Source organism: Lactuca serriola, chromosome 5, assembly GCF_051521515.1.
Source record: "Lactuca serriola cultivar US96UC23 chromosome 5, Lser_US96UC23_V15, whole genome shotgun sequence".
Lineage (NCBI taxonomy): Eukaryota > Viridiplantae > Streptophyta > Magnoliopsida > Asterales > Asteraceae > Lactuca > Lactuca serriola.
The window spans coordinates 95132779-95204867 of record NC_136412.1 but is presented as its reverse complement, the minus strand read 5'-3'; the positions used below and the strand labels follow the sequence as shown (position 1 = coordinate 95204867).

The window sequence follows — 72089 nt, the reverse complement described above, 5'->3', positions numbered from 1 at the left end:
AAAACGATGAGAACGGGAAGCCAATAGTAAAGTGTGTCGACCTTCTATACCAGGCGCATCATGCTCTTCATAAAAAGAAGATTCTATAATTTCTTTTCTCTGTAAGTCTACAAGTTCTTGTGTCAGCTCTGTACGCTACGCGTATCAGCTCTGTACGGCAGGGAGTACGCTGCGCGTACCAGCTTTGTACGTCAGGCGTACGACCATCGTGAAGTCATCGGGAATACTTGATCACTACGCTGCGTGTACTGGGATTACGCCCAACGTACGCCCCAGTTTCACACTCCTCACAATTTTGGTCTTAATCAGCTAAGACACAAGCTCATATTGCAGATTTGATCACACTAAAGTCTCTTAACCCATAAAGTCAGTGACTTTACACCTTTGCATGGTTGTAAAGGTCACCAACACTCAAAACACCCATCCCCTTTCCTTATTAAGTTTTTAACTCATGCATGGCTCATTCTTAACATCCAATATTGAGTCTTTATAGCTCTATATCACCATATACACTGAAAAGGGGTAGATCAAGGTCTATGGAGCTCCTTTACTCATAAAGTCTCCACCTTTGGGACTAAAAACCCTAAATACTCCAAAAGGAAGAACCAAGACAAAGAATCAGAAAGCATGGAGCTTTATACCTTTTTGTGAAGCTTCTCATGTAGCAAAGCTCAAATCCAAACTCTTAGGGCTCTTACTCCTTCTTCTCCAAGCTCTTTCTTCACCTCAAAAACACAAAGATACACTCACAAGCTCCTAGATGCACTCTCCAGCTACAAGGACGAAGATTTAGGGTATGGAGGTTTTGGTGTTTGGGAATGGTGGCCAGAAATGAGGCCGTCATGTTCTTTAAATAGGGAGCTTGCTAGCAATTAGGGTTTCATTCTGAGCCTAGTACGCCCAGCGTACCCTATGGTACGCTCGGCGTACTAGGTGACCTCCGCGTTAAGAACACGCTCACGAGTACGCGCAACGTACACTCACGTACGCCTAGCGTACTCGTTTATCACATAATCTTCTCAAGGACCAAGTTTGATAACTTAAGGAAAGATGAAGGGCCAAAGATATATACTTGATCTCGGGATGTTACACCAGATCTGAAACTCATACCCTCTGGGCAAGCTTAACTCGAGAATGGCCCTCATTTTGCAACAAAAAGCCCATAAACTCACATAAGAAAAGATCTAAGGAATGGAAATCCAAGGTAGAGACTTTTTACCTCCTACTGGATGCCAACACGATGTAGATGTTGGATCTACAAGATTTCCCTCGTTTCAAGCCTCTAGGTCCTCAAGTCTCTTCAAGAATGCTCCAAAAACATGCTTTTGGCCTCACACACACACACTTAGCTTGCTAGGGTTACTCTCTGGACATGAAAGGTAGTAAGGGAGGCGGGGTAAACGACTTAAGGTCCTTTAAATAGACTGCACATCCGAGAAATTAGGGTTTCATCACTCAGCCTTAACTCGTTGAGTCCATCCCTCCAATTCGACGAGTAGGCTTCCTAACCCACGCGTCTTGATCAACTCCTACACAACGAGTTGGGGCCAACCAACTCGTCGAGTAGGCCATTCAACTTGCTCTAAATCCTCAAGTTCCACATCCAGGAATCAGAGGTGTTACAACTCATTCAATGTGTCGAGCGTATTCCCGTATGCTAGTCGTCGCATTATAGATGTGCATTTTTACAATGAAATGAAGCTTCTCTAGAACCTTGTACCCACATTATTTCAAAATACAGATATATTATTTTCATATCTTCAAATATACACATATGAGGAAGTGTTCGCTCACCCAATATTTTCTTTAAAAAAATGCTTGTCACCAAAGATTACATTATCTATAAAGTAATTATGGACTAGACGTGTTTTGGCAGCTTCATGATCTCTCCTCACAAGAGTTCTTGAATTGCTACACACACTTGAACTTATAGTATTTTAAAGAAGTGTGTTTGTCATTCGAGTAAGTGCTTATAAAAAGTTGAACGTTTACTGTTTCAGAGTCGGATGAAGATAATAAAATATAATTTATTTCCATAGCATATTTGTTGCACACATGATCATCGAAACTAAATCATGAATCTATTGAATTTGAGAGAATTAGAGGGGTTTGGAATGAAATTTGAGAGAACTAGAACGAAATTGGTAGTAGGTGTGGTTTTAGAGTGGTAGAAATTTGTTTATATAGGTAATAAAATGGAAAAAAATGAAGTTGATCAAAAAGAGGAGAATTGGGAAATATGGAATGGCTTACCCAACCCATAAATCTCTCACTTTTGTGGTACCAACCACCGATGAAATCATGTAGACTATGATAAATTAATAAATGATTAACAATTCATATTAAAAATTAATGATACAAATAGTGGGACATGGAAAACACGAAAGTTAAAAAGAGAGAGATCTTTCAAGAATAGTCATGAATTAAACTTGTTACTTGGTATTCTAAGGTGTCACACCCCAAAACCAAGAACGGCGGAAACGTTCTGGGGCGGAGGACGTCATGTAATGTATCACAACAATGCAAAGTAGTAAACAAGCAACAACATCATCCATGGCATTAATAGTATAATTTTAATTACATGTGAGTTCTTTCATAGTATAATTCTACAAAATGAATATTCAAAATAAAAGACGAGTCTTGACCGCTCCGTCTTCACAAAACCTGGTAGTCGTACCTGCCTATTTGTGACCTGGGAATACAAGTTATTTTGAAAGCGAGTATCAACAATAATGCTGGTGCGTTCATAAGTATTTATGTGACTTTGATTTGTAAAACTGTAAAGAAGGACCTGTAAATGTTTGAAGGAAAGTTTGTACCAATGAAAATGTTTGTAAGTGATTGTAAACGTTTGAAAACCCTAGAAAATCCCATATTTTCTACTAGTATAAAAAGTAGTCTTCTACCAAGACCCGACTGTTTTGAATGTTTGCTTTTAGAAATGTAATATTTGCCCATAAATGGGTGGTAGTTTAAAAGTCCCAAAAATGAACTACCATGGTGTTTTTCATTGCCTAAAATAGTAGATTTGTGTACGTATAAAATCGCTAAGGTATTTGATAACCCCGTAAATCAACGTGTTTTTAATACTCCATGTGAGTTTTATAACCATGCTAATGACCCAGACTGCCTGTAACAACGTTCTTCAAGCGTTGGAATGTTGTGACGTTTGTCACCCCAGACCTGCCGGTCTAACTGTAGCTAACAGTTTAGGTGCGGGATTGTCAATCCCGTATAGATCTATATACAAGTATCACGATCTCCCTACAAGAGATTATGGTTTATAATACAGGACTTGAAATGCATACTTGAAAGTACGCGAAGCTGAAATGTCTCACAATTCTTAGTATTAAATAGATTTACATATGAAAGTCCACTTTGTTTTTGTATATGAAAGTATTTCCTTGATATAGTACTTGTAGTATGTAAAATTTCATGAATATCTAGTACACTATCTTATGTAATCGTATCTCTTGTAATTGTATGTCTTGAAATTTTATGCCTTGTAATTGTATGTAATCGTATCTCCTCATATAGAATGTAATGTCTTAGTATAGACTCATGAAAAAACTGACTCTTATGTGATTCCTTATACTTGGAATGGTAAGTAGTATCTTCTAACTATACCTGTTATAGTTACTAGTATTGTACGTGTATAACCAAAGTATGCCTTTGCTACCCAAAGGTACTGAACCAACTGATGGAAGCTTTTATGTCTATATATGTATACATGATATATATAGGCATGCATTTGACAACAAAAATATAAAAGAAGTTTTGTAAAACCTTTGAAAAGTTTAATAAATAAGAAATGATGACTTGATGTCAGTTTATAAAAATGATTTGAAAGTAGTTTGTTTGATAAGAACAATTTTAAGTATAAGAAGACCTTTGTTTGAAACACGATTCTAACAGCGTTTGAAAGGAAACATAAAGTATGTAAGACAGTTTGATAAAGAGTTTTTAACATGTAAAATTGTTTGTTGTAAACTATACCTATTATAGTTTTTCCAAACGTTTGTTTCGTTTGTATAGTGAATCCTAGTGAAATGCTCACTTGTTATATAAAGTGTAACTTTTGTAGTGACATAAATGAACACATATACTCAAAGTATAAATAAAGTGTTTGATTCGTATATGTACAACATCATATTTAATTTCAAAAGACAAGATGTTATCGTGATATATTTTGCGTACGAGAGTTTCCATGTAGTAGTTATGAATCTCATATGATTTACTTGATAAAAAGAGTATATAGTGAAGCTTTAGGTTACACACGATAATAACCGTGTTTTACTTGTATTCCCCCCTTAAAAGTGTATAAAAAGCATTGATAACACATTTGAAAGTGTAGTTTATAGGGGTATGAACTCACCGAAGAAAGTGCGACGATTCGAAGAAAACGAGCTTTTTCTCAGGCGGCGCTTCGACCGGAAAGTGGCGAGATTCTCGGGAATCTCGGGGCTTCGGACCTTGCGTCGTGTACTAGGGGTGTATCGGGACTTTCGGGTGGTTTAGAGGAGCTTTAGAGGGATTCCAAGGTGAAAGAAATGGGTAAGGAAGCAAATAAATCCGGGCAGCCTCGTATGATCTTTATAGGGTGCTGAAAGAGGGATTACGCTGGGCGTAATTTTGGAGTACGCTGGGCGTAATTTCGGAGTACGTTGGGCGTACTCGTTACGCTTGGCGTAATTTTGGAGTACGTTGGGCGTACGCAACGTCAGCGCTTACCGCATCCTCGAGCGGAGCATTGGATGGGACCCGGAGCGACGTGGACGAACCGAGGCCTAGCACCTGAGTACGCTGGGCGTAAATCGTCTTGGTGTGTGTGCCTCGAACTTGTCAAATCCATAACTTTCGCATACGGGCCCCGTTTTTTACGTTCTTTATATCCACGCGAAGGTGAGAAAATATTCTACAACTTTCATTTAGACTCTGCCGGCTAATTTTGAATTTATTTTTAATTATATTTTAATTAATAGGCCGGGACACGATAACTTCGTTAAAAATCCATAACTTCTTTATCCGACGTCCGTTTTTGTCTGTCTTTTTACCATTGAACTACTATTGTCGAGACCTTCAACTCTCGTTTAAGTTGTGTCGGCTAAAAATCGCTCGATCTCTATTTCGAGTTTTTAGCTGTCTACTGCTATCACGAAACTTAGAAAATTTGTAACTTCTTCATACGATGTCCATTTTGGGCGTTCTTTTTATGCATGATCACGGTTTAACGTAATCTACGACTTTTGTTTAGATACCTAAGGCTCAAAAATATTGTATTGAAACTTCGCGTTTTTCGCTTAATCGGTGTTGACTGGTTTTGCCGAGAATCTTCGGTTGGTCATAACTTCTTCGTTATAACTAGGATTTTAGTGTTCTTTATATGTACAAAAACTTGATACGATTCCTACCAATTTATTTAATCCAAATAAGATTTTAGGAAGGTTATATTTTGGCCTAAATTTGACTGATGTTACATTTTGTTGTCTCAAAATATCGGGTTGTCACATCATCCCCCTGTTAGAGGGAATTTCGTCCCAAAATTAGAGTTTAAGCAGAATTAATAATCATGCTACGGATAGAAGTTTTATTTGCTACTCGTGTTCTTTAGTGAACTCTGGTCCTCGCATGGCCTTTCAGCGAACCTGTAACGACCCAATTTTCATGACCAAAAATTTTGTTTTAAAAACATTACTTTAGAAAATATTAATAACTAAAAACATCGTTTGATCAACCACAACATAAAGTGAACCATGTCTGAAAACCAAAACATACAACTAATCAAAATATCAGAGTATCAATCCCAGTGAAGCTCGTAACTGCGGAAACAAGAGAGTGTGTGTGTGACGTGCTGCTACCGTGCCGGCTCCTTTCCTCTGGCTGAGGAGGTACCTGAAACCAAAATTGAAAAACGTAAGCACAAAGCTTAGTGAGTTCCCCCATAATACCTCATACCATGCAAACATATAACAACCAATGTTCAGCTAGGAGTTACGGGCCTTGCCCACACTCGGGAAGATACGGGCCCTGCCCACACTTCGCTAGCCGGGAGATACGGGCCTCGCCCACACTTGTGAAGATACGGGCCTTGCCCACACTTCGCTATCTGGGAGATACGGGCCTAGCCTACACTCCAACCTCAGAGAGATACGGGCCCTGCCCACACTCGACCGCTAACCCATAACATACAAGTATCACGCAGACAACAAGTATAAGCAACTCTATCATATTAACACATATATCATACTTGACTAAACCCAGAGATACGGGCTCGGCCCACACTCTAGTACTAGCATCTCGCCTACATGGGTCGGCCTTGGTGCCTTAGACCCGTTCCTACTGGAAGGGAAACTCACCTCGAAATAGCTGCTGGTCTGTGTGGGAATTGATCACCTACTACTGTTGCTGCTGCTCCGGAAACCCTCCGGCTACAATTCCCACAATATACTCAATCAAACACTGCTCACTGACCTTTGGGTAAAATGACCATTTACCCCTGACCTTGCCCTAAGTCAAAGTCAGAGTCAACTTTCAGTTGACCCGACTCGCCGAGTTGGCTTTCCAACTCGCCGAGTCCCTACCCAAACGGCTGTCCTGAATCCTGATCCTACCCGTCGAGTTAGGCGAAGACTCGACGGGTTCACCTTCTTAACCAATATTCAAGTCCTTCATCCTACTCGCCGAGTTGTATGAACAACTCGTCGAGTTCATCTTCATCCGATGAACACTTATGCTAAGACTGGCCGAGTTGTATGAACAACTCGTCGAGTCCATCTTCATCCGAAGAACACTTATGCTGCGACTCGCCGAGTTGTATGAACAACTCGCCGAGTCTGTTCTTGATCTAAGGAGATTGCCTTGAACTCGCCGAGTCAGGGCATTGACTCGCCGAATACCTCCATAGATGAGTTTAGCTTCCGACTCACTGAGTCACACCCCGTGACTCACTGCTCACTCGACACTACGAAAAGGGGACAAACTCGGAGACTCGCGAACAGACTCGCCGAGTCGTTGCCATGCGCCCACTAAATACACGGATTTTCTCGATTCCAGTCCATGCCATTCACAGATCTGGACTTCTAGGACACGAATCACACGTAAAGTTTCCAACTTTACATGTGGATATTCACCAATATTGATTTTAGGGCTCAAAATGCCTCAAAAGGGTAGATTTAGGGTGAACAAGCAACATGGGGCCATAAAGCTAACAGATCTGAGCTCCTGGAGCTCAATCTTGCCTAGATCTAAGGGCCAATCAGCCTATTACGAAATAATTTGCACATACAAACTTGGGGTTTGGCTCAAGAATGACTTACATGAAGTAATAAACATAGAAACAGGGGAAAAACGGATTATACCTCAAAGGAACTGCTGAAGGAGTGCAAAGATGCCTGGATTCCTTTCCTTCCTCTTGATCTACTTCCCCTTTTTCCTCAAAACCTTCAAGAACACACACAATAGCCTCAAACTCTCAAGGAACAAGCTTAGAACGAGGGTTGGGAGCTCTGGGGAGAGAATGGGGCTGGCCTGGGCGGATAAGTCCTTTAAATAGGGTGCAAACCCCTGAAACTTAGGGTTTCATCCAACAGCTGTGACTCGCCGAGTCGCCAACTTAAACGTGTCCCGGGTCCCGCATCCACTCGGCGAGTCGGACCTATGACTCTCCGAGTCCAAGGCTAAAAGAAAGGAAATACTCAAATAACATTTACGTACCAGGAACCGGGTGCTACAGAACCTTTCACTATCGGGGGACGGCTTTGTTTCTTTTGCTTGCCTTCATTGGGGTGATAACTCCTCTTGGTCGAATGTATGTTGAATGTTTTTGTGGTCTATGAACATAGTACACCTTGTACCCTACAAGTAGTGTCTCCAGATCTTTAGAGCAATTACCGCTGCTCCTGACTCAAGATCATGTGTTGAATAGTTAACTTCATGTGTCTTAACCTGTCTTGAGGTATAGGTAGTGACCTTTCCTCTTGCATAAGAACACAACCAAGCCCTTGGTTGGATGCATCGCATTACACCACAAAATCTTCTATCCCCTTTTGGGAGGGATAATTTCGGTGCGGTGCACCAGGCTTACTTTAGCGTTTGGAACGCTCTTTCTTGTTTACAGACCAGTCTGGTGCTCCTCATGGTGAGAAACTTGGCCTAAAGAATCTCCTTCTGAGGATTTTGTTAAGCTCACTAGGAAGTCCTTTCATCTCGGTTGGAGCTAGACAATAAGGTGATTTGGCTACTGGGGTAGCCCCTGGAACTAAGTCGATTTAGAATTCGACTTGACGCTGTGGTGGTAATCCCGGTAGTTCTCCTGGAAATGTGTCGGGAAAGTCACGTACTTTTGGGATGTTCTGAATGTCCTTCGTTCCTTGGCTTGCATCGACGATGTGTGCAAGGAATGTGTGATATTCCTTTTGTAAGCTCTTTTGAGCTTAAATACATGAAATGATGCGAATGTTCATACTTGCTTTGTCTCCATAAATAACAAGAGGTTCTTTGATAGGGAAGTTAAGATGAACTGCTTTCCCAAAGCGCTTGATATCGGCTTGATGTATACTTAACCAATTCATACTGATTATGGCGTCAAAACCTTGTGGTTGATTAGATGTCGTGAAGATCTAAAAGAAAGTATGATTACTCATGAATTAAGTAAAAAGGATAAGTATTTCTAAGTTTATTCTCACGGAAGCACGATCACTCACAGTCTTGGGTTGTCTCCGTCCTGAAGTTCATAGTAGAACTCATACCTGGTTCATCAATCAAAGTCTCGAGTATACGAGTCGTATATAATTAAGATTGAAAAGGTGGATCTTTGGCTTGAACTTGACGTACTGCACGAGTGGTACTTCGGGGAGGTTTGCTGAGGTTTCTTTGGAAAGGATAAGAAACATGAGGTACTCTATGTATGAGTACTTCGGTGTTCTGGAATGACAGCTTCACTAGAAAGACGTTTTCGGAGAAAGAGAAGTACGCACGAAACTAGTATTGTGCGGATCGAATTGACTCAAGTTGTATGATAATGTCAGACTTACTTAGAAGTAAACAACATTAGATTTGAACATAAGGCGTTACAGATAAAACACAACGGTGCAAATCTTAACAAGGTTACAGTACTTTAGAGTAACTATAGGAATATTGTTGCGAACAAAGTATAGTACAAAAGACTAGTATACGCAGCACGAGGGTCCCTTAACCAACGGGATCTCGCAAAAGATAAGACTCTAGTTGCACTAGTTTTAAACAGTTTATAAGTATGTTACAATGAACGCCTTAATTACTTTTACGTGGGTCCGGAGTAGTCTCTCCTGCAGCAGTGATCCTTAGTATTTTCCCGTCTGCGCTGGAGTTCTTTGTTATAGGACAATCCTTCTTGAAGTGCCCTATCTCACCGTATTGGTGGCATGACTGGCTAGTACTAGCATTGGTGGTGGGAGTGAGGTGTTTAGTGAGAGTTACGTGGACACGGGTGCCTTCCTCATTACTCCACTTTGAAAATTTCCTCTTAAAGCGTCCAGCTTTATCACTACTTTTGTGTGTAGGGTTGGTCCTGATGCCAGGGACTGGAGGAATGGGTCGTGCTAGTGCTGAAGGGGCAGGAGTTGCCACTTGCTACCGTTGCATGGCAAGTCTTTGGAATCGCTTTTGCTCACTTCTGGCTTGGCGATATCGTCTCCTCTTTTCGGTCTTACGGCTTCGCAAGTCCGTGACTGTTGTCATTTGTTGACTTCCCGGATTGGTACTACAATCGGAACTCTCGACTCCTTTGTCAGTCCTGTTTGTGTTGCCAGAGTTGATGTGTGTAAGGAAGGTTGTCACAGTAGCTGCTACTGCAGCTTGTAACGTAGCGGCGTCGATATGGAGGATAGGGGTTTCGTTGCTCGGCTGATTGTTTCCGGATGACGACATGGTTCTGTAACATGAAAGATAAGGATTTTGTGAGCTATTGGAAGTATGTTCATGATGGTTTGACCTACATCCCTATGATGCAGTCCTAGTACGGATTGGAAGTATGTTCATGATGGTTTGACCTACATCCCTATGATGCAGTCCTAGTACAGAGTAGAAGTAAGTTTGTAGAATGGTCTCAAGACACTTGACGTTCAACCCAGGGTACCATCGGTTGGTAAATAACATGATTCAACCTTTGAAAGAGAATTGGGAATGATCCCTGAGTTAAATTACCCTAGTTCAAAAACTTGACTAGAGTGGGGTTCAGATAGATCCCAACGAAAGTATGATGAAAGTATTTGAACAAAGAGTGACACCGAAGTTAGCCGACTTTCAATATCGATATTCATGACATAATAAGTTTGGGAAAATTGATCTTGAAGAAGGTCTTACATCATATCCGAAGTAGAAAGGTTTTGGCCGCATACAGGCCTAACTTATAGTACAAGATAGTTACATAGAAAAATGCTACATAGGACATATACAGGAAAACGATTCCTTTAAACAAGGAAGGAAAATAAAGCATTTCTTACTGGAAGCGGTCATCCCTTTGGTGAACTCTCAGTTCAGCCAATTGATGTTCCATTATCAAGCAGGTGTCTTTCGTACACTCTCTGGCGTACTCGTAGCTCTATGATTTCGGTTCGCGTTTCAGCTAATGCTTGTAGCAGGGTCTCATGGTCTCTCTCAGATCTCTCACGAGTGTTTTCAAGACGATTGGTGCGGATGGTATGCATTCTTGCATTGATATTTAATCTATTTGATATAATGGAGAGTCGTCCTGCCCTGAATTTCGTTTGGGGCAACTTTGCGGATCAGGATTGGTAGAACTCTATCTGCTGAGCTCCCCTTAAGTTGTAGCAGTTTTGGTCTCCTTTAAATGGCATGGGCTAATCTTGCTCTTCGCTCCATGTTTGCAGGCATTCTACCCAAGGAGGCGTCGGGCCATGAAGAGATGGACGAGGGTTAGGGTTTGAATTTGGAGCTACCGGGGGTAGGTTCTCATCCTCGAGTTCGGAGTTATCATCATCTGAAAGGTCTTCAACATGGTGATCATTCAAAAGGGATTGGATGATCATTCTCTGGTTTTTCTCTGAACCATCCAACATCACCTTTGTTCGGGAAGTACGGGTCGTCGTGGGGATGGGGTCCAACTATGTTATCTATGCGATAATTGGGGTATAAGAATCTAACACATAAGTAGTTTATAGTAATACACAAAATACTCCTATAGTATTTTAGGTTTATGTTCTATTGTTCTCATTGTGGTATTGTGGGTAAGTTTTTAGACTTGTTGCAACTCACAACCACACTTAGGCACATGCTAGTCAACCCTCGGATAAGATAGTTGATCATGCTATTGTTGGCTTAGTGTCTAAGTCCATAACTATTTTGGTATGTACTTGACCCGATTATGAGCATGGTCCTTTTGGGTTGCCTTCACCATAGCAATATGTAGGATGATTTAAGGAGAGAAAGGTTTAAATATGATTTATTAATATATTATGAGAATAATATATTAAAGGAGAAATCATATTGTTTAATTAATATTAGTCAATAATTAATTAAGAATTAATTCTATGGCTAAAAGAGATTAATTAAATGTAGGGGACTGGACTACAATTATTGGATAATTGAGTTATTGGGCTAAGGAATGCTAAAGGAACAAGGGGTGAACAAAATTATGATGGGAGCCCATCATATTTTCGTCCATGGCCTTATCCAAAAGGTTTCATGGGCTGCTTAGAGTTTAAGCTGTCCATTAGAGTTTTGACTGAAACCCTAGCAGCCCACACAAGTATATAAAAGGACCCCTTAGGCCCCAAAAACGTGTGGAACTGATTCTCTAGGGTTTCTAGCCGTTTTTGGGCAGCCTCCTTTCTTCTCCTCTACATCCAAGTTGTATATGGTGTTTGTGACTCCATTAGAGGTGCAACACTTGAGGCACTAAGCTTTTGAAGCCAATCCAAGCAAGGAATTGATTGTTATTGCTATATAACAATCAAAGGTAATTATCTAAGCCCTAATTCAGTTTATAATATGTTAGATCTAAGTTTATTAGTCTTGGATTCATTGCATGTACAATAGAGAAACCTAGATCCAAGCATTAGGGTTTGTATGAGCACATAGGATTGTTTCTTATGCATAAAACCCATCAGCTATATCATCCCAGTTTTGACTATATGTCTCTAAGTCTACTTGTGCTGCCCAACAATCGTAATACTTTTGTTCTGTCTTAGTGACACTGATTTTAGTATGATTACAGGCACGTATACTTACTTAAATATTTTATTATTTAAAAGTATAGACTCTTTATCAGAGTATTTTAATCCCTATTGTATTTATAGTTTATATATCTTTTATGGGTTGATATACTCAATTCACTATAAACAATGCTCTGATACCAATTTGTCACACCCCAAAACCAAGAATGTCGGAAACATTCTGGGGCGGAGGACGTCATGTAATGTATCACAACAATGCAAAGTAGTAAACAAGCAACAACATCATCCATTGCATTAATAGTATAATTTTAATTACATGTGAGTTCTTTCATAGTATAATTCTACAAAATGAATATTCAAAATAAAAGACGAGTCTTGACCGCTCCGTCTTCACAAAACCTGGTAGTCGTACCTGCCTATTTGTGACCTGGGAATACAAGTTATTTTGAAAGCGAGTATCAACAATAATGCTGGTGCGTTCATAAGTATTTATGTGACTTTGATTTGTAAAACTGTAAAGAAGGACCTGTAAATGTTTGAAAGAAAGTTTGTACCAATGAAAATGTTTGTAAGTGATTGTAAACGTTTGAAAACCCTAGAAAATCCCATATTTTCTACTAGTATAAAAAGTAGTCTTCTACCAAGACCCGACTGTTTTGAATGTTTTCTTTTAGAAATGAAATATTTGCACATAAGTGGGTGGTAGTTTAAAAGTCCCAAAAAATGAACTACCATGGTGTTTTTCATTGCCTAAAATAGTAGATTTGTGTACGTATAAAATCGCTAAGGTATTTGATAACCCCGTAAATCAACATGTTTTTAATACTCCATGTGAGTTTTATAACCATGCTAATGACCCAGACTGCCTGTAACAACGTTCTTCAAGCGTTGGAATGTTGTGACGTTTGTCACCCCAGACCTGCCGGTCTAACTGTAGCTAACAGTTTAGGTGTGGGATTGTCAATCCCGTATAGATCTATACACAAGTATCACGCTCTCCCTACAAGAGATTATGGTTTATAATACAGGACTTGAAATGCATACTTGAAAGTACGCGAAGCTGAAATGTCTCACAATTCTTAGTATTAAATAGATTTACATATGAAAGTCCACTTTGTTTTTGTATATGAAAGTATTTCCTTGATATAGTACTTGTAGTATGTAAAATTTCATGAATATCTAGTACACTATCTTATGTAATCGTATCTCTTGTAATTGTATGTCTTGAAATTTTATGCCTTGTAATTGTATGTAATCGTATCTCCTCATATAGAATGTAATGTCTTAGTATAGACTCATGAAAAAACTGACTCTTATGTGATTCCTTATACTTGGAATGGTAAGTAGTATCTTCTAACTATACCTGTTATAGTTACTAGTATTGTACGTGTATAACCAAAGTATGCCTTTGCTACCCAAAGGTACTGAACCAACTGATGGAAGCTTTTATGTCTATATATGTATACATGATATATATAGGCATGCATTTGACAACAAAAATATAAAAGAAGTTTTGTAAAACCTTTGAAAAGTTTAATAAATAAGAAATGATGACTTGATGTCAGTTTATAAAAATGATTTGAAAGTAGTTTGTTTGATAAGAACAATTTTAAGTATAAGAAGACCTTTGTTTGAAACACGATTCTAACAGCGTTTGAAAGGAAACATAAAGTATGTAAGACAGTTTGATAAAGAGTTTTTAACATGTAAAATTGTTTGTTGTAAACTATACCTATTATAGTTTTTCCAAACGTTTGTTTCGTTTGTATAGTGAATCCTAGTGAAATGCTCACTTGTTATATAAAGTGTAACTTTTGTAGTGAAATAAATGAACACATATACTCAAAGTATAAATAAAGTGTTTGATTCGTATATGTACAACAGCATATTTAATTTCAAAAGACAAGATGTTATCGTGATATATTTTGCGTACGAGAGTTTCCATGTAGTAGTTATGAATCTCATATGATTTACTTGATAAAAAGAGTATATAGTGAAGCTTTAGGTTACACACGATAATAACCGTGTGTTTACTTGTATTCCCTCCCCCCCCCCTTAAAAGTGTATAAAAAGCATTGATAACACATTTGAAAGTGTAGTTTATAGGGGTATGAACTCACCGAAGAAAGTGCGACGATTCGAAGAAAACGAGCTTTTTTCTCAGGCGGCGCTTCGACCGGAAAGTGGCGAGATTCTCGGGGCTTCAGACCTTGCGTCGTGTACTAGGGGTGTACCGGGACTTTCGGGTGGTTTAGAGGGGCTTTAGAGGGATTCCAAGGTGAAAGAAATGGGTAAGGAAGCAAATAAATCCGGGCAGCCTCGTATGATCTTTATAGGGTGCTGAAAGAGGGATTACACTGGGCGTACTCGTTATGCTGGGCGTAATTTCGGAGTACGCTGGGCGTACGCGACGTCAGCGCTTACCGCATCCTCGGGCGGAGCATTGGATGGGACCCGGAGCGACGTAGACGAACCGAGGCCTAGCACCCGAGTACGCTGGGCGTAAATCGTCTTGGTGTGTGTGCCTCGAACTTGTAAAATCCATAACTTTCGCATACGGGCCCCGTTTTTGACGTTCTTTATATCCAAGCGAAGGTGAGAAAATACTCTACAACTTTCATTTAGACTACGTCGGCTAATTTTGACTTTATTTTTAATTATATTTTAATTAATTGGCCGGGACACGATAACTTTGTTAAAAATCCATAACTTCTTTATCCGACGTCCGTTTTCGTCTGTCTTTTTACCATTGAACTACTATTGTCGAGACCTTCAACTCTCGTTTAAGTTGTGTCGGCTAAAAATCGCTCGATCTCTATTTCGAGTTTTTAGCTGTCTACCGTTGTCACGAAACTTAGAAAATTTGTAACTTCTTCATATGATGTCCGTTTTGGGCGTTCTTTTTATGCATGATCACGGTTTAACGTAATCTACGACTTTCGTTTAGATACCTAAGGCTCAAAATTATTGTATTGAAACTTCACGTTTTTCGCTTAATCGGTGTTGACTGATTTTGCCGAGAATCTTCGGTTGGTCATAACTTCTTCGTTATAACTCGGATATTAGTGTTCTTTATATGTACAAAAACTTGATACGATTCCTACCACTTTATTTAATCCAAATAAGATTTTAGGAAGGTTATATTTTGGCCTAAATTTGACTGATGTTATATATTATTATCTCAAAATATCGGGTTGTCACATAAGGTGTTGTTTGTTTTTTAAGAGGTAAAAAGTTTGCATTTTGCGAACCATATCTGCAGATATGTGCAAAATGAGAGGTGGATCAAACAGATGAAGTCTGTAAGAAAGAGACTGTTTGTTTCCTAAAGTCTGCATGCTGATAAAATTAATTGATTTTTTTAAAATTAAAATAATTTTTTTTCAATTAATTTTCATCGTTAGTTATTTGTAATTTATAAAAGAAAAACTAAATTCCTAATTCAAAAGAATATTCATGCATAAGTTGAATCAATCATTTGATTCAAACGATTTTCATTCTTTTTACAAAAATGCTATGTGTGGGAAAATTCAGGAAACCAATTATAAAAACCATCATTAAAAAAGCTAATTGCAAAAAATATATACATGAAACCATGTATGGAAAGCTAATTGTTGTTTGATAAATGAAGTTAATAACATCAATCAATGTAAAATGACATTGATATCACAAGAATTTTATTTTTTTAGACTTACTTTTTTGTTAATATTTATATTAAATGATGTAGTTTTATGATGTTTATTTATTTATTTACATGTTTTTTACATTTTGAATATATGTAATCAGAAGCTTTAAAAAAATGATGTTTTTAAAGATTAAATTGATTTAATCTTATTTTTTAATTTGAGAGTATTAGCTTAGTAATATTATATGGCATTTTAGATTTTAGATGAGTTTAATATTAAACTAGGTATGACACCCGTATGTTATATGGATTTGATAAAAAAAAATTTAAACAAAAATTTATTTAAATTTGAAATTTTGGATTTGAAATTCAAAATTTAAAATTTGAATTTAAAAAGAAACATATTAAATATTAAGAGTAGTAATATTGTAATTTATTGATTATTTCAATTAACGCAATTATTAATTGATGTGTAAATGTGATGCGTTAATTAACAAAAGATACAAAAAATGAGAAAATAACAAATGGGAAAAACATTTAATCAAAAATATCAAAAAATAATATGTGTCCAAGTTAATGAAAAAAATGATATGTGACAAAATTATTTTTATTTATTATTTATTAGATTTAATCTAATTAAACCGATTGTTTGGATATATTTAAAAGTTTTAAGAATATTAATAAAACTGTCTTTTTTATTTTATCAAGTGACTTGAAAAGATATGAGTCCGTATCTGTTCGAAGAAGAAGACACGTAGTCTTTAAAAAATGTTGATATACACAAAAACAAAAAATTCTTATTGAAAGAATAAACAAAAACCTAAGTGATTAAATTTAAAGGTCAATCCATACTACTTATGTAATAGTAAAGGGATCTGTTTTGTAATTTTTCCATAACAAGAAAACCTCCACCTTCTTATCTCTACTTCTGTTTCTGTCCAACGGTTTTCCTTTCCACCTGCAGTAGCAGGAGGAGGATGTATCTCTCGTGGCAACTGCCTACTACCCCCTTTAACCCCTTGTCATTATCAATAAAACCCTACAAGTATATTCCCTCTGTTTCTTCTACTTTCTGTTGTCTTTCAAATGGAGGAGAAAAGGTTAATTCCACGAAAAATGGATATGGTGGTGGTGGAGTTCATGTGCCGAGACAGAAGTACATCGCGATTTCGAAATCGGAGCTCTTAGACGCCATTGTTACGATGTTTGATTCACGGAAAGAGAAAGATGAATTCCTTTTAATGTCCTCGTAAGTTGGTTCTGAAACTTTGTAGTCTGATTTTAGCTTTTGCTGCTGCGATTGTTATGATTATCAATTTCGAAATGAAATTGTACATAATTGTTGCGACAATTTACTTGGTACATTTTAAGAATCACAACACTGATAGTGGAATCTGATACTTGTTAATATTCCAAAAATATATCATTTAGATTTTAGTTTCTCCCAATGATATAATTAACCAGTTAGTTTCAATTTCAGGTGTCTAGACTCTATCTTACATGCAGAACATAAAAGCATTTTAGAGGAAATGCGAACCGATTATGATCTTACTCATTCTGCTAATCATAAATTAACCAATCGTGAAGATGCTACTTCTGAAGGAAAGGATTTGGCCATTGACTTGTCAAACATTTTAGGATATTCAACCAAAAATATAGAAACTTCTCAAGACATTTCCAGGTTTGTGAATGTCATGTGAGCAATCAAAACATAAAAGAAACAGCAATGTGTGATTTTGTTAAATTGATTTATTTGAAGTTTGGATGTAGGGTTCCAGTTGACACACGCTTTCAGCGTGCTTTCATTCAGCTACTATACAATGCTGAATTTGAAGAATTATCGGCTGCTGATTTGATGCTGACATCAGCATTAAATACTGATTATCTACTCACTCTCCCAGTTTATGTTGATTGGAAGAAAGCATCAGAGTCTAAAGCAATCATTTTCAGGTCAATTCTCTGATTTTATCTTTATTCTATGGTTCTACATCGACAAGAATCACTCATAATTATTTTACTTCACAAAAATGTCTAAGACATCGAGTGTTTGCTTTTGCATTCATCAATTTCTAACAAGTTTTGTGATTACATCTAACTTTGTTTCAGGTTTATTCTTGTGGACAATGTATTGCAGGTATATGTTCACCCATATGTACTGACATTTCATCATACAGGAGAGGATATGCAACAGAGAGGCAAAATGGTCTTTTAATAGGTGAAAAACTGGATTACTTGCAATCCAAGCTTCTTCAAGCACTTTTCTTTGGTATCTCTAAACCATTAGGGAAAATCGGCATCTGGTTTGCTCGGGTAATACTATGCCTAAAAGCATCTGCAACCACTTTTATTTTATATGCTTTTTTTGTTTAGAATATAATAATATTACAATTACAAATTTCATTGTTGTAGGCATTTGAAGATAGCATCAAGGGACAAGATTTAGAGGTTTGGATCAAAAGGGTGAAAGTTTGGTTGAAGGAAGTGTCTGTTTTTAGAAAATCATACATATTTGATGAACAAATGGATGATGATGATGTAATAAAAGCACAAGGGGTTGACCAAATGTCAGATAAAGAGCTTCCCATTTGGATTGCTGCTCAAAGGGCTGTAGCTCGTTATGAAGGAATCTTGTCATCAAGTGGGCCCCGTGGCAGGCTCTTGAGGAAATTGCTGATGTGGACAGGACTTATACCTTCCATGCCTGAAAAGATATTTAACCTTGAATCTGATATTACTTCATCTGAATCGTATTTGAGGTTTTTTTTTTTACTTAATAAGTGTTTGTTAATTTGGATAAATGATGAATTTATTCTAGGAATAATATAAAAAGCTCATTCCATTCCTACATTGAATTATGGAATGTAATGCTTCATTCCATAATGATGATTTTTTAATTTTATGTTGAGATTTGAGAAAGAAAGTAATATAAAAAATTGTTTATGCAGACCAATTTTCTTGTCAAGGATATCACTTAGTGACATATGGGAGCCTGCTTCAAGAAAATTCTGTGAAAATAATCCATGGAAAATGATGAAGACTGCTTTTTCAATTTTTTTGTCAAGAACAGTCCTTCAGGTATTACACAAATGACAAATCACAGTTTTTCTCTCTTCTTTTTTATAAACTCAGTAAACACTATTGCTCTATTAACCTTGTTATACACATAATAATGTTGTATGTGAGGTTTAGAGTTTGGATTTATGTATTTTTAACGTTTTTTTTTTAATTATTATTATCTTTCTTTAAGATATAACCTTAAAGAATAATTTGAAGCTTTTGTGGTGATAGGAACCTGCATTCCAAGAATTGATTTTGCTTTATACAAAAGAAACTGAGGAAAAGGAAAGCATAAATCAAACTCCAGTGTTACAGTTGAAGATCTATGAGAAGATCCCTATACCCGATTTGCCAGTTAATTTTTAAACCTTTGTTTTGAAAATTTTCAACTAATTTCAAAAATATAACATTTTTTTTATCCATTTGTAGGTTATTTTCCCTCACAAGAAGCTGTCTTTTCGCATCTTGGACACCGTAAATATAGTTTAAATATGATATTTTTCTATAGAGTAAATTACACGAATGGTCCCTATGGTTTGGAGTAATTTGCACGTTTGGTCCCTAACTTATTTTTTTTAACTCGGAAGGTCTTTACTGTTTGTTTTTGTTACGCGTGTGGTCCCTACTATTTGTTTTTATTACGAGTTTGGTCCCTGTCTTAGTTTTAGGTAAGACAGAGACCAATCGCGTAACAAAAACAAACAATAGGGACCTTCCGAGTGAAAAAAATAAGTTAGGGACCAAATACGCAAATTACCCTAAACCATTGGGACTATTCATGTAATTTAGTCTTTTCTTTATGTGTGTGTGTGTCTTTATGTTTGCATTCTTTTCGAATCATTTTTTTTATAAAGAAGTAGGCTAATTGATCAGGTTTGGTGATGTTGTTGCTTAAATGTTAATATTTTGTATTTTTATGCAAATTTATGAACACCCTTTTCTTTTCTTGTTACTTTCCTTGGTTTTAGGCTCTTATTAATAAAAAATGATATCCTAAATCTTGAAAATTTCAAATCTTTTTACACACCCATTTGAGGATCCAAATTTCTTAACTTGTATTTATTGATATTTGATCTTTTAAACAACAATTCTAGAGATTTAGTTGGTCTTATAAAGTATATTTAGATACTTTTTTAAATGATTGAATTGTTTTGTTTGCTTGTTGTAAAGGTACGCTTGGATGCTGCATCAATCTTGGGGCTATTAGCTTACTTCATAAACTACAAATTTGAGGACATAAAGTCATCCCCGTAAGTATGCTCTTATTTTTATTTATTTATATTATATAATTCTCTTGTTAAAAAGACTCTGCAGGATGCAAGAAATTAAAAAAAAAAAAAAAAAACGATATAGTTGTATTATACATTCGTATTAAAACATGATTTATGATTAAAAATTGAGTAATTCAATTAATGCAGATCAGCAATACTTCTAGATGTGATTGCAGCAAGTGCTCTTGTAATATATTTGTCACGTATAATTCTGGGATACAAACAGACATGGGATCGATATCAAGTATCTCACTATTTCTTCCTTAATAATAATAATAATACTAACAAGAATCTTGAATTTCTCAATCTCATTTTTCAATTTTTTTTTTCTAGCTTTTGGTCAACAGGACACTTTATGAGAAGACTCTTGCCAGTGGTTTTGGATCTGTTCACTTTCTTCTGGATGCTTCTGAACAACAACAAGTGAGGAATTCTAATTCTCACACATTACTTATATTCTTTTCATAATAGCAACATACCTACAATTCTTTATTGATAAGCACACTGCTTATATTGGTAAGTAGGTGGTTGCTATTTTGGGTAATGAAAATATAAGTATGTTGGCCAAATGACTAGTATACCCTTCATTCCAATTAAACTTTATGTGCAGTACAAGGAAGCCATTTTGGCATATGCCATTTTACTCAAATCTGGGAGTACCCAGGTTAGATTATTATATTCTATTTAAGTGACAATTCAATGTTGCTTTTTTTTTAATCACATATTGCATTTTCGATTTTCATGTTGTACTTTGGAAAACAATTTTCAAGTACAATGTCCTAATAAGAAAAAAAAAATATTAAAAGTACAATGCCATAACTAGGTAGATTTTTCAAGTACAATGCCTTGATAAAAATAATAATAATAATAATTGAGAGTACAATGCTGTAATAAAAAGAAATGTATTAGTGTGTTGCTATTTCTTGCATTTGTCCTTTATAGTGTTAATAAACTCTGAGATTGTAATGTTATTATATATATTTTTTGTAGGCCACTTTTGCAGATAGTGCTCGAGATCAGTGTGAAAGATTTATGTATGATGTATTCAGAAAAAAGGTAATCAGCCAAAATACATTACTTTTTTTATTTGCAAAATTGGTATAAATGGTGATAAAAAAAAAAACAGAATTGTCGATTTAAAATATTTCAAAAGAAGCATCAAAGCTTCATTAACTTATAGCAATTTCATTGACACAGTTGGGTTTTCAAAGTTGAAAAAAAATGAAAGTACAATGCTATATGTTTTTCAAAATACAATGTTGTAATAAAAAGAAATAATACAATGGTGTTATTTATAATACACAAATAAGCAATAGTACATAGTTATTTCTTGCATTTAGTACTAGATTTCACTAGCAAAGATGAAAGCATATCTCTTTTGTTAGGAAACACGGTTGTTGTTAAGTTGTAAATTAATTATGTTGTCATGTGTATTTTTTATATAGGTTGAAATGCCGATTGATAAAGCTGTAAATACATTAATGAGATTGGATCTTCTTATAGAAAAAGAAGTTGGTGGAAGAGTTGGATTACTACCAATTCCTTGTTCCAAGGCATACACAATCCTCAAACAACGTTGGAACAGTTTTGTTAGTTAAGTTTGTTCATAATTAGGTTATACAGATAAAGTATATGGGCCCACAGCCAACATGGGAAAGGTAAATCACACTCTCCCTTGATGTATACATACAGACTAAGATCTCAATTATGGATTTTCATCTCCTTGTGAGTATCACAAGCATGCGGGATTATCAATAGTTTTGTACAATTATGTCATAATTTTTATTAGAGATATTATTTAAAGTGTTTGTATTTTTTTTTTCTTTTTCCAAAGGTATATGTACAGTTTAGAAATATGATCTTGTTATGGTTATAATACTTTTCTTATCTTTTCATGCAATTATTTTAAAGACATGTTACTTTTGCCACATTAGTTTTCTAGTAACCTTTATCTATCAAAAAACTATTGTTATAAATCTTCTCTAATGGTTCAAAAATATTTATTTATTTATTTAATTGTTTTATAAATTAACTTATTTATATTTACTTTCTCATATGTTATATAAACTCCTACTATATAATTTGCCTATTTGCAACTCTACGTAATATTTTTGAAAATGAATTTAGCTAATATTAATTTTTTTTTAATAAACAACAAAACGATAAAATAGTATGTTTCAATAATGTTTTTAATCTTTGGTATTTGCATCATTTTGAAAATTGAAAATTATTCTTTTATGATAAAAATTTTGATAAAATTTATTCAAATATATTTAGTATATTTAATTAAATTAATTAAATAATAAAAAATTGAAAATAATAATAATAATAATAATAATAATAATAATAATAATAATAATAATAATAATAAAACACATCATAAGCAAATAAAATGAAAATAGAAAACATGCCACCTATAACCACATATTGTTTGTTACGGTAAGACGATACGATACTTTTAAGTTTTAATAGTAAAAAAAAATAGTAAACTGATTAAATAAACATTTAAAATAGTTTCTTGGTTTTTTCAACGTTAACCAAAGGTTGTACTCATTTTGGTTACACTAAACTTTTTAAATATCGCCAACATATTTATTTCAAATGCAAGTTGGAATAACAATAGCCAACTAATAGACCATTAAGAACTTAAGCCTAAACACTCATAGAATTTGCCAGAAGCGATTCAATAATATGGATCATTTCCTTTCCGGCATGATTGTAATCGTCACCATGTTTATACAAAACATCACAAACTCTTGCTAGGTTGATTGGAGGCATGAGCAGAGGCCTCGGTATATCAGTTGGCCTTAGGGACTCTTGATTTATAACTTTCCATGAATCTTCGACTTGTATTGAGAATATTTCACGTGTTTGTTCCTCCGAGACACCATATTGCTTCATGTAACATTCAATGCTAGAAGCTACGTGGTTCCTTTCTTGTTCCTCCTATAGCATTGAAACAAATTGCTTCAAATAACCTTATATTGTATATGTATACGTATCCATACATAATTAGTTTAATTTTAATTATGCAAGTTTAACATACCTCGTGGGTAGCAATATCATCCATAAGCCTTAAAATCAAACATGAAGCTTTCACGAGAGGAGGATAGGTGGACACCCATTTGAATGTATCCTCAGTGACCAAATCATCACCATGCACATAACATTTTGCTATGATCATGCCATAAGCACATGTTACCATTGTAACTGACATGTGTTCTTCTACGGTAGGAATGTAGCCTTCTTTTGCCCATTTGGCTTCGATTAGGAGATTTCGAGTGTACTCTTTCACCTGGTTGCCAAACGAGTGAAATGCTAGATAATTAGATTATTATTTTCATAATGATAATGATTTGAATTTGTATACTAGGAGAAGTATTATTTAATAAAAGTAATTGATATTCATATTAATTACATACCATCTCTTTAGTATAGTAACTGTGATATGCTTTCCCTTTGGGTTCTAGTACTTCCTCAGCTTCTTTATAAACGTCCAAAAGTTCTTGATATATGATTTTCATGTACTCAGGAAGTGTATCAATGCAGCTTGCCGACCATCTATATATACGTCAAAAATGATCAATATGTCGTTTTAAAATATCATGGGATCGGATCGAATCTATTGCATGTTTGGTTAACTATAAATAAATGCACATCACATACCTTTGAACAGCTTGGGTAAAGATCTCAAGCTCTTCGTACGTACCATAGTTATCATACGTGTCATCCAATATGATAACAAGATTGCATGTTTTCATTAGAAAGATCCTAGCATCAGAATATTGAGGCTCAAAATAGACTGCCAATATCCAAAAGTAGCCTTCTACCAATCTATCCCGAACATAAGGTAGCTTGTTTTGTAAATCCAAATTCTTCCACCATCTATTTAGACACATAAAAGTGAGCTTATAAGAAGAATTAAATGAATCGATTAACAAATCAAGGAGATTGATTGATTAAGGACCCTTCCAGCTAATCAATACGATTCGTGTACCTAACCATTAGTATGAAGGTGATCAATCTTTACATTAGAAAATTATAGAAGTTGTTAGCTAGCATATATATACGTACTTGCTGATCTGGCTGAGCTCCTTTTTGTGCAAGGATTGAAGTAAATTGAAATCCAACATGGAAAACTTTAGTAAGGCCTCATTATGCGAAGCATCTTTCTGGTAGATGGGTATGTAACGCAACGCCTCTAGCCTTGGTAACCTTTTGCGAAGAGGTTGTTCTAGTGCTTCTTCTATCTGAATCTTAAGAGATGCGTCCTTACACAGATGATCATTAGCTATGTTTTCAAGTTGAAAAGTCGTAAAACTGAGGGCTTCATCTAAAACTTCTTCGCCTTCCACCCTCATGTATGCAGCTTCATACAAAGAAAGCATGCCTTGAACATCTTTTCTTACAGATTCCATGAAATTTCCCTTGCTGTCCATATACTTCTTGAATATTCCTGCAACGTTATATATAAAAGGGTACGTGATTAAGTATTGTACGTTTTCTTGCAGCTGCATTGATAATTGATTCCAGGGGAAAATGACTTAAAAACCCAACGAAGTTTCCAAACCGTTCAAAAAACCCCAATCATGTTTTATCTGTTCAAAAAAACTCAACAAACTTAACATTTTATCTAAAAAGCCCAACTAAGTTACATTTTCCTGAAAGTCAAATAAAAGAAACAGATGATGTGGCTTATTACAATATCGATATTGTTAGACCAACGAAGTTTCCAAAACATTTAAAAAACTCTAATCATGTTTTGACTGTTCAAAAAAAACCCAATGAACTTAAACAAAACAAAATTGAAATTTTCTGAACGGTTTGGAACATTGTTGGACTTTTTAGACAAAAGGTTAAGTTCGTTGGGTTTTTTTGAACAGACAAAACATGATTGAGATTTTTTGAATGGTTTTGAAACTTCGTTGGGCTTTTAAGTCATTTTCCCTTGATTCCAGATAGTATTAGTTCACTAGAAAAGTGAGATGTTCATTGGTGTTCAAAGCTTTTTGGATTTTTCTAGATTAGGTTTTTGCAATATTCCACAGGATTTTTGTACACCAACTTTTTATTCATACTGAGTTTTTATTGACTAAGAGAGAGAGTGAGTGAACTAGATTAATTAATAATTAATTACCACTTGAAACATTAAAGCCTTGTTGACGTAGGAGTCTGAACCAAACGGAAGTGCTTTGGAGGTTGCTATCATCAATCCAATGATCTCCATATGTAACAAAAATATGGTTTAATGTTTCCTCGATTTCCTCCTCGAAATGATATGCTACACCGAGTCGTTGTACGACATCAATGAGTTGTATCAGCTTCACATGTTGCATTTGTTCGTTTGAAGCAGTATTGACTACTAGTTGTTTTCTCACTTCCTCTCTCAGTTCTTTAGCTTGTTGCTCCTCCCAAGCTTGATCCTCTCTCTGCATGCAAACATGAAACATTAACAAAAATACGATAAGAATGATTATTTTTGGGACGAGAGATTTAATTTCTAGACAATTCTAGTAATATACAGACCTCATTGTAAGTAAGAAACCGATCTCCCCAAATGCTACGATGGAAGTTCACTGTGCTGCGTATAACGGTTTCTTTACAGATGTTAAGATCGGTGTCTGAAGAAGAGTAAGAACAAAGAACCGGAGAAGACATAGTGTTGATGTAATTAAGCTGATGATAAAGTAAAGATTAAGAGCCGAAGCAAGTGAATAGTGATAGCACAAAGTTTGAATGATAGGAAGGAAGGCTGGATTGGGATATGTATATAGGCCATGGCAAGAGATAATATCAGACGGTCAACTTCATCCCTTGCCCAATCAATGGCTGCTGCGGCAGCTAGCTTTCCGGTTTCTTCCACCGTTGAAGTCAAATGTTTTATGTTTCTTTGGTTGAATTTTGCTAAAATAAGAAATTATATTTAATCGACATAAAAACATTAACTTTACGCATCATAGCAGCCTTGGTCTTTGGAAGCCATGACTTCCATTATTATATAACTAAAAAACATTATCATTTACTATTATTACTACAATTTGAGAGTAAGTTATATTATATTTTTGGTCCCCATTTTAACGAAATTTTACTATTTGGTCCCAAAATATTATGTCTTACGGTTTTATACTTTTGAGTTTTTATATGATTTTTGGTCCGTGTTCTAAATAAAATGATTGTAATACCTTTCAATTGATTTTTTGTAATAAAGTTGTTATTTATCGTAATTTTATATTGTTGTTATTTTTATATAGGCCCACTACCCCATTTCACCCATCCTAGCTAGTTAACGTAATACCAACAACGAAAAATCCCACCACCTCATCCCTTTTTGGAATTCACCCAAACACAAAACCTGATAAAAACATAAGGACTTTAGGGTCAATATTCCCATCCCACCCCTTTCGTGTTACCGGGACACCAACCAACAAACAATACTACCACCCTACCCCCAAACACAAAACCTTGTCAAAATATATGAATTTTATGGGAAACATTTCGATGTGATTAGAGTTTTTTTAAAATAGGAAAAAGAACTTATCATAAGGTATGCCACTTATGCCTAGCCGATATTGATTTTAAGGAAATGGACAGACCACAATTTGGAATGAGAAGTCATATTTTTGTGACAATAAGGAGGATATGGCAGATGTCGATGCAAAAAGCTTGAAAACAATCAATATGGATGACCGCGATGGGTCCCTTGTGATCGCGTCCCTCATTATGAGCTTGTACACATGCTTCTAGAGCTAATCGATTAGCTACGACACTGGGTGCATTTCCCCAAGGGTGCCCTAAAGTTCCTCCACCGAACTGTAGTACGGAATCATCTCCAAATATCTCGGTCAGGCATATGCCAAACGTGAATACCGCCCGAAGCTACAGGCGGAACACCTGGCAGAAAGACCTAATCTTGGGTGAAATAAATACCGTGACTTCTATCTTTTTCAATAAAATCATCACACAGTAAATCAATAAAGCCCAAAGTGATTTCTCTTTCCCCTTCAAGTTTACCTACTACGGTACTGGAATGAATATGATCTCCAGCAGACATACGTAGCGCTTTAGCTAATACAAAAAAAGTGTATACCATGATTATTTTGTCGATCAATAACTACATGCATTGCACGGTGGATGTGCATATCCTGTCTAAAATACCTGAAATTCGGATATCAGATTTTTTGGATTTGGATTCGGATAGTAATATTATAAATTTTTGGATATTTTGGATATCCGAAATCCATTTTTTAATTAACTTTTTTATAACTTGTCATCTGGAAATGGAATTTAGAATAATTCATTATTTTTTAGACAAAATTACATAAATGATCCTTGTGGTTGACACAATTAACCAGCTCTGGTCTTTATGACAAATTTTGTGCATAGATGGTCCCTGTGGTTTCAAAATTTTACAAAGACGGCTAACGGTGTTAACTTTTTCAGTTAAGTCACTTGTAAAATGACACATTTGCCCTTCCTCTCGTAGGGACCATTTATGTACTTTGTTTCAGCCACATGACCATTTATGTAATGTCATCTATTATTTATAATTATTTATATTTAATTTACTTATATTACTATGATTTAGATTTTTTTTGACCTTATGTTCGAATATAGTGTTTAATGTTTTTTTTATATTTTTTTCGGTTACATTTTGTCACACCCCCAAACCAAGGATGACGGAAACGTCCGGGGGTGGAGGACTTCATGTATAGTATCACAACAACGAGTATAATAGTGCTCAAAGTAAATACAACCATCGTAAATATAATTGAAAAAGTTACACCAAAGTATATGTTTACATGATTCAAGTCAATTACATTATGATGACAAAATGAACTATTTGACGATTCAACGTCTCATCCTCAAAATGTTGTTGGTTTTCTTGTTTCACTGAATTCCTGAGAATACAAGTTGTTTGAAAAAGTGTCAACACAAAGGTTGGTGAGATCATAATAGATTTTGTTAGAGAAGTAAACCGTTTTCCTTGCAAAAGCGATAGAGTATGTATCCAGAAAATCCAATATTTTCTTTATAAAAGTTATGTAGTCCTAAATCCCAAGACCGAGAGATAACAAGTATTTGCCATACTTAAAGATATAAAAGTGGTTTTAAATCGGCATAAAACCCTTTTTGATTTGAAGGAAAGTCCCGTAACGAATGATATGTAGCTTTACATACCAAGGCCGAAGGTGAACAGTAATATCCGTACTTATTGATATAAAAAGTGATTTTAAATCTACATAAAACCCCTTTTGTTTTATAAAAATCCCGTAAACTTTATGTATTGTTAGCTCCCTATGTGAGTCGCTATAACCATACTATGACGAGAGGTAACCTGCACAACGTCTTTTAGACGCCCTGATCCTATGACTCTTGTCACCCGCAGACCTGTCGGTCCGGCTGTAGCTAGCAGCGAGGTGTGGGATGTCAACCCCAATATAGATCTATACACAATTATCACGCTCTCCCTACAAGAGATTTTGGTTATAACTTACAGAAATTTGGATCCCGTACTCGGACGTGCGGGGAGAGAAAGTCTCACATTCTGAGTTAACAAGTTTACGTGTAGTGTGCGTGAGTGTAGAACCTTTTTGTATGAATGTACCCTTTTTGTACGAGTGTGTTATGTGATGATCATAAACTATACCTATTATAGTTTATCCAAAACGTTTGTAATGTATAAGAACTCTTTTATGAAAATACATTAGTGTTATGAATCCATAAACTATGCTTATTATAGCTTAATATACGTGTTCTAAATGAATGAATAATCTTATCATGAATGAATAAGTTTCAGTTTATGATGATAAACTAACAAGGAAACACATTCAATATTTAGAACTTATTGTTATACACTTTGCTCAACATAATACAAAGTGTTATGAAATTCATATGCTGTTAACTAAATTTAACCTTTCTGCGTTGTTTTAGAAAAGTCATAGAAAAATCATACGAAGTCGAAAACTAAATCCGTAAATTCTGAGAGTTCCCAAAATGTGTTTAGTTTACTCATAATTTTTATCATGATTTTTAATGACCTCCAACTTGGGTGAAAAAGTCCATAATCACAGACTGGTCCGGATTGGTGTTTGAAATGATAGGCAGTTTTGTAAAAATCACCATAAATTGTAGAAAAATCGTATGGAGATGTGCAAGTAGTCATTTTAAATCCAACAACTGGAACTACTTACACCTAAAACAGTTTTGAAAACAAAAATGTTTAAGTTTCCCAAAACAGTCCGTGAACGGAGTTGAACTCTTCTGATGAAGGCTGTTAGAAAAGTTTAGTTATGTTCTTGGTATTTTAACTTGTATCCCCCCCCCCCCCCCTAAAAACTTGAGAAAACATGAAAATGTAGGGGTATGAACTCACCTTGAGTAGTTTCAGTAGATGAGTGTTGAAGAAGAGAAGTGTCCAACTCAAGAACACTTGAAGAATCACTTGAAGATTCGAAGATCTAACAAGAATGTGATGATGTTTGTGTAAGGAATCATTGATTTGAGAAAGAGGGAAGTGAAATAATCATATGGAGGATGTTAATACTTACCAAAAGTAGAAGAAAAGCTTGGAGTATAGCCTTGAATCTCGAATTTTAGAGAGAGAAGATGAGAGAAAGTGAAGTTTGTTCTTGATGGAAGAATGAGAAAATGAGAGAAGTGTGAGGAGAGAGGAGAGTTTTCTAGCCTTTGACCAATTGTGTGGTTGGAAAAAGGTGGGAAAAGTACCATGAAATGACTAGGTATGGGTTGATGGTGAATAGTGACATGGAGTGGGTATGGGAGTGGTTGCTTGTGTCATAGAATAAAGGAAAGTCAACACTCCACCTCTTGTACTTCACCCACTCTTCTTGGATAAGGTTTATCCCCAAAAACGTGGATAATTAATAAATATGGGGTCTTATATGTTAAAATAAAGTTTTGGGTGAAAATCCCGCGTTAAAACAATTAAAAACGAAGTTAAAATGTAGTCGTAGTCGAAAACCGGGAAGAAAGGCTCTTCCTGCGAGGCTTCTCGTAAGGGGGCCGAAGGTTCGGTCCCTTCTGGTGCTGGGTCCGAAGCGAGACGAGGCGAAACAACAAGAAGCGAGAAGGAGGCTCAGTCCGAAGCATCAGGAGCGAAATAGACCGAAATGAACAGTAGCTTCGGGTTCGGGCTTGTGCGAGGTTCGGGCCCGAGAGCAGCCTTCGGGTTCGGTTCAGCAGCCTTCGGGTTTGGTCCAAGAGGGTTCGGTCCCTAAGAGGACTTTCGGCCCTAAGAGGGGTTTCGGCTCCTTAAGAGGGGTTTCGGGTCCTTAAGCCTATTTTACTCGTTTTTACCCCGTTTCAAGCCGTTTTTACCCGGTTAAAGGTCGGAATGACACGAATGACTTCAAAAAGTTACGGGAACTTTTGAGAGAGATTTGGGAGAGATTTCATATTCTTGGAGAGATTTCTCATACAAGGAGAGTTTTGGGAGAGATTTCACATACTTAGAGAGATTTGGGAGAGATTTCATATTCTTGGAGAGATTTCTCATACAAAGAGAGTTTTGGGAGAGATTTCACATACTTAGAGAGATTTGGGAGAGATTTCATATTCTTAGAGAGATTTGGGAGAGATTCTCGATTAAAGTGAGATAGAGTGAAAACGATTGAGAGAGGTTTCGTGTGTGACAAATGTGAGTGTCCGACTTCGCAATGCAAGGTCCGTAAACCCTGTTAAGCCTTGTTTAAGGATCTTACACACTCCCGATGAGTATGCAACATTGTTTTATCGGTTTGGCTCACCACGTACCACAGTTTTAGGTTAAAGAGATCTAGATGTACACACTTTTCGATTTATGATCTCTCATTAGAATAGCGAGTTGTTTAGAAATTACATAACGTAAACTCTAGTACCCACGGGCAAATTGAGTCGAACGGTTTGACTTGTTGACTTCAGTTGACTTTGACTTGACCGGAAATTGACGGTTGTCACACATTTTTTGATATTTTGTTCATATAATATTTTAACATTTTTCGAATACATTTATTAATATTTCTTTTGACTTTTGTTTGAATAATTTCTTCTAATTTTTTTTACTTTTTGTTCGAATATTCTTTTAATGTTTTTTGCTACATTTTGTTTGTTTGTATTTATTAAAGATTTCATAGTCACTATAATCATAATTCCTAACTTAATTCACTTACAATCATATATTTTTTTGTTCTTTTAATATAGATAAAGTTTTATAAGTATTATATTATAATTCAAATATATAAAGTAAGCATTATTTTATAATTCAAATATAAGGTTTTATAAGTATTATTTTATAACTATACAACATATATAAGGTTGTATAATTATTATTTTTGTAAAGCTTTTTATAAATATTTTTAATAAAAAAATGTAAATTTTTTGTTAAACGTGAATATGATTAATATAAATTAGGTACACATAGGCTAACCTAAGACTGTCTCGTAGTCTTGGCGAGAACGTCCATGTCATTTCACATTGGAATTAACTTTAGTATTTTTCGAGTTATTTAATTCTTTTAGACATTTTTTTTTCGATTAGCCTATCTATATTAATCATATTCACATTTAACAAAGTTTTTTTTATATATATTTAAAAAAAGATGTTTATAAAAAGCTTTACAAAACTAATAATTATACAACCTTATATGTGTAAGTGAATTAAGATACCAATTATGACTATAGCAACCATAAAATCTTTAACAAATATAAACAAACAAAATGTAAAAAAATCATTAAAACATATATTTGAACAAAATGTCAAAAAAATAGAAGAAATTATTAAAGGAAAAAGTCAAAAGAAATATTAATAAATGTATTCGAATAAAACGTCAAAAAATAGAAAAAAAATTATACGAACAAAATATCAAAAAAATACAATCGAAAAGGTTAAAAAACATCAAGAGTATATTCGAACAAAACATCAAAAAAAAATTTAAATCATAGAAATATAAATAAATTAAATAATAAATAATAAATAATAGACAAAGTTACATAAATGTTCCCTGTGGCTGGAGGAAATTACATAAATGGTCCTTATGGCATGAAGGGCAAATGGATCATTTCATAAGGGACTTAACTGAAAAAGTTAACACCGTTAGTCAAAAGGACTGTCTTTGTAAGATTTTGAAACCACAGGGACCATCTACGCATAAATTTTTTCATAAGGATCAAAGTTGATCAATTGTCACAAGGACCATTTATGTAATTTTGTCTATTTTTTATGAATGAAATAAAAAGGATTCGGGTCTCCTACTAGTTTTGATAATCTTAATTCTTTCTTTCTCGCTTTACATTTTTCATTCATGGTGATGCAATTTTAATGTATATAAGCATATTGTAACATCCCGATTTTTCAATCAAAATTTTTCATTTTTAAAACATATCTAAAATAACTTCAAAATCTCATTTTCATTAAAATATCATAGTCTTACACTTTATTAAACATAAAAGAGAGTTTAGCGGAAGTCTAAAAAACTTAACTGTTTCTTTGATGCGAGTACAGTCACGTTGGAGCATTCCCACGATCAGAGGAGCTACCTGAAAAACATTTTATCAACAATTGTAAGTCACTTCTTAATGAGTTCCCCAAAATACCACATACAACAATATACACACAAGACATACAAATAATTGCCTTCAACACAAAGTTGGTCCGCCCCCTTGGCCTTCAGTATAAAGTTAGTCTGCCTATTTGACCTTCGACGTAAAATTGGTATGCCCAAGTATCTTGGCCTTCAACATAAAGCTAGTCCTTTCTCAACTTACAACATGATATGTTAACACACACACACACACACACACACACACACATATATATATATATATATATATATATATATATATATATATATAACAGACAGACAAACAATCAGTCCAACACAACCAACAACTGGCTAAACTATTCTATTTGTCTATCAACACACTACACACTACATTATCACTACATCCTAACATACGGAAGATACATATTGTAATATATAGTATAGTGAGAAAATTTACTTGAACAGTCTCAAAACAACTAAATAGATTGGTTTGCAGACGGCTCAACCAGCGTGTAACAACCTATAATATACTATACTAGTTAATGACTAATTGAGAATAACATCTAATATTTAGATCCTTCAATAATTCAAATATATACATTCATGTCTATCAAATAAGAATCATCCAGTCAAGACAGTCGGGAGGCAAGACCATTTCCGCATAAGGTTTTTCTAAAATCCAACAACCAGGTCAACATGTCTATCCTATACACCTCTCCCATAAGTAGACAAATCAATATATTTAACTAGAATCAATGACTATCAAGTACTATAACAATGATTATGAATTAGGGTAGAAGACACAAGCTAGAGAGGGTGTAACGTCCTAAAATTCAAGACTAAAAATTTCTTTTAATAAAACATTACTTAAAGCAAAGTCATCAATCCAAAACATCATCAGAGTATTAATTTCCAAAACACATGTTCGTTATCAGAGTAAACATTCCCAGGCTGTCTAATCTATGGTGTGTGCCATGCGATCACCCCGAGCTCTTCCCTCCGCTACCGGAAGTACCTGAAACCAAAACTGAAAACCGTAAGCACGAAGCTTAGTGAGTTCCCCACCCTACCACATACCATGCATAACCACGTACTGCACATACTGGGCCACGCCCGCTATCATGGGCCTCGCCCCCTACCTCGGGCCTCACCCGCTACAACGGCCCCGCAGCTCCAGGCCCCGCCTGGCTTCGAGCCCCGCTCGGATACAAATCTGTTTTACTTAGGCCTCGCCTGTCACAGGGCCTCGCCCGCTAACATATAATAGCACATAATCATACTGCAAAACATAAGCTAAACATATACAATGGATCCTGTCCTAAGGCCTCGCCTATCCTGGGCCTCGCCCTTGTCCTGCTACTGATAAGACATGGAACCCCGTCCACGCTCCTACTAATAGTGAGATACGGGCCCAGCCCACACTCACTCCTTCCCTAACTTGGGCCTCGCCCCTGCTCTGCTGCTAATGAGATATGGAACACCATCCACACTCTGCTATTGGTGAGATATGGGACCTCGCCCACACTCACCTCCCTACCAGGCACATACATGTATCACACAGACAACAAATATAAACTATCATATAAACCAATCATTGGGCACCCGCCCGCTATCATTGGACCTCGTCCTGAATATCATACTAGCATACTATGCCTAGGGCTAACCCCCGGGTCTTCTACTCATAACTACATGGGTCGGCATTGTGGCCTTAGACCCATTCACACAAAAAGGAAACTCACTTGCACTTTGCTGAACTTGCTGATAACCCCTCTAGCTGCTGCCTGGCAACTCTCTGAACTCCTGCTCCACTAGCTCCCTGAGCTACCAATATTAATGCAATACTTAGTCTAACTGTCCCCCCGAAAGTCAACTAAGTTAACTCTGGTCAATGACAAAGTCCTGGTCAACCCTACTCGCCGAGTCTGCCTACTGACTCGCCGAGTTCATATGCTCAAAGTCCTTCCATTCGCGACTCGACTCGCCGAGTCAGCCCCTGACTCGCCGAGTCTACCGATTTTCGAGTCCTGACCTGTCCAACTCACTGAGTCCCCACTCAACTCGCTGATCCGAGTCTTAACTCGAAGGGTTTGGGGTTTCGCGTCTTGACTCGCCGAGTCCAAGAACATACTCGCCGAGTCCAAGACAACCTTCAACAGACTCGCCGAGTTGTTCATCCAACTCGTCGAGTTCTTGCCCAACTTCATCCGACTCGACGAGTTGTTCATCCCACTCGTCGAGTTCCTCCAAATCTTCATGCTACTCGCCGAGTCCACTCAAAGGACTCGCCGAGTCCATTCAGATTTTCATACATGCAGAGGACTTTTGAGTCATGCATGGACTCCAAACTGTAGATCTACCCTTCCCAAGCCTATTCCTCACGTAAAGTTGCAAACTTTACGTGTAGAGAAGGAGATCTAGGCAAAATACACCATAAACTAGGGTTTAAGGCAAAGAGGCTCCATAATCAACTCAAGGACAGATACTTTATGCTTCTCAAGACCATAATATGCTTAGATCCGAAGTAGCAACTTCAGATCTGGCTTCTAACTCAAATGGATAGCTAATCATGGCTAAAAAGCCCCCAAAACTCACAACCATAATAGATCTAAAGGAGGGAAACGACTTAATACCTTCAATAACTCAGAAAGTTTCCCCAATCTTCAGATCTAAGGCCAATCCTTAAAGCTTCAATGATTCCCCTTCTTCTTCTTCCTTCAAATCACCCAAAAAAAATGGCTTGGAAGCTTGAATGGGCAACAATGGGGCTTAGGGTTCGATGTTCTCGGTGAAAGAGGTAGTAAAGGAACCCTAAGGGAGAGAATGAGAAGTTTAAATAGGCTCCAAGTCCCGAATTTAGGGCTTTCCTCGCACAGACCAGACTCGCCGAGTCTCCTTGGCCGACTCGCCGAGTCGGTCACTTACTCCTTGACCCGGATCCCGCTCGGACTCGCCGAGTTTCTCCTTGAACTCGACGAGTCGTCCCTTAAAATTAGGGTTTTCTTTCCTTTCTTGGCCTTCCTGACTTTGGGTGTTACAGAGGGTTAGGTTACATCTTAGATCGCAGAAGAAGTTGCTTTATAACTTAGCCTCCAAGAGGGGAGATTGTTGAGATGAGAAGTCTAAATGAAAAGTCTAAAAAGTTACAACAATTTTGTAATGCGGAAAGCATTGATTCAGAAGAGTTTTCTATGTAGATGGTAAAACTTTTTGAAGATATGTGATTTCAGGAGATAGAAGAACGCAGAAGGCAAAAGGGCCCAAAACTCAGTTTGCGGAACAATTCTCAGCAAAGATAAGTTTTACCAAAATGCTTGTTATTACATTTTAGAACACGTCCAATTTATGAAACTCTTATCTTGGAGAACAAGTTGACCTTGTAGCCAAATCTTCTATCAGAGGGCCCATAAGCATCGAACCCTAGGACTTTTTAGGTCAACTCCCCTATAAATTTCTCATCTATTGTAACTTTAATTGTGTGCAAGAAGAGTTATTGTGAATGTGATAGCAATCGCCGTTGTGTTAGCATTCAAATTAATAAAAGAATCTCAAGCTTGACCGTGGTTGTAGCTTTATTATCAAGTGAGACTGGCAGCGTAGTAATAATAAAACACTTGAGCTAATAAAATGAAAATAGAAAACATGCCATCCATCAAACATAACCACAGCTTGTGTTTACATAAATAAATATAAAAAAGCATAAGGTAAAACTGTAAGACATTAAATAGACATTTAAAATAGTAAGACAATCATTTTGGTTACATTAAACTTTTTATGCTGGCATAAAAATTAAAAATCAACTTCAGTCCCTATATAAAAATACCCAACACATCATAAATTCATATTATGCCTCGTGTACATTTTCATTTTACCCTATCTACTATAATAAATGAAGGTTTTTTTTTGCCACTTGTCATTCTTACATTAACTTAGACACATGTAATTTTTTAGTATTTTTGAATAAATGTTTTTTTTTCCACTTGTCATTTTCTCATTTTATATCCTTTCTTAATTAGCAATCAAATTTACACGTCAATTAATAATTGTCTTAGTTAAAAATAGTCAACAAACTATAATATTAGTACTTATATATTGTATTTAATATGTTTCCTTTTAAATTCAAATTTTAAATTTTGAATTTCAAATCAAAAATTTCAAATTTAAATAAATCTTTGTTTAAATCTTCATATATATAATTTTTTGTTTTACCAAACCCGTATAACATACGGGTCTCACAACTAGTTACATCCATAAAAACAAAATTAAAGAGAATACTACTAAACATAGCGAATATCTTTAAAAAAAAAATAAAGAATCTATTATTACATGATATACAAATCCTTACAACAATCCCTACATGCTAGCTAGCATCTAACAGTAAGAATTTTAGAATCCATACCTAAGGTTTAATAAGGTATGTTGTGATTTACCTGTGGGACCAGTTTTACACATGACACATTTACACAAAATGTAGAATGTGGAAATGAAAAGAAATGCATTTTTTATGTTATTTTTGTAGTTTTTTTAGAAGCACATATGCATTCAGGATATGGATTTTGGTAAAATGATTCTTCGGCTTTGTACCTCGCTCTTCCTTTAATCCCATCTGGTGCACTCTCTCTTTTCCTTGGACCACCTTGCCTGAAAGTTTCTACACTTGTCAATTACGAGGATGAGGAGGGCATTTACGTCTTTTTGCAAACACAAGCAATTTACAGGCTAATTGAGTCAAACCCAATAAGAGGCTATAAGCCCGAATCAAAGGCTTCTAATTGTGGTATCAAACGGTCTGAATCAATAAGATGCATATCAAACAACTTCTTATTCTTTGAAAAATCTACCCAATTATAGTAGTTGCTATTTCTTGGATAACCAAATAAAAAAAAAAAAACGTTGCTATTTCTTGCAAAATAAATTATTAAGAAAAAATAAATTAAGGGATGAAGATACATGACATCACCTTGTCTGATGCAAGTGCTGAACACGATGTTGCAGTGATGCACCTTCCTTAAGTTGTCCACTTTCCAACTTATCAAATATTTCCACTAGACCTTTCCTGGTAATATCAATATCAATATCAAAATCCCAATCATTGATTTAGTTATATTTATGATAATGTTATAAATTATAAGAAAGAAAAAAGTAAAGTAGGTTGCTATTTTTTTGCATTATGTATACCTGTCAGGAGTAATGGTCTTACGGTGGCCTAAAAATCTGCGATGGCCTTCGACAGCTCTTGCCATGTTTCCGGAATGTGTTGGAATGAAGACATCGCTCTCAAGAGAAATCATATAATCAAGTGCTGCTGTTTGTGATGCATGATTCGAGTATATTTTCAGCTCTTCTTCACTTGCTATCATTTCCTGTCACATTCAATTTTTCTTATCAATTGCTATTTAAGAGTAAAAAGTTAAAATGTAAAAAAATTATGAAGGGGAAACCTTGAATAAGAGGTTTGGGAAACGAGTAGTGAGGTCTGAAAGATGAGTTTTACCACCGTAAATTTCTCCAGCAGCAATATATATAGCTGTTGAAGGAGGATAACCAAGAGCCTCAAGGAAAATCCCAACCTCTTTGGGTGTTAATGGACATAATCCTGCAATTCTTTGCTCTGTTGAGTTTATTTTCTTTACTTTCCAGTGATTTGTATTCTCCCTGACAATAAATAAATAGGTATAATGTCCTAATAAAATGATATAATTGGGTAGATTTCTTCACAAGAAAAAACTGATGCTGTAATACAAATCAATGCAAGTAGGATGCTGATGATAATATACAAGTAAATCAAGGGTTAATCTCATAAAAAAACTTATGTTTTGTGTTTTTTTTCCTGGATTAAACCTCATCTTTATTATTTTCCTGAAAAAGTGCTTCATTTATTCCGAGAAAACTCTCAAAACTTTTTTTTTTTTTTTTTTTGGAAAAAACCCTCAACCTTCTAACTGGTTACAAAAAAAACCCTAAACTTTTTTAGGTTTTTCCTAAAAGACCCTCACATTTTATACGTTTTTTTGGGGGTTAATCTATAAAAAGACTTTATATTTTGTGTTTTTTTCCGGATTAAACCTCATCTTTATTATTTTACTGAAAAAGACCTTGTATTTTTTCATTTTTTCCAAAAAAGCCCTCAACTTTGTATTTTTTTTTTTTGCGAAAAAAACCCTCAGCCTTCTAAATGCTTCCAAATAAACCCTCAAATTTTTTAGTTTTTCTCGAAAAACCTTCACATTTTACAATTGTTTTTGGAAAAAAAAATGACTAAAAGGACCAGATCAGAAAAAATGCAAAATTACAAGGTTTTTTCAGGCAAAAAAATAAAATTTGAGGTTTTATCCGAAAAAAAAAAAAACACAAAATATAAGGTCTTTTATGAGATTAACCAATAAATGAAAGTACATTGCTATTTTTTTGCATTTAGCCTTAAACTTTTCCATATATTCAAGTAAGCATATGTTTTGGATATATTATTAGTTAACAAACTCCCTTGTAGTCATACATAAACTCATTAAAAACACTTTAATTTGGTAACATTAGCTTTCCAAAACACGGAAACCTTACACAAAATCTATATATAATTTAATAATAATAAAAAAAGAATAAATATCTGACCTCAATAAGCTGAGCTCTTGAGATTCAGCATCAGAAAGGCCACATGTACAACCAGAAAAAGCCAACATATCCTTCTCATATCTGAGATGCAGAGAAATATATCTTCCACTTCCCCCATGCGATCTCAGCCGTTCAATTAGCTTCTGCGTTTGTCACCATCATGTTTGCTCAGGGCCTAATATAAAATAGCAATGTATTTTCATTTATTTTTGTATTATTTTTGAATTTTTTTTTTCTTATAAGGACATTATACTTTAAAAAACTATATTCAAGTATACAAGTGACAATTGTTTTGTATTTGGATGAGATTGCTATAATTGATGCATGGATGTGATGAAAGAATATGCTGGAAAATATGTTTACAAATGTACTTTCATTAAACATATGCAAGTTTTCAAACTTGATATATAAGAAAGAAATTGTACAAAACTACACATGATTATCATCCAAACTCCTAGTTTAGTTTTTTTAATTTTCACCACACAAATTGTTACCAAGATTAAAAATATAATCTTGTGCCAAAATTATGCATGATGAAATTAAAGTTATACTGTGAAAATCATTTACCTTTCCAAGGGTTTCAATAGAGGGAGAAAATCGAAGAGCATGATAAAGAGCACGACATCGCAATCTCTGAATATCAATAGGTAGATCATTGTTTGCAAGTCTAGAATCTGATTTTGCAACATGAATCACCTGTAGAAAAACTATTGATGCTCTAAAAACTGAATTAAGTGCTGTATACACTCACAAAGTCTTGAAAATTACATACCTGATAATCCACCCATAATTTAGTCATCTCCTCATAGTAACCTAAACCACCCCAAGATGTGAAGTGCTTCCTTGCTCGAGGAACAGAAACCAACTCAGTAGGAAGCTTCTTTATGATTCTCACATCCCCTTTTAAGCTATCAATGAAATGGTCCTCATCAAAGATATCTGAAAATATACTGCACAACAAAACATTAGGAAATAGGAATGTGTGTGTGTGAGAGATAAAGAGAAGGAAGGAGCTAGGGAGAAATATTGTACAACTTAAGGTTACCTTTTGTCTTGCCAGAATGAGCGTTTATCAAGTTCAGGGATAACTAGGGTTGCATTCATCATCCTTGACACTGCTACCATATCAGCAATCTGTCAAAAAAAAAAAGTAGTATGTTTTGTTCATGTTATTGATAGGTAGAGGATAATCATTAAACATTCAGCAAATGAAGGATTTCATGCTGAGTTTTAAATCAATTGTAGTGGAAAAACTCAAAAAAGAGATATCAAATACTCACACCAGTACGCATTTGATTCAGTCCGCCATTGCTTCTTACGGTGATATAATGATTATTATCTCCTCCTTGAATAGCTGAAAATGTAAAAACATACAATGATGAACAAAGAAAGATATCAAAAAAGGTCTGATTATAAGTAATTAATCTTAGGTAAGGAAACAACATCGCTAGTAATCAAATGTAAACCAATGAACAATGATACCTTGATATCTAGATGTAGGATGTACACACGGATGTAAACCATCACTAAAAGGGGTTTCCCAAAGTTTTTCACTAGACAGCTGCTTACACAAAAAAACATACGAACAATTTTTTAGTGTATATTTCAATCTCAGCTATGAAATTTTGATATTGACGAGTGCAGAAAACGAAAACGATACCTGTTGTTGAGATACAGAGTCTTGTGATGGCAATCGAAGATTTAGATTTTCTTCATCCTCTAAGATGCTTCTACTATAGAAATTGAATATGAAAATGAACACGATCAAGAGTACAAACAAGCGAAGAATTGTGAATGAGGATGGAGATGATGGTTTCACTGGAAACATTTTACAACAGGATGAAGATATCCCTAAAGAAGACGACGATGAACTCCCTCCTCGACTTGTAACCATTAGCAGTGCTTGCTGACTGAATCAGATCTCCATTCTATTGTCCAACTCCAAGTTTATGCATAGGCTATGCTCTGCGACACTACAATAGGAGCTATTCAAGATTTGAAGGCAATTGTTTTAGCGAAAGGGCGTGTTCCCACAAGTCGGTGATATAATTTTGGGATATATACTTTTTCAGAGCATAAACTCGATTTTTAACTTATACAATAATTGGAAAGATAATCCCTTAAAACTTATAAAGGAACTTAATATTACCTATTAAAATTTGATCGCGTTAATTCTATAAAATCTTTTTGGGAAAATGACTGTAATTAATTTTCGGTAAGTTCACATCCGGATAACTATCTTTTTTTGTACGCATCTAGGTAACAAACTTGTTAGAAGTGTTCACATATAACCATTATGACCTGCTATAACAGGTTAAATCCTAGATGTGAACACTTTCAACAAGTACCTGTTACCTAGATGTGTACAAAAAAATAGTTACCTAAATATGAATAAAACGAAAATTAAAAAATAAATTACACAAATGGTCCTTATGGTTTGCGAGAATTTGTGTTTTTAGTCCCTAACTTATTTTTTAACTCGGATGCTCCATACTGTTTATTTTTGTTATGCGTTTGGTCTCTGTCTTAGCTAAAATGACTATTGTGCTCTTATTAATTTATTTTTTAATTAATTTTCCTATTTATATATTTATTTTTATATATTTAAAAAAAATTAATAGAGCCCACATATCTTTATATCCTCACCATAAACCTCAAACCACATTTGAGAAATTTAAATTGGATGGTCCCTACTGTTTATTTTTGTTGTGTGTTTGGTCTATGTCTTACCTAAAAAGACTATTATGCCCCTATTAATTTATTTTTTTAATTAATTTTCTTATTTATGTATTTATTTTTTATATATTGAAAAAAATTAATAAACCCCACATATATATATCTCCTCACTGTAAACCTGAAACCACATTTGAGAAATTTTATTTGGGTCTTACAAGTCACCATCTTATCTCTCATCCTCCCCAACTTCTATTTCTTTTCCATCTTTAGTAACATCGACATCTTCATCATCCTTCTCTTTTTGGTACTTCAAATCTGGCGAACCAACACCATAACCTACTGTCTCTTCATCTTTAGTGGGTTGTGGTGTTGATTCGACGGAGTTGAAGGACCGAAAAAAGAAGGGATGATGAAGACGTTGATATCACTAAAGATGGAAAATAAATAGAAGTTGATGAGGATGAGAGATGGGATGGTGAGGAGATACAAATATATAGGGTCTACTAATTAAAAAAATTAAACAGTAGGGATCATTCGAGTTAAAAAAAATAAATTAATTAGAAAATAAACAATAGGAATCATCCGAGGAGATACAAATATGTGGGGTCTATTAATTTTTTTAAATATGTAAAAAATAAATACATAAATAAGAAAATTAATTAAAAAAATTAATTAATAAGGGCACAATAGTCTTTTTAGGTAAGACATGGACCAAACGCGCAATAAAAATAAACAATAGGGACCATCCAAGTTAAAAAAATAAGTTAGGATCAAAAACACAAATTTCCCCAAACCACAGGGACCATTCGTGTAATTTACTTTTACTTTTCGTTTTATTCATATTTGGGTAACTATTTTTTTTGTACACATTTAGGTAACGAAGTTGTTGAAAACGTTCACATCTAGGATTTAACCTGCTATAGCAGGTTATAATGGTCATATGTGAACACTTCCAACAAGTTTGTTACTTAGATGTGTACAAAAACAAAAGATAGTTACCCAGATGTGAACATACCGAAAAGTTAATTATATTAATAAGTTATTTTCCCAAATCCTTTTTTATAAAAGAGCATTGTTAAATGTGAATTTATATAAAATAATTTTTTTTTTTTAAATATACAATAGTTTATTGGATGCATGCAATAATTATAATATAATATGTTTTATGAAAATTAGAATTATAAAACATTAAAAACCTTTTACAAACTTAATCGCACATCTTTTATATGCACTAGTAGGATAAATGATATCTAAATGTTTAGTGTTATCTTTTGATGGTTTTATTGCAATTTCTATAACTAAGTTACAAATCGATTACACAAGTTTTTCAAATTTGATGATTTGATCAGAAATTTTTTTATGATAAACGATATCTAAGCAAGAAAGTTTCAAGACATAGATGAGATCAAACATGTCTAATTAAATTTGTTATTAACGATCCCATAAATGATAAATTTAGGAATTATATACTAAAATATAATTAATAATCGATATCTACCGGTTGGATTCAAATGAATGGGGTAAAGGATACCTAACATTTATTTGTTTTGCAATTTAGATCCTAGATTTTGATAATTAATGTTTTTGGAAACTAAAAATGTATTAATTGTTAAAGATTAAATATTAAAAATACTAAATGAATTTTGTTAAAATTTTATAGATATAAATAATCCACTCTCATAACCATGAATTGCCATTTTTTTTAATGACTTAATAAAACAATAACATTCAATAGATACAACTTCAATGAATGAGTTCATGTCTTGTGAGACAATCCTATGAGAGATGTGAAATTGTATGCACTTAAATGTCCTAATCCTAAACAACTTGCTTTGAGCAATAGACCTGAATATGATACCTAGTAAATGCATCATCGTGATGCTTAAGATGTTTCTAACATCACACTAGGAATAGTTATTCCTGACTTTCAGGAAGTCTTGGATAATTTGGATATATGTCTGATGATATAACACGTTAAGCAATATTCCAATAAATACAGTGATTTTTTTAAACTAGTTTAAACAATGGAATAATGCAAGGTTGAAAAGAATCACTTTTGTGATCTAAGAGACCCATGTTTCATGGACTGAACATCTTTAAGCCCAAGAAATCCAAAAAGGCCCACATAGATGGATCTTTTTTGTGGAGAAACTGGACACTAGAAGAGGAACTGCTCCTTTTATCTGAAAATAAAATCTGGAAAAGACTAGTACTTCAGGTATCTACTATATATAACTCATACTTTTCATATAGCATTCAAGTACTTGTTACTTAAATATTAATCTAATATTTGTAACTTGCTTGCAAATATTTACAGAAGAGTAATCAGCTGAGCACATATTCCAAAATGATTAACTTCTATTTAGGAGACTAGATCTTATAATAGAATTCTAAAGTAAATATCATTGTTCACTTGTAACACCCATAAAATCAGAGCCAATTTAAAACCATTAAGTTATTACAATTTGTTTTCAAAATAGTGTAAACATCAGAGTATCCCCATAATCAAATCATGAAAATATAAGGAGGTGCATGATCACGCCTTCGCCTTCCCGCGATCATCAGAAGTACCTGAAATAAAATCAACAACTGTAAGCCCGAAGCTTAGTGAGTTCCCCCAAAATACCAACGCCATACAGATATAACCATATCATATAAACAAACACAGCATGTATAATGACCCATCAATCTGACTGAACCGCCTTATAGGCCATCAGTCTATCTGGACCACTCTCCGAGCCTTCGACATGTATGGACCGCCTCTCAGGGCCTTCAGCCTATCCGGACCGTTTGTCGGGCCTTCGGCCTGACTAGTATGCCTTAACCAGGTCTGCAGTCTATCCGGTCCACCCTAGGTATCTTGTCCTACAACATGAAGCGGGACCTGCCTCAACCCAATCCCTCAAACCATCAAACATGTGCACATAAATATCATACGCTAGCTAGCATGTACAGATAGTCATACAGATCTATCAGATCACTAACATGGCAACCATCCAATAACCAGGATACAGATCTAACCGATCATTAACATAGCAACCATCCTTTAACTAGGATAGCGATCTAACAGATCACTAACATAGCATAATCCTATAACCAGGATACTGATCTAACAGATCACTAACATAACAACCATCCTATAACCAGGATACAAATCATAAAGGGTCGGCCTTGGTGCCTTAGACCCTGTTGATATAGTGAGAAGAACTCACCTCACAATGTCGAACTATAGTGATAAGATCAAACTCCTGAATCACTGTCACGAACCCAACCACCTATAACCACCATGGACCAAGTCCATCAGAATCCCAAATTACCAAAATACCCTATAAAGTCCATGTAACATCCGGACTTCCAGGTATATTGTTTATTTAAGTTTTTAGGAAGGACTATTAAGCGACTCGACGAGTTGGTGCTACAACTCGTCGAGTAGGGTCGTGATGTAACGTCCCAAAATTCAAGACTAAAAATTTCTTTTAATAAAACATCACTTAAGGCAAAATCATCGATTCAAAGCATGATCAGAGTATTAGTTTCCAAAACACATGTTCGTTATCAGAGTAAAACATTCCCAAGCTGACTAATCTATGGTGTGTGCCATGCGATCATCCCGAGCTCCATCATCCGCTACCGGAAGCACCTGAAACCAAAACTGAAAACCGTAAGCACGAAGCTTAGTGAGTCCCCCCATCATACCACATACCATACAATCATATGATGAACAACTGGGAGATACGGGCCTCACCCACACTCATGGAGATATGGGCCTTGCCCACACTCCGCTAGCTGGGAGATACGGGCCTCGCCCACACTCAACTATCTCTGAGATACGGGCCTCCCCCACACTCAGCTACTAAACCATAACATACAAGTATATATAATCATATAATGAACAACTAGGAGATACGGGCCTTGCCCACACTCCGCTAGCTGGGAGATACGAGCCTCGCCCTACTCAACTATCTCTGAGATACGGGCCTCGCCCACACTCATCTATCTCTGAGATACGGGCCTCGCCCACACTTAGCTACTAAACCATATAACATAACATATCATGCCAACAAATAAACATATCATTACATACTGTCAGACGTTTCTGGGGCATCTAACTACCCTCCGGTCCTAACAACCGAACTCTACTGATGAGTCATGGAGCCCCATCCATGCTCCTACTGATAGTGAGATACGGGCCAAGCCTATACTCACTATTTCCCTAACTTGGGCCTCGCCCCTGATCTGCTGCTAATGAGATGTGGAACACCATCCACACTCTGCAATTGGTGAGACACAGGACCTCGCCCACACTCACCTCCCTACCAGGCACGTACAAGTATCACACAGACAACAAATGTAAACTATCACATAAATCGTTCCTTGGGCACCTGCCCGCTATCATTGGACCTCGTCCTGAATATCATACTAGCATACTGTGCCTAGGGCTAACCCCCCGGGTCTTCTACTCATAACTACATGGGCCGACATTGTGGCCGTAGACCCATTCATACTAAGGGAAACTCACCTGCACTGGCTGAACTCGCTGATGATCCCACTAGCTGCTGCCCGGCAACTCTCTGAATTCCTGCTCCACTCGCTCCCCAAGCTACCAATATCAATGCAACACTGAGTCTAACTGACCCCCGAAAGACAACCAAGTCAACTCTGGTCAAAGTCAAAGTCCTGGTCAAAGTCAACCTCCCAGGTCAACCCTACTCGCCGAGTTCATATGTTCAGAGTCCTTCTATTCGCGACTCGACTCGCCGAGTTAGTCCATGACTCGCCAAGTCTACCGATTACCGAGTCCTGACCTGTCCAACTCACCGAGTCTCCATTCGACTCACTGATTCGAGTCTCAACTCGAAGGGTTTGGGGTTTCGCGACCTGACTCGCCGAGTCCAAGAACAGACTCGCCGAGTACAAGGCAATCTTCATCCAACTCGCCGAGTTGTTCCTCCAACTCGCCGAGTTCATGCCCAACTTCATCCGACTCGACGAGCTGTTCATCCCACTCGTCGAGTTCCTCCTCATCTTCATGATACTCGCCGAGTCCATTCAAATCTACATACATGCAGAGGACTTTGGAGTCATGCAGGGACTCCAAACCATAGATCCATACTTCCAAAGCTCAATCCCCACGTAAAGTTGCAAACTTTACGTATAACTAAAGAGATCTAGGCTCAAAACATACTAGGGTTTGGTTTAAGGACAAAAGGGCTTCACCAACTACTCATCTTCTGATGCTTTATGACATATTGGACCATCCCAACACTAGATCTGAAGTGGCAACAACATATCTAAGCCTCTAAACTCGAATTGGGTCTCAATCAACCATAAAATCCCCAAATCTCATAACAAAATAGATCTAGATGCAAAGAAGGGAAAATGGCAGCTTAATACCTCCAAGATGAACACAAACTGAAGTAGATCTCGGATATACACCTCTCCTTTGAAGCAACCTTCTTGATCTTCAAGTTCCTTTCCAAAATTTCCTTCCTCCAAAGCTATTTCTCTCAAATGATGGAAGCTCACGCGAAATATAGGGTTTACAGGTTCTCTAGGATGATATGGAGGCTGAGGGAGGGACATAACACCCTTTATATAGGATACAACTCCCGGAATTAGGGTTTTCCTCACACAGACCAGACTCGCCGAGTCGGTCACTTACTCCTCGACCCGGATCCCGCTCGAACTCGCCGAGTTCCTCCTTGGACTCGCCGAGTCGCCCCTTAAAATTAGGATTTTTCTTTCCTTTCTTGGCCTTCAAAACTTTGGGTGTTACACGTGATATGCCACGTAGATTAATGATCTACTCGACGATTCCGAAGAGCTGACTCACCGAGTAGACGCTGTGAAGATAAACCCTAAATCCCTGGGTTTGGGGCCTATTTAAGGGCACTGGTATGGGCATATTTAGTTATAAAATTTCATGTATGATCTTAATATTTTATGTTGATTTTATCTCATTTAATGAACAAAAGGTGCTTAATTAGTTTATAATTTCATTTTTCAGCAACAATGACATGATCGGATGGAAAAGGAAGCGGAACTAGCGATTGGAGGCTTGGATCTTGGATTTTGAAGAAAGAAGGTTGTTGCTGGACAACTTGACCCCTCTTCAGTGTTTTGGCCATATCTCATGAACCGTAACTCTGATTTACGAGATGAAAAATGTTCTGAAAACTAGATATAATTTTAGACGGCTTTCGTGTTTTGAGAAAATGTTGATTTCAAACGGAATCGACGATTTGGGCCTCAACTCGACGAGTCACGTCGAACTTTCACGATTCTGGAGTCGCTGACTTGCCGTACACAGGCTTTAAGTGACGAACTCGCCGAGTAGGTCACTAGACTCGACGAGTCACATCTGTTTTGTGAAAATCTATATAAAGGGCATTCCTGCCCGATACCCTAACATATAGATGAACCCTTGGAGGCCAATTGTCGACTAAAGGTGTTGCTGGAGCGTGGGAAGTGAAGGAATCAACCCTATATTCAATTTTAAGGATAATCAAGGCAAAATCAAGTTTACTCTTTACCTAATCTCTTGTTTGAACTATGTTTTTACCAATTGATTTCGTTTTTGAGCTTGTTTATGTTGTAATCATGAGCTAAAAACTCATAACTTCTGTTTAGGGTAGATGAGTTTGTGAACATGGATTGATTTTATGGTTAGGATTAATTTTAATTGGTGATATTGTTTTGTTAAGCTTGTTAAAGAACCTCATATGTTAATAACAAATATTCTCTATTAATAAATTAGTAATTAAGCTGTATGAACATCTCTTAGTTATGAATTTCATATGATTTATGTGACCACATAGTTATATGTCTAGGAATAACGAATGTGAAACTAGAATTAACTAGAAGATAGGTAAATTAATGTGTGAGCTTGTGTGATACACCATCAACAACAGGTTAATTGAATCACCAATTTGATTAGCTAATTGCAAGTCTTACTTAACCCGAATCAATAAACTAGGAAATTCATTAATTTAGACAACTGGCCATTGCTTGAATTAATATGTTTTTTAAGGATTAGCAATAGCTAATGTGAACCTAATCACTTTAATCGGTAACCAATGAAGAATTAATTTGATGCATTTACCATGAAATCATCCATGGGAACAAATGATTCGAGCCTAAACAGAAGTCCTCTTAACTATTGAATTTAGTGGTATTTACTTGCTTTAGCTATTAGTTAGTTAAATTGTGTGTTAGTTAGTCTATTTAAGTTTCTAGTCTTGTAAAACTAGAGAAAACCCCCTTTCCATTACTTGTTTTATTTAGATAATATTAGCATTTATTTTAATTGTTTACTGTTCCCTGTGTTCGATACCCTACTTACCTAAACTAAGCTGCTAATCGATAGGTACATTGCCTTTCGTGTGTTTGTTTCTGTGTCTAAGTTAGTAGGATTAAAACTAGTTGGTTTTACACACATCAGCACTTATAGCCTCATTTGCGGCTCACCTTCACTGAGAGTAAATGCTTATAAACCAATGAGCTTAGAGAGAGAGAGAGTTTGAGCTAACTTTGAGTGTTTGGTGCATCTTTTGAAGAGAAAGGAAGGATTCCAAGCCAAGGGACGAGAAGGAGCTATTAGATACGTGGTTATTTCACCTTAGAGCTTCTGGGAAAGGTATAAAGCTTGAACCTTTCTTATTTTGTTGAGTAAATCTCATGATTTTGGGAGTTTAGGGATTTTTTATTCATCTAGTGTGAGGACCTTGAGTGTTTTGAGTTCACATAGAGGTTTGGGCTTCAGATCTGGACCATATGAGGTCCCTAGAGTCCAAAAGCCCCTGCTTTATTCAACCATAATAATGTTCTTGAGTGAAAAACCCTTATTAAGGTATGTTTTTGGCATTTCAAACCCTAAGTGCCATGCATGGACGTAAAGCTTGTGACTTTACGTGATAAACGAGCCTTAAGAGTGTAGATCTAGAGTTTGGGAAGGTTTTCTGCCTTGAAACCGTCTGAATGAGAAAAGATTTTGAATGGATTCGCCGAGTCGAGGAGCTGACTCGACGAGTCAGTAAGGGTTTGTCCCGATGAGCTGGTTATACTATAACTCGGAGAATTAGGGATTAACTCGACGAGTTGAACCTTCATGAAGATTCTGAGGGACGACTGGACTCAACGAGTCACATGAGTGCACTCGGCAAGTTAGGTCAAGCTTGGATTGTTGACTCGAGTTGAAATATGTTGACTTTAGGGTTGGCTAAGATGAGTAATGGGGACCATGGAGGGGTAAAATGATCTTTTACCCATTTCAAGAATTTGAGAGAAAGAGATAACAACCTTGGTGTAATTGAGTATGAATAGAGTATTAATTAGAGATGGTTATCCTATGTATTAGGCTGAGGCTAGCTCGAGATTTCCAAGCACGAGACTTGTACTTACTAGCTTGCGAGGTGAGTCTTCTCATTATACTTACCATGAGTGGTATCCTTGTGTGATTAAGATGCCTTATGTGCTTATTTGTGTTATTGTGCTGCTTTTCATGTTGTTCTTGTGATTTATGTTTATTGTTGTGAACTTATTGAGTTGGGGCCGGAGGGTCCTCCCGAGTAGTGGGACCGGAGGGTCTCTACTGGAAAACATTGTCCAGAGGGTCGTGTTGAGTTAGTCTCGAGTGGTTAATGTGATATGTGTGGTATTTTGAGAAACTCACTAAGCTTTATTCTTACTGTGTTATGTGTTATGTGTTTCAAGTACTTATACGGATCACGGGAAGGCGTCGGCCTGATTGTACACACATCAGCGATTGAGTTGTGATTCAGAGGATCCTGGAGTTTTGAAATATGAACAATTTTGATATAGGATTTGATGATTTGACATTATAACATTTTGTATTTGTTGAGACAAATTCGTTTTTAAATTGAAAAAAAAATTGTTATGAAATTTCATGTTGTTACAAGTTGGTATCAGAGCCTTAGTTTGAGGGATTCGGATGCACCTCCGGGTGCGTTTGGACTCAAACTGAGGATTTGAGAGATTTTTTCAAAAGAAATTATTTTTCTAAAATGAGAAAGATTTTTAAGAGAAAACAATCTAGAGCGGTGTGTACAATCAGCCAGAGCCCGAACTGTGATTTCCCAATATACCTTACTTTTGTGTTATGTAATACTTATGAGATAGTTTACCAGAATTACATGCTATAGGGTAGGCTAGTTATTTCATATTCTAGGGCTAGAGTTGCCTGGTTTACGATGTCTTAGCCTATGGAATGCTTTTAATCAGTGTTATCTGCTATTTGCTTGAGTATGTGCTGAGTTCTGAGTCAGGAGATCATCTAGGAAGAGATGCTAAGATGAGTTTAGTAGGGGTCTTATGAGAGAGTAATCTATGATATGTGAGTTATAGAGTATTTGTGAATTAGAATCCTAGGAGGAGGACTTGGGGTGACTATAGATGGGGTGTGGAAGGTAGTATTGGGCCCGTACTACTGAATGCACCCGGTCTGCAGGCAATCCAAGTAAGAATCCTTAGGATGCTAAGGAACAAGTAGGGATGAGTAGTCGAGTGTGAGTACGCTCGAGTGAGTATCTGATGATTTTTGTTTTGTGTTTCAAAGACATCATGGTAGGTACGCGCCACACCCCAAGGAGCAGTTGTGACATCCCCAATTTCACGGCCAGAAAAGACCGATTTGTTTATGCTTATTTTTAAAATAAGAGTAATCTTTTAAAGAAAAACAGTTGCGGAATTTGTTCCCAAAACAAAATGTGATAAGAATTTATCAAAGCATTTCTTTAAAGAAATGTATTTTCATTAAATAACAAAAGCTCGGGATGTCATGTTCCGATACAGACCAAAAGCATAAACAGTATAAAATAGACCTTACAACAGTTATTTATAACTACTGATCTATAATCCAAAATCTCTCGTCAAGTCCATTAACTTATACTCTTGTGCCATTAACTGTAATGCAAAGAAAATTGAGTGGGTCAGGCTTGGGAGCCTGGTGAGCATATAGGGTTTTCAACCCACAATATTATATATATATATATATATATATATATATATATATATATATATATATATTCAATCATCAAACGATCATTCCAATTACCCATCCCCATTATCTTCCTTACTCTTAAGGGTCTACCCTAAGAGTCATCTATTCATTCACTCTGTATTAGGCACTAAGACAATAGCTGCCAGGATTCTTTATTAGGCACTAAGACAATAGCTGTCAGGATTCTTTATTAGGCACTAAGACAATAGCTGCCAAGGTTCTTTCGTAAAGCACTAATTCCATAGCTGCTATGGTTCATTCATCGGGTACTAAATCCATAGCTACCAGTATAGGTACTAAGTCCATAGCTACCAACGTCTATCTAACAGTACTAAATCCATAGCTACCAACGTTCGTCTATACGGTACTAAATCCATAGCTACCAAGATTCATCTATATACAATACTAAATCCATAGCTACCGAGGCTTATCTTTACAGTACTAAATCCATAGCTACCAAGGTTTATCTTTCGTCTCATCCTCAAACTCATCCTTCATCACACACCAACTATTTCGTCTACCCATGTTCTACCTAACATATTTGTAGAGATAAAATACATATATAGTTTAACTCATTTAAAACCTATATAAAACTTCAATTCCATGCCCATCTCAAATAGACAAATAATATATAAACACATAGCACGTATTTCATAGCAAATACTTCGTATTTATGTGTTAGAAGAAAGTAACTACACACTCACCCAAACATATACTTAATGCATTCAAACAATACTTGTATTATACTCGTGTTTATGAAAGGGACTATACACCCACACATATAAAGAACTTTATATTATACACATAGCACGTATTTCATAGCAAATACTTAATATTTATGTGTTAGAAGAAAGTGACCACACACTCACTTGATCAGAAGATGATCGGACAACACTACGGCTTGTAGAAATAGTATTCTTCGGTAGATCTGGAAGATCTTCACAAAAATTGGCTTCTCGCGGGCAGAGCTTTAGCTCGGGAATCTCACTTCTCGGGATCCTCGGGGCTTCAGAACTTGTTTCGGGGCTCGGGAATGATACTGGGGCTTTGAGATATTTCTAGCACGAAAATTGAGGCAAAAAGGGAGAGAGAGAGAGAGAGAGAGAGAGAAGAGAAAAGGTGCAAAGAAATCGGCTGCCCTCACATGCTATTTATAGGGGCTGAACTTCGGGGTTACGTTGGGCGTAACTGCGGAGTACGCTGGGCGTACTAAGCCCTACGCTGGGCGTACGCTTCGGATCAGACTGCTACGTGGCGACCTTCGGGTGGTGAATCGTGGCTCTCTCTCGGACCGCATAAGACCGAAGTACATTGGGCGTACTTAAAGGTTACGCGGGGCGTAACTAGGATCAGACCGGTGACTCCTTCGGATTCAGATATTATCCGAATTAAATTTTAAATTAAATACTTTAATTATTTAATAAACTTCAAAAATTCATATCTTCCTCATACGAACTCTGTTTTCGACATTCTTTATATCCACGCGTAGGTGAGACTATGCTCTACAACTTTCATTTAGAGTTTGTCGGCTAATTTTGACTTTTATTTTTATTATATTATTTTAGTAGGCCCGGACAGGAAAGTTCCGTTATAAATTCATAAGTTCTTCATTCGACGTCCGTTTTCGTCTATCTTTTTACCGTTGCACTACTATCAATGAGATCTTTGATTCTCATTTAGATTGTTTCGGCTAAAAACTGCTCGATCTCTAATTGAGTATTCGAGCTGCATACCGCTAATTCGAAACTTAGAAAAATCATAACTTCCTCATACGAAGTTAGATTCAGACGTTCTTTTTATACACGCTTATGGTTTAACGAACTCTACGACTTTCATTTAGATTGATAAGGCTAAATATCACTCTAACGTAAATTTATTTTTACGTCATTCAGCGTCGTGCCGATTCTATCGCGAAACTTCGACAGGTCATAACTTCTTCGTTATAACTCAGATTTTGGCATTCTTTATATGTACGGAATCCTTGTAACATATACTACAAGCTAGTTAAGATTATTCCTTCAAAATAATCTTCCATGAAAAAGTCATTTTTGACGCTTAACGTCTCTAAATTGACTAGCCCTGATCTACGGGCGTTACAACAGTGGAGTTAGCGATGATGGGATTTTTATTTAACTCTAGGGCTTCTTGACCGCAGACGATGCCCAATCTTGCATCTGCTTATCGTACTATGTTGTACTTTCAATCGTAACCTTCGAGTTACCAAATAAGTCCTTATTGTGGACTCCTTCTTCTTGTTAGGATAAATACTTTCCTTTATCTTTTGTAACAGACCGATGGATCGTGCTCTACTGACCTCTCATCACACGATGCGACGCTTAAACTCGGTCTTTTTAAAGTTAAATTCCAGAATGGAATATACTTTCCTTCATATTCTAATGTGATATAATCATATTTCAGCATGTAGCATTTCTAGCTACAACTTTATGAACAACGAGTGCAATACCAATGATCGCATTAACTTCAATCTTCTGACTTACGTCAGATGTTACTTCGAACTTGGTTCTTCGAACCACGTAACATACTCACCATACTCGGACTCCAATTAGATATGACCACTAGGGTCGGAACAACAACCATCTTACTAGTCACTACCGAAACAATGGTAATGACATACCAGAATAAAACGGAATCAATTACTCGCTTCTTGGTAACCTTGTGACTTTCCCTGATCCAAGTGCGAGTCTTGTGCTTCTAGTAGTATATGCATCTACTACCTTTCACACCTACTCATATTCGTCCCAAGTATTGTCCCGCAGTCGACCAAGTCACCATACAAGAAAAATCATACAATCATTCAACACACCAGATAACAAAACTAGGGTTTATATTAATTCCTTGAAACTATTACACAAAATTTCAAGTGCACCCTATATTATGCCTCTAATAGGCTACACTTCCTGATACAGACTTTATATAGATATATAAAGTCTTCATGCTTGGATCCTCACGTTGTTTTCTGCTTCATCAAGGATCATATGGAATGCCCTTGGCTTTGGCGGTGCTTCTAGCCTTGCTGCTTCATTTTTCTTTGGGCGGTCTCTAGACATGTCCCTTCCCTCCACATCCGTAGCACACCTTATCATTGTGTGTACAGTTCTTGGAATAGTGGCTGATCCTAACACATTTGTAACAGGTTACTTCTTCGTTGCATGCTCCAAAGTGCTTCTTCTTGCACTTTTCACACCACTTGGGTCCATACCTTTGGTCATCTAGGTTAGACTTTGCCAACTTTCCCTTATTATCAGGTCTTGAGGATCCTTCAAGCTTCCTCTTGTCTCCAACTTCAACCTTCTCTAGACCATTCTCTCTTATTTGAGTCTCGACATTCTTAGCATCTCTAACGGCTGCCTTCAACGTACTTGCCATTTTGGCCGTTGGGCCAAAGTCTGATGGCAATCCGTTAGCAAATTTTTCGATCTTGGCGAGCTCAGTCGGCACCAAGTATGGAAACAATTTCATCCTTTCGATAAACGTAGTAGCATAATCACCAATCCTCATTTTCCCCTTTTTTAAGTTCTGGAACTCATTGTTCAGATCAATCAGATTTATCTCTGAGCAGTACTGCATCTTTAACTACTCCAGAAATGATTCCCAAGACATCCTCTGGGTTCCCCTCGAGGCATCATATCTGCTAGTAACTTCCACCAGCTCAATACTCCAGTCTTCAATTGTCTAACTGCAAAGACAGTCTTCTGTTTGTTGCTACATTCGTAACTCTCAAACACCATCTCCATTTCGTAGATCCAGTCCATAATCTCAACAGGCTTTGGGCTTCCAGAAAGACTTAGCGGTTTGGCACACAAGAAATTCTTATACATACACCCATCCCTGTTTATTTCCCTTTTCAGGTCATTCCTTTCTGCCACTGGGGGTTCTGCTTGTCCAACAGTCTCACTGTAGTTGCCTCCCTCCGACTAGCCTCCATTCACTCCATGCTCTTCCATTTTAAGTGACAGTTCCTCATGATTATGTTGGAGTAATCGCCTTATCTCTTTCATTTGGCGATCCAACATCATCTGCATCTTCACTTGCACCGCAACCATCGTCATTGGCTCTGGTGTTGCTGCTACAACAGGTGCTTGCTCAATCACAGGTGGTTGATTCCTGTCTTCATTCACGTTTCCAACTCCACTTCTATTTCTTACCATTTTTTATCTACACACCGAATATGGTGAATTCAGATCCTCAATCACGATAGATAATTAAATCATCCTTATCACTCTGAAACGTTTACATGCTAGTTCTAATATCATAGTCATACGCTTAGAATCCTATACACATAAGGTTTCCAGATCCGGTCGGCAATAGACCATAGATCCGAACAAATAATATCATATATGGAAAACATATAACATTTAGCACATAAAAGCATTTTAGGCATCATTCCTAAAATATACTAGTGCTCGTATCAATTTAGGTGTACTACCTAACATATTTTAGACACACTCCTCACGATCATTACTTAGCATTACAAGTTTAAGTCTACAAATTTCCTACAAAATTCTTAGTTCGCTTAAACTAATGCTCTGATACCAACTGTGACATCCCCAATTTCACGGCCAGAAAAGACCGATTTGTTTATGCTTTTTTTTAAAATCAGAGTAATCTTTTAAAGAAAAACAGTTGCGGAATTTGTTCCCAAAACAAAATGTGATAAGAATTTATCAAAGCATTTCTTTAAAGAAATGTATTTTCATTAAATAACAAAAGCTCGGGATGTCATGTTCCGATACAGACCAAAAGCATAAACAGTATAAAATAGACCTTACAACAGTTATTTATAACTACTGATCTATAATCCAAAATCTCTCGTCAAGTCCACTAACTTATACTCTTGTGCCATTAACTGTAATGCAAAGAAAATTGAGTGGGTCAGGCTTGGGAGCCTGGTGAGCATATAGGGTTTTCAACCCACAATATTATATATATATATATATATATATATATATATATATATATATATATATATATATATATATATATATATATATATTCAATCATCAAACGATCATTCCAATTATCCATCCCCATTATCTTCCTTACTCTTAAGGGTCTACCCTAAGATTCATCTATTCATTCACTCCGTATTAGGCACTAAGACAATAACTGTCAGGATTCTTTATTAGGCACTAAGACAATAGCTGCCAAGGTTCTTTCGTAAAGCACTAATTCCATAGCTGCTATGGTTCATTCATCCGGTACTAAATCCATAACTACCAGTATAGGTACTAAGTCCATAGCTACCAACGTCTATCTAACAGTACTAAATCCATAGCTACCAACGTTCGTCTATACGGTACTAAATCCATAGCTACCAAGACTCATCTATATACAGTACTAAATCCATAGCTACCGAGGCTTATCTTTATAGTACTAAATCCATAGCTACCAAGGTTTATCTTTCGTCTCATCCTCAAACTCATCCTTCATCACACACCAACTATTTAGTCTACCCATGTTCTACCCAGCATATTTGTAGAGATAAAATACATATATAGTTTAACTCATTTAAAACCTATATAAAAATTCAATCCCATGCCCATCTCAAATAGACAAATAATGTATAAACACATAGCACGAATTTCATAGCAAATACTTCGTATTTATGTGCTAGAAGAAAGTAACTACACACTCACCCAAACATATACTTAATACATTCAAACAATACTTGTATTATACTTGTGTTTATGAAACGGACTATACACCCACACATATAAACAACTTTATATTATACACATAGCACATATTTCATAGCAAATACATAATATTTATGTGTTAGAAGAAAGTGACCACACACTCACTTGATCAGAAGATGATTGGACAACACTACGACTTGTAGAAGTAGTATTCTTCGGTAGATCTTCACAAAAATTGGCTTCTCGCGGGCCGAGCTTCGGCTCGGGAATCTCACTTCTCGGGATCCTCGGGGCTTCAGAACTTGTTTCGGGGCTCGAGAATGATACCGGGGCTTCGGGATATTTCTTGCACGAAAATCGAGGCAAAACGGGAGAGAGAGAGAAGAGAAAAGGTGCAAAGAACTCGGCTGCCCTCGCATGCTATTTATAGGAGCTAAACTTCGGGGTTACGCTGGGCGTAACTTCGGAGTACGCTGGGCGTACTAAGCCCTACGTTGGGCGTACACTTTGGATCAGACTGCTACGTGGCGACCTTCGGGTGGTTAATCGTGGCTCTCTCTTGGACCGCATAAGACCGAAGTACGTTGGGCGTACTGAAAGGTTATGCGGTGCGTAACTAGGATCAGACCGGTGACTCCTTCGGATTCAGATATTATCCGAATTAAATTTTAAATTAAATACTTTAATTATTTAATAAAATTCAAAAATTCATATCTTCCTCATACGAATTCCGTTTTTGACGTTCTTTATATCCATGCGTAGGTGAGACTACGCTCTACAACTTTCGTTTAGACTTCGTCGGCTAATTTTGACTTTTAATTTTATTATATTATTTTAGTAGGCCCGGACAGGAAAACTTCGTTATAAATTCATAACTTCTTCATTTGACGTCCGTTTTCGTCTATCTTTTTACCGTTTCACTACTATCAATGAGATATTCGATTCTCATTTAGATTGTTTCGGCTAAAAACCGCTCGATCTCTAATTGAGTATTCGAGCTGCATACCGCTAAGTCGAAACTTAGAAAAATCATAACTTCCTCATACGAAGTCAGATTCGGACGTTCTTTTTATACACGCTCATGGTTTAATGAACTCTATGACTTTCGTTTAGATTGCTAAGGCTAAATATCACTCTAACGTAAATTTACTTTTTACGTCATTCAGTGTCGTGTCGGTTCTATCGCGAAACTTCGACAGGTCATAACTTCTTCGTTATAACTCGGATTTTGGCATTCTTTATATGTACGGAATCCTTGTAACATATAATACAAGCTAGTTAAGATTATTCCTTCAAAATAATCTTCCATCAAAAAGTCATTTTTTACGCTTAACGTCTCTAAATTGACTAGCCCTGATCTACGGGCGTTACAGTAGTGGAGTTAGCGATGATGAGATTCGTAGGATGATTCATGATGAGGTGGCCACAACCATACGAGAGGCTATTTCGAAGATGTTTGGGTCTATCAAGACCACTTTGATCGAGACGTTTGACGAGCGATATGCCGCAGTTTCTTAGGCGACTGCTGTTGCAGCCACCGCAGTTGTCGCTGCTGTCAGGCCACAAGGGGTGACTCATTGTTGTACCGGGAGTTCAGCAACACGAAGCCACCAGAGTTTGATGGGACACGGGATCCGATTGCCGTGATGAGATGGATTTTTGATATTGAGGGGGTGTTTCTACACTTGTTCATGCCCAGAGCATTTGAGGGTACAGTTCGTGTTGAACCAACTTCGCGTAGGAGCGAAGGACAGGTGGAAGTTTGTGACGACCAGGTTTACTCCTGCATAACCCGTTGTAGTGACTTGGGAGAGGTTCACTGTGATGTTTCGAGATGAGTATGTTCCCCCGGTGGATAGGGAACGGTTAGCCCAAGAGTTTCTGTCTCTGAAGCAGAAGATAGAGTCGGTGACTGAGATTACATGGATGTTTCATGAGAGGGCACTGTTTTTCCCCGAGCATGTGTTGACAAAGTAGGCACGTATGAGTCAGTATTTAAGCTTTTTCAGGAGGGATATTTTCGAGTTCGTGGCGAACTCGTCTTATCGGACATTTGTTGACCTTCAGGCAAATTCCAGGAGGAGGGAGATTGAGTTGGAGACTCAGGATAGGGAGGATGTGGAGTCTCAGGGGAGAGATCAGAGGCCGACACAGTCGCAGCCGACAGCTATGCGGGCTAAGCCCAATATTTTCTTTAGGAACGAAAAGTAGTCTTTAACCCTAAGAACAAATGTAACTTCATTATTATATCTTGTGTTTGTGTATGAAAATATTAGTATATATACCTGGTTACCACCAGCTTTATTGTATTGTATTGTTGTGTATGAAAACTCTTGTATGAAATCCATGAATACCTCCAGTAATGTAAAGTATGTCTGTATGAAAACCCTGCCTAACACCAGTATGTATAGTATGCTCTGTATGAAAACCCGGGCTAACACCAGTAATGTATAGTAGTTTTATTACTTAAAATAAAACCATGAGTTGAAATCCCTGGAATCCTCCAGTTGTAGTGTATGATAGTTCTATTAGTTAAAATAAAACTATCTGAAGAAATGAAATCCCGTAAACAAAATGTTAGTTTATAATGTTGTGAGTTTGATATAACCATGCTTAATATGACCTAGTGACTTCTACCACGTTCTCCAGGCATCGGATGTTATGACATTTGTCACCCCAAGCATGTCTGCCTAACTGTAGCTAGCAGTTCAGGTGTGGGATTGTCAGTCCCGAATAGATCTATTCACAAATCTCACACTCTCCCTCCAGGAGACTCTGGTTATACTGTGTTAGGATTTAGTCCTGCACCCCCGGAGGGTACAATTGAAGTAGTGCCTCACAACCCTGTATTAACTAGTTTATGTATAGTGTAGTGTTCTTTTGTACTTGAAACTGTATGTATGTCTTGTAGAGTAAATATAATTATACTTAAATAATTATTTAATTTCGTACTCTTGTATTCAGAAAGCAGTATTGTATACCATAAACTATAACTATAATAACTTATATGTTCGTTACTGTATATGGCTCTTGAATTAGTAAAACTATGTATTGAATCCCAAACTATACCTAATATAGTTTTGTATGTATGTTCTTGTTGCATGTATTGAATACTGTGAAAGTTCGATGATGTTCCCAAAGTATATCAACATAATTTGATTGTATAACATGTATGGTATTAAAAACCTTGCAATTATCACTGTATATTGAAAACTACCCTCATGCTCAACATGTTACATAAGGGATAAAAATATCTAAATATTTTTATAAAATGTAGGGATTTCTCAGTTTGTATCAATTGCAAAAGTTTTTAAATCTGTTTGAAATCATTTGTATAAAAACACACAATCCTTGTGTTTTACTTGTATTCTCCCCCATGAAAACATTAAAAAAACGGTGAAAATGTAGGGGTATGAACTCACAGTTGGTTGTGTGTATGTGCCGGATAGCGAGACTGGAAAGATGACCCTTGAGTTGCTGTATGCGGAATTAATGGGATCCTAATGATAATTAAACACATATTTGTATTTAAACTAGCAAAACCATTAATTAAAGTGTTAGAAAACACTTGCTTTTGGTTTAGAAATGTTACCGAGACTCGGTTGAAGTGGAAAAAGAGGGTTTACAGCCAAGGTTCGCGGTCCAAAGCTGTTTGCGGCCGTGAACCGGGTTTGCGGCTGCAAACGGTTTGCAGCTGTGAACGGTTTACGGCTGTGAACGGGTTTGCAGCCCTTGAAGATTTGAAGGCTGTTCTTGGTGTTCTTGGTGAAAAACTTGAAGATTTGAAGGTTTGATATTGATGATATGAATGTTCTTGGGAGGTTCTTAGGAGCAAATTGAGAGAGTTTTTGAGTGAAAAAGATGAGAAATGAAGAATCTCTCTGAGATAAACCTTTATACCGGTTGGGTTTATCGCCGGGAATGAGTTCACGACTGTAAACGGCCCAAGGTTTACCGCCCAGGAGTTTACAGCCTTAAACGCATGGTTGGATGCGACTATGCTGATTTTTGAAGGAAAACTTGATTTTTCGCACGATTTTGGTCCCGACACTTATATAAATTTTATTTATATAATTTAAATGATTTTCTAACCCTTATGAACTTAACGGAAAACACGAAATTTAGAAATTTAATTAACGGAAACTTGACTTTTGTTGACCGAAAAGGTTCGGATTGTCACATTAAGAAGTGTTGATCTAAGCAAAGCAACTAGAAGAGAACTAGCTAATCCACATTGGAGAACTAGGTGAGTACGTGTTGGTATTTTTCCCACTTTAGGGTACCTGACAAAATTATTTTATGACAATGAGATGTAATGCTTTGATATATGAAATGTTTTGAAAAGAAAGTGTTAAATGTTTTTGAAAATAATGTTTTGAAAGAGTGTCTTGAAAGTAAGAATGTTTTGAAAGAGTGCCTTGAAAGTAAGAATGTTTTAAAAGTAAACAACGTTTTGGAAGAACAAATGTTTTGATAATGTGTTTGAAATGAGTGTTTTGATACTGAAATATGAAATATGCAAGCATGTAAAGTAATGACAAGAAATGTAAAGTAATGAAAAGGATGGAAAGTGATGAAAAGAATTGGAAAGTAATTAAATGAAAACTGTTCGGGCCATAATACATCGTACGAGGCGCTAGAGGAATCTATCGGGGTGGAGTCTCCCCTTTACGAGATAGATGTCCTAATGGAAATGATACCTTGGTGAATTGATTTTTTTTTCCACCTTGGTCTAGACTTGGGAGTGGTTCCTTTATTGGACGTAGACCCTAAGTATAAAAACGACAACGGTTTAATACTATAATTAGCCCTTAATGATAAGATAAAATAGAATGCGTAAAGATGTCTTTTGAAATGAAATGATAAGATATAAAATGAAACGAGTTTTCCTTGAAAATGCTTGAAACTGATTTATGGTCTAAAATTATGTTTTGCAAAGATAGAATGTTTTTGACGAAAATGTGATAAATGTTTTGGGTCACAGACCCACATAGCTCACGAGACATTATTGTCTTACGTATCTCTTTTAAATGTCATGTATCTCAAGTTACAGTTAAGGAGAGAGGATAATAGATGGAAGTTAGAAGTCAAGTGATAGAGAATGGAGTGGAACTTGTTAAGTTCATTGTTAATTGTATTAATGTAATTCTTATTTATTTGCTATGATTATATTGATGCTTAAGGGTAACACTCAATTTTTAAATTTGTAAATGTTTTTGTGGGACCAGTTTTTGTTAAATGTAGGTTAACACCTTGAAAAAGTTTGTAAATTTTTGGGTGTTACAATTGTTGCACCGAGAAATAATGTTGTGGATAATTTTGGTTTTGTTGGTAGTTGTGGTATTGTCAATAGTTTGGGTTTTGAAATCCTGGAGAAGAAAATGGAATATCTTGACTGGAATCGTCTTGTGTGGATTTGCATCTTTGGCTAGAACTGGCTTGTTTAGCATTGCCTCGGGAATCCATTGAAGGTGTTTGTTCTCAAGTTTTAAAATTAAGGGGATGAAAGGGGAAGGAAAAGAAAGAAAGGAAAGGGGAAACATTTAATTAACTGTGTTCTCGAGTTGGAAGGAAAGAGAAAGAAAACTATGTTCTCAAGTTGGAAGGAAAGGAAATGAAAATATCATTTATACATTTTTTCCGTTTATTAATTAATATATAGAAAAATAAATTACCATGTATAAAATTATTAACAACTTTTTTTTGTAAATATAATTTTTTATGAAATCTAATATCAATATATTAAAATTTAAATATTAAAATGATTTTATAAGCAAAACAATGTTCCAAAACAAATTACCAATAATGCAAAGCATTAAATAGACATATTAATTTCATTGTTCGGATAAAACAAATATTCACTCCACATTTCATTTGCTATTGTCGATCTTATTTGTTCCCCTCCATCATCCACATCCCTTCAAGTCTTGTGTCGTTCTCGTGTCGCATTTAACACCTCATGTTCCACTTCTTCTTCAAGTTCTATATCACGATCTTCCTTTAGCAAAAAATTGTGAAGAATACAACAAGCCAAAAATATTTGGAATTGGGTTTCACATGAGTAAAACGGATCATTTGTGCTTCTAATTATAGGAAATAGTCTCTTCAAGACACCAAACGCTCGTTCAATAGTGTTCCGCAATGATGTATGTCGAAGGTTAAACAATTTACGGGGATTCTGAGGTGCACAAGTCGAATACTCCTTCAAATGATATCTAACATCTTTGTAAGGAGGTATGAATGTATGTTTAAGGGGCCTACCTCCATTAACTAAATAAAACTTACCTATATAAACAAGAAAAGTTAGCGGCATACCAAATTAATTTTAATAAAACCAATTTTTGTAAACAAATTACCGTCTAGAATGATTAGATTATCTTCTCTCGTTAGTGCATCTTTCAGTATTCTTGAATCGGATGTTGTGCCTTCGTAATTGACAAGTGGCATAACCTATTTGCTAAACATCATAAATAAAAAGTCAATGGTAGAAATGTCTTTTTTTGTTTCCCTCTCAATCCTCCCAATTTTGGGCGGAAACAAATGACACCTAAATTTTCATCTCCTTTCCTTCCTTATCACTCTCTTTCCTTCCCTCTCCCAAAAAAAATGTCATTCCTTTTCAATCCTTTCATTTCCTCCCTTTTCTCCCTTAAAAAAACTTGAGAATACAGTGTAAAGGAATTGAGTAGAGTGGAAAATTATTCAGAGAAAATTATAGTTGAAGTGGAATACAAAATTACATTCATGCACTGAAAATAAATGAAATGTGTACAAAATTATATAACCAAAAAAAATACAAAATTACATTCATGAACATTGAATTGAGTCACATGTATTGAATTGAAAACACAACAAAAATTACGAATTGACTGACCCGCTGCAGAGATTCTTTTCTCAAGCACGCTAGACCCGTTGCTGCACGGAAGCACAAGTCGGTGGTAGCACTTGTACCGCCCTAACACGACATTAAACAGCTGCATGACTCTATTCTCCCTAAGGAACAAGCTCAACTATGAGTATCTATAATGGTTCAGGAACAAGCTCAACTCAACTACGAGTACCTATAGTTCACATTTCATCCATTGTTTTCCACTTTTTGTCAATGTTCTCCTGTTTTCTTTTTTTTTTCTTTTTTTTTTTTTTTTTTTTTTTTTTAATTCTTACATTCTTTTATAGTAACTTAATTCCATTCAGAAAAGAAATAAGAAGACGCGTTGCTCGTGCAAGGGCTTTTCAAAAGAAAAATACATTTTTGGCTTCTTACAGGCTTCTTAAGAAACACAAGATTATACATGTTTTCCGATCTCAGGCTTTATTAATATTTTCTCTTAACAAAATGAGAAATTATACACCGATCAACCCAAACATATACTACACGAGTTGGTCATTGCTGTAACTTGGTCCTAATCCCCACCTTTATCATCAAATGCTTCTTGTCAAACTTTATCCACACTATAATTTTCTTTTATATATTACATAGTACCATAAACAACGTCATTTTAAAACCCTACTATTGTATATAGTTGTCAAACTACGAATTTTCTTTTATATATAAATAATTGTCAAGCTAAAACCACCATCAACACCAAAGAAAATAAGAAGAAATATCTCCCATGTTAAATTTTTCTAATATTGTATACAACAGTCCACAATACCCTAATGAATAAAATCTATTGATATAAACACGAGGAAAAGACAAAACCCCTACAATTAAATATCTACAATCTTCAAAAAAGATGTGGAAATGATAAAAACGGAACACCGACTCCACCACAAATATGCAAACTCCCGGACACTTGTCGGGTTCTAAACAAAACCTTGTCAAACAACAACCTCTCGTTGACCTCAAGTTGACCATATTCATTCGTGTCTACATTCCAATTAGTTCTAGAACTTTTTGAATTTAAATCCGTATCTTTCTCAAAAGTTTTGATGTAATTTTTTATATCATGTTTCATCTCAATGCTCTCAGTTGACTTTTGACCAAACGAGAAGCGAAATTTTCCATCCCATTCTCGAGCATCCGTGGTTTCAAGTACTTGACTGGAGCAGCTACTATCCGCCATGGAACCGGATCCTGGGTCCTTACGAATCATCTGAGGAACACAATTTAGTAGCTATTAGGAGTGCATTTGGTTGTGGAAAATTTTCTAATTTTTCGTAAAAAAAATCAAATGAAAATGAAAATTTTGAGAACACTTTTGGTTGATTTTAGTTTTCATAAAGTTTCTGTTTTCTAAATTGTGTGTAAATTAGAAAAATGGTTTTTACACTTTTCCAAAGTTTTCCAAAACGGAAAATGAAAACTCCAAACGCATTTTCTAAAAATTTCATTGACAACTAAAAATAAAAACTCAACTCTATTTTCTGAAAACGTTTTCTAAAAAAATAAAAACAATTTCCACAACCAAACGCACCTAGGTTTCTATTCTGTAAAAGCTATGGGTGCGTTTGGTTCTAGAAAAATTTTCAAATGAAAATAATCATTTTGAAAAAGCATTTGGTTGATTATGTTTTCGGAAAACTTCCAAGAAAATGAAAATGTTTTGTTTCCCGAATTGTATGTAAATTAGAAAAGTGAGTTTTACAGTTTTCCAAAGTTTTCTAAATTTAGTATTTTGTTTTGATTTATAAAAATGATAAAAATAAATAAATAAGTAAATTTCACATGGAAAAGTTCAAGTGTTGCAACTTTACCTTTGGGTCAATGGCGTTTGTGGTGGGACCCATTGTTGTTGTTGTTGAGTTGACAGATGGATCTTCTGCTGCTGAGAAATCTGAACTATCAAATGTTGAGATTGAAACACACTCGTCAAAATATGACATTGCTTCATCGCTCAAACGTTTTGACATTTTTTTTCTTTCATTGCTACTCTGTAATAAAAATATTAAAATACAACGCTAACATCAAAACCAGATGATATACACAAAATAATTATGAAAAAAAAAAAAAAGCAAATCACGTAAATTCAAATATTTTCTAATTGATATATTATACTTTGAAATATCTAACCAATGATGAAAAATACATACTTTTCTTCCTAAACGTGATCTATGAGAAACAGATGTCTTGGGTTCCGGAAGTGTCTCCTTGAGAATTCTGCTTAATTCTTGCTTGCGATGTTCCTCAATGGCTAAATCTGATCGAAGTTTTCTAGCACGTTCTTGTGACTACATATGTAAACAAAATAAAAAATTACTTTCAATCAACAAAAAAATAGGTTCTATATATAAAATATCACCTCTTCAAGTTCTTTGGCATATTCCCTTCTTATATCCAACACTAAGTCAACAGCCCCAGTTTTGACCAACTTGGGAGATATATCCATAACATCTGTACTCACAAGTGCACCCGTAGTGTTCCTCCTGATGGCCTGAAGTCAAGAAAAGTCAAAATTTGGGAGGGCGTTTACGTCTTTTGCATATTGAATATAACTTTATTGCATAAACTGTAAAAGGTGACATTTATGTGGTATTAAAAGCTTTTGTAAATTAATAATAGCCATAAGAACTCACATGTTGAAGGTCATCTTGTATATCAGCAATAGCTCTTCTCACTTCAGATCTCACAGTTTCATATATTTCACTTGAGGTTGAGGTAGTGTCTTTTCTTGAGTTATCCCCTTCAAATGACTGCAGCCAAAAAAGATGAACCAAAGAACTATTTTTCAAACTCTCATTTGTGCAAAAGACGTAAATGCCCTTCTCAGTATTGAACAAAATATCTGACCTTCATCTGTTCATAGACAGCTTTGATTGTTTTCTCTTCGGCTTCAGATAAAGAGCTGGTGGAGATTCCATCTTCCCAGTTTGGGATTTGTGAATCAAACTATAAAATATATGAAAGTAGGATGAACAAACAGATATATGAGAGTGCATTGCTGTTTCTTACATTTTTAACCCTTTTATTTAAATGTATTTTTAGGAATCATTTATCCAATGGGGAAAAAGGAACGTGGCTTAACTGAAGGGTGGCGGGATGGATGGGAACTCCTCTTCTCAAATGCTTTGACACCATTAACAGGAAGCTTTCCATTACTACTAGATGTCCGAATAGAACTACTTCTGCCTCCATATGTGATTGGTATTCTTGATTCTTGTTCAACTTCACTCTATTTTGAAAGAAAATAAAGCAACCATAAGTTGAAGAAATCATTGATAACTGTTCGTCTTAATGACACCGTTAAGAACAATTAAGCAATAACAGCTAATGTAGATAATATAAGCGAAAATGGAGTTTAATTGATGAAGTTTTCCAAACCTCAGAAGCACCAAAAGGTAATTTGGCCCTGGAAACTGACCGGCCCCGCCTGCCATTGCCGCTGCCATTATCGTTCACCCTAGATAAACTCCTCCGGCGACCACCAATCTCCTCCTTTTGACCACCATTTCTCAAATCTGGATTCCTCTTAACTGACCGACCTCTCTCACCCACCACCGCATTCGAACTCTTTGAAACTCCCGACGATTCTATTTCTATGGCACCGCCACCGGCAACATCAATCGGTGTCGGGGTTTGAGTGTTGTTGTCAGCAGGGGAACCGCCGGTTGCCCAGTAAAGAGGGTTGTCTCTTTTGTTCAAGAATTCAGATATGTCGATTTGTGTGGATCGGGAAACAGCGTTGACGCTTAAAGACCTTCGTAATCTTTGTTTTTGAGGTAGGGGATTAGGGTTAGGAGGTTCGGTTTTGGGGGAATCTACTCCTCTGTAGGCGTTGCTTCTTCTAGAGTTCGATTTGAATGCTGCTGTCGCCATTTCTTCAGCTTTGGATGGAATCCAAATTGGTTGTTTGGAAGAGACAATTGATGACCATGATTCACTAAGAGGTGGGTTGATCGAGGTTCTTGTCTTATTAGCAAAGACGTTTGAAATATTCGACAGATGAGCGGCGTAATCAAAGACGAATTTTGTTCTTTCCCTCTTACTTTGCTTAAATCACATTTGGGTTTTTTTCCAGAATCCTCACTTTTACACAAAATATTCGGTTACGCCCAAATCCTCACTTTTACACAAAATATTCGGTTACGCCCAAAGTCAAATTTTTTGTTCATTAATTACACAAAATATTCAGTTATGCTTAAAATCAGAATTTTTGTTCATTAATGCCTCAAATACGGGTAAATTCGTTCAATTTTGCCCATTTTACCTTTTATTGCATAACAAACTTTAACCACTAAGGGGTGTTTGACTTATCTTTTTGAGAGACAAAAGTCAATAAGACAATGGGCATCCTTACCAAGTTGCCTAATCCATCCGGTTAATTTTACCCCTGTTTTTCACCCAGAGAAATGTCACTAATTTTATAATATCAATGACTTTATCCGTGATAGCCGGTTTTTCTTAAAAACTCTTTTATTCCTTGATTTCCAAATGCTCCACATTGTTCCATAGTAGATTTAAAAGGCTTAGATGTTGTTCGGTTTTCTAAAAAATAACTTCAGATCATTTATTGTCGTGCCGCGCAGCACACGACAACACTAGACTTTTCGCAATTGTTTGTTTTTCAGAAGACTTCTGACTTAAAAACTGATGCGCGTGTGCTGCGTGGCGCAACAATAGACCAACTGCTTCAAACCTCTTCACGCCTTACTTTAACTTACTGTAGCAATCTGCAGACGTTAAAAAACAAACATAATTTTTTATTAAATGATGCAACCATTTGGTCCACATTTTCTACTACAGAGAGTTGCAGAGGTTGTCTGCATACTTCAGGCGTTTTCGCTTCGAAAAAACAAACAACACCTTAGATGATGTTTGTTACCTCTTCATACCTCATATTGTTGCGCGACGCAGCACACGAACGACACTTTTTCATCTCACAGTTGTTTGTTTTTCAGAAGTCTTCAGATTAAAAAAACATATGCGCGTGTTTTTTTGGCGCAACACTTGTTTTGCCTCTTCCTACCTCTTCCAACATTTTCTTCTTTTTTTTCTTGCTAAAATATTGATTATATATTGCTGAAATCTTATTTTACAATTTTTTTCGTTTTTTTGTTTATTCTTGTTGATTTTTTTTCCTTTTTTTATATTGAATAATAATAATTTGTTGATGAAATATCGTTATTTTATGCTAAAATATCTTTATTTTTTGTTAAAATATCATTATTTTTTGTTGAACCATCAGAAATTTTTGCCGAAATGTCATACATTATTAAATTCGGTATTAAAAAACTATTTTCGGATTTTAAAATCAGTTTATTTTAATTTTTTAACATTTGCAGCAACATGCAAATGTTAAAAAAACAAACACGCTTCTTATTACAGTCTACAGCCATTTGGTCTACATCTTCTACTGCAAAGGGTTGCAGAGATGATCCGCAGACTTTATGGATTTTTGCTTCAAAAAAACAAACAACACCTTATTCACGATAATTCTTTTTTTTAGACATTAATTTTTCGGTTTGTTCATATCTAGCAAACTATCTTTTTTTTGTACACATCTAGGTAATGAATTTTTTGGAAGTGTTCACATATGACCATTATGACCGACTGTAGCAGGTTACATCTAGTTCTAACCGGTCATATGTGAACACTTTTAAAATGTTCGTTATCTAGATATGTACAAATAAAAACTAGTTATTCAGATATAAGCATACCGAAAAGGTAAGAGTAAATTACACGAATGGTCTTTGTGATTTTAGTAATTTGTGTGTTTGGTACCTAAATGTGTCATAAAAGCCAACTAACTATTAAGTTTTGGTTTAAACTGTCCTTCATGTTTTTTTAGTACTTAAAGGGCATAAACTTGATATTTACATGTTAAAAAAGGCTAGCGACCTACAATAGACGGTTTCTAATGAATTATTGGCTTTGTTTATTAAAACTTGCTGACTAGGCACTCAAATTTGCTCTCGTCTGGAAAAATATTCTATCACCTCTCATATTGTGAAAAACACGAAGGTCCAAAAGCTTGTTAATCGCATACTGGTTTCACCCAAACTCAACTTTCCAATCATAATGCTGGCGATGAGAAGCGTTCGCTCGTCTTCCTTGAAGATGGGTCAGGAGCATGCTCGTCTTCAAGGATCACTACAGGAGACATCATCCTTTGTTGGCCTTCGCAATTCAACTGTTTCTCTTACGATACAAATTCCAGTTTTTTGCTTTATTCTCGAGGTAATTGGTTGAATACCAAATGTCTTTCCTCAGTTCTTTTCAATGATTCCCCTTTCCATCTCGAATTTGGATAATTTGGAAGATCCACAAACATATTGTGGACATACGAATTCATTGGCAGTTAAATGAGTTTGTTTTTTTGGGTCAAATTGTAAGTATCTTATGAGTGGATCACATGTAGGCATGTTTTTATTTGGAAGAAAAAGGGAGCGAGGGTCGTTAAGGTAATGGAAGGTGATAGGCTTACAGTGAATCAAGTTGAGCCACATCATGTTACCCCTGTTCTTTCTTGCTTCATCTGGAAGAAGAAAAAATATAAAACTTATGATTCTTGTTATTATTAATGTATACATACATTTTTAAATGTGTAAATATAATACATTTTTTAAATGTATAAATATATTTTTAAAGGTAAAAAATACATTTTAAATGTATTTTTATATAAGTAATTATAAAAATGCATTTATATATAATAGATATAAAAACGCATTAATATATATATATATATATATATATATATATATATATATATATTTATACATATAAACACGTATAAAACCTGCTTTTATATATAAATAATAATAATAACACGTTTATATATAAATATGTATAAACACGTTTGTATGTAAGTATTTATATATATAAATAAATATAAAAAATATATATATTTATGTAAATACAATTTTAATTTTATAAATATGTTTTTACACGTATAAAAGTATATGTATAAATAATACTAATACTAATACTAATAATAATATTAGTAATAGTAATAAAAGGTTTTAGCTATTAAATATAATCTTTTAGGAGACTTTTCAAACAAATCATTCTAGTGTAGTGGTAAGGCTCTTTGCCTTTGTTTGAATAAACCCCGGTTCGAGCCTTTTTATGTAAAAAAAAAATTCTTAAGGAAGGCAGAAGACGTGGCACCAGCTCTTCAGCTCCAGGTCAACATAAAAATGCTCCGTCATCCGCCCAATCAACGTCCTCATATGGTAAAAACGCTCCGTCATCCGCCCAATCAGTGTCCTCATATGGTGGTGGGTAAGGGGTAAAACTGAACCAACTTTTCGGTATACTTGGAGATTAAGGGCGTGTGTGGCAACTGAACCAACTTTTCGGTATACTTGGAGATTAAGGGCGTGTTTCTTTTCGGTATACTTGGAGATTAAGGGCGTGTGTGGCAACTGAACCAACTTTTCGGTATACTTGGAGATTAAGGGCGTGTTTGGCAAAAGTAGTTGTTAGCTAGTAGCAGGTAGCGGGAAGCTGTAGCTTTTATTTGTTATATGAATGTTTGGGCAAAAGTAGTTGTTAGCTAGTAGCAGGTAGCTGGTAGCGGGAAGCTGTA

The 72089-nt window shown here is 35.8% G+C and overlaps 4 protein-coding genes across 4 annotated transcripts; 1 reads left to right on the top strand and 3 right to left on the bottom strand.

Annotated features, from left to right (window-relative positions):
• Window positions 1-16700: 16700 nt before the first annotated feature.
• LOC145052803 (DUF3754 family protein, putative (DUF3754)) lies at window positions 16701-21929 on the top strand. The gene is made up of 14 exons (XM_079000688.1): window positions 16701-17047; window positions 17279-17479; window positions 17569-17748; window positions 17973-18108; window positions 18208-18554; window positions 18744-18873; window positions 19087-19209; window positions 19285-19329; window positions 20026-20105; window positions 20274-20370; window positions 20460-20549; window positions 20737-20790; window positions 21117-21182; window positions 21572-21929. The coding sequence occupies exons 1-14, from the start codon at window positions 16776-16778 to the stop codon at window positions 21722-21724; spliced, it is 1974 nt and encodes a 657-aa protein (XP_078856814.1). The 5' UTR covers window positions 16701-16775; the 3' UTR covers window positions 21725-21929.
• A 766-nt stretch (window positions 21930-22695) lies between these two features.
• Window positions 22696-25841, bottom strand: LOC145051110 ((E)-beta-farnesene synthase-like). The gene is made up of 7 exons (XM_078999246.1): window positions 25653-25841; window positions 25264-25555; window positions 24201-24582; window positions 23793-24011; window positions 23549-23687; window positions 23173-23421; window positions 22696-23072 (listed from the first exon to the last, which is right to left on the bottom strand). The coding sequence occupies exons 1-7, from the start codon at window positions 25782-25784 to the stop codon at window positions 22779-22781; spliced, it is 1707 nt and encodes a 568-aa protein (XP_078855372.1). The 5' UTR covers window positions 25785-25841; the 3' UTR covers window positions 22696-22778.
• An 11115-nt stretch (window positions 25842-36956) lies between these two features.
• On the bottom strand, window positions 36957-41324 carry LOC145052801 (O-fucosyltransferase family protein). Its single transcript, XM_079000687.1, has 11 exons — window positions 40931-41324; window positions 40753-40831; window positions 40551-40624; window positions 40316-40404; window positions 40043-40220; window positions 39838-39966; window positions 39271-39413; window positions 38103-38316; window positions 37840-38024; window positions 37622-37717; window positions 36957-37302 (listed from the first exon to the last, which is right to left on the bottom strand). Exons 1-11 carry the CDS (start codon window positions 41162-41164, stop codon window positions 37164-37166), a joined length of 1560 nt encoding a protein of 519 aa, XP_078856813.1. The 5' UTR covers window positions 41165-41324; the 3' UTR covers window positions 36957-37163.
• A 23892-nt stretch (window positions 41325-65216) lies between these two features.
• Window positions 65217-68565, bottom strand: LOC145052800 (uncharacterized). Its single transcript, XM_079000686.1, has 8 exons — window positions 67883-68565; window positions 67587-67733; window positions 67352-67450; window positions 67138-67254; window positions 66864-66995; window positions 66655-66792; window positions 66319-66495; window positions 65217-65717 (listed from the first exon to the last, which is right to left on the bottom strand). Exons 1-8 carry the CDS (start codon window positions 68375-68377, stop codon window positions 65349-65351), a joined length of 1674 nt encoding a protein of 557 aa, XP_078856812.1. The 5' UTR covers window positions 68378-68565; the 3' UTR covers window positions 65217-65348.
• Between the last annotated feature and the right edge of the window lie 3524 nt (window positions 68566-72089).

What these genes read in the sequence shown, in the direction of transcription:
- LOC145052801 (XM_079000687.1), bottom strand. Translation starts at nt 41,164, where the DNA reads ATGGTTACAAGTCGAGGAGGGAGTTCATCGTCGTCTTCTTTAGGGATA. An exon ending in TCCTACATCTAGATATCAAG is followed by an intron (nt 40,625 to 40,752) that starts GTATCATTGTTC and finishes TTACATTTTCAG; the next exon opens with CTATTCAAGGAGGAGATAAT. An exon ending in CAAGAGCTCAGCTTATTGAG is followed by an intron (nt 38,317 to 39,270) that starts GTCAGATATTTA and finishes ATTTATTGTCAG; the next exon opens with GGAGAATACAAATCACTGGA.
- LOC145052800 (XM_079000686.1), bottom strand. Translation starts at nt 68,377, where the DNA reads ATGGCGACAGCAGCATTCAAATCGAACTCTAGAAGAAGCAACGCCTAC. An exon ending in TACCTTTTGGTGCTTCTGAG is followed by an intron (nt 67,734 to 67,882) that starts GTTTGGAAAACT and finishes CTTTCAAAATAG; the next exon opens with AGTGAAGTTGAACAAGAATC. An exon ending in CAAACGCCATTGACCCAAAG is followed by an intron (nt 65,718 to 66,318) that starts GTAAAGTTGCAA and finishes TGTGTTCCTCAG; the next exon opens with ATGATTCGTAAGGACCCAGG.
- LOC145051110 (XM_078999246.1), bottom strand. Translation starts at nt 25,784, where the DNA reads ATGTCTTCTCCGGTTCTTTGTTCTTACTCTTCTTCAGACACCGATCTT. An exon ending in GAGCTCAGCCAGATCAGCAA is followed by an intron (nt 24,012 to 24,200) that starts GTACGTATATAT and finishes GTGTCTAAATAG; the next exon opens with ATGGTGGAAGAATTTGGATT. An exon ending in TTTACCCAAGCTGTTCAAAG is followed by an intron (nt 23,688 to 23,792) that starts GTATGTGATGTG and finishes ACGTATATATAG; the next exon opens with ATGGTCGGCAAGCTGCATTG.
- LOC145052803 (XM_079000688.1), top strand. Translation starts at nt 16,776, where the DNA reads ATGTATCTCTCGTGGCAACTGCCTACTACCCCCTTTAACCCCTTGTCA. An exon ending in GAATTCCTTTTAATGTCCTC is followed by an intron (nt 17,048 to 17,278) that starts GTAAGTTGGTTC and finishes TTTCAATTTCAG; the next exon opens with GTGTCTAGACTCTATCTTAC. An exon ending in ACTTCTCAAGACATTTCCAG is followed by an intron (nt 17,480 to 17,568) that starts GTTTGTGAATGT and finishes GTTTGGATGTAG; the next exon opens with GGTTCCAGTTGACACACGCT.